Raw genomic sequence first — 60,948 nt, forward strand, 5'->3', positions numbered from 1 at the left:
TCCAACAAGCCACTGGGCAAGATAAGACTGTAGTACAAGGTGTCTGGATATTTTATCCCAATGTAGGCTTTTTCTCTTTTGCTCTAGAGAACCCTCTCCAATCCTGTTACTCTCCTTTTTTGTCTTTTACATTCCTAATTCTTTTTCTTTTTCTTTTCTTTTCTTCTTCTTCTTTTTTTTTTTGGTGTGTGTGTGTGTGTGTGTGTGTGTGTGTGTGTACCAGGGATTGAGCCACATCTCCAGTCCTTTTTTAATATCTTATTTACACATAGGGTCTTGCTGAGTTGCTTTGGGCCTCCCTAAATTGCTGAGGCTGGCTTTGAACTTTTGATCCTCCTGCCTCAGCCTTCCAAGCTACTGGGATTACAGATGTGCATCACCACAAAGGGATCCTAATTCTATCTTGTTATCTACTTCCTGAAGGACCAAACTGACAAACCTAGTATTTTCCAGCTCCATTCAGCTCCTGGAGGCTCAACCCTAACTTTCCTTTTTCCACTGATAATTGTATAGGTAGTATTGTGTATGTATTTTGTTGTTGTTGTTGTTTTCTTTTTTTCAGGTATGGATACAAATGTTTGCCAGATTCATCTTCTGTGAACTGTATTGGTACAACTTTGTGAGGATGGCCTTACGCCTGAGCCTAAGCAACTCCATTTTAAAAACTCCAGTTTGAAACCTGCAGTCTCACCAGGCACTCCCACAGAGCACTCCAGTATGGCCTCAAACAAGTTATTTCCCCTCACCCTGAAAAACAGTAAAGCCCCTGGCAGGCTGTTTCCCTCCTGACGAGAGGGAAAGGTGAGAAGATCAGGGTGGAAACCACCAGGCCAGATGTTTCTGACCCCAGGTTAAATGATGTCATGGAGAAATATGGTGGTACTGATAAGGATTGAAAGGGGGGTCAAAAGCCCCAAAATTTAGTATAAATAATAGAGCTGATGGACAGGGATTCAGCCAGCCAAAACAAGGATGCACTTGAGCTGGAGAACCTGATGAGGATCTAACATCCCATCACTTGTCATCGTTTCTGATCCTCTGTGTGATCCTCACCACTCTCAAACTCTACCGCCTCCTCTGGACCTTGGTGAGAGCGCAACCTCTCCCTATGAACCTCTCCTCAACCAGTTGTTCACTCCACGCCAGGAAAAGCCTGCCTTGGTTCTGGATCTGGTCACTGCAGTCTGAGTGACTATGCATCTGCTGGACATAAAGCCTAAGTCTTAAGACTTTTGAACTTAGCATGCAGAGGGAATGTCTGTCATTAGCCTGTCATGATTAAGTGTGTTTTGCAGTGCTTAGAATTAATCTAGAATTGTTTGCTGTGAATTGATTATTTCTATCGCAATGCCTAGCATTAAGAACTGTCGTTTTCTTGATCAAGAACCTATAGAGTGAAATTGTATTGAGTAATTAGAGTGAATAAAGCATTGAAAGGGTCAGAAGCTCATGGACAATCTTTATTTCTCCCCCTTGCAATTTTGCCCTCTGGCAACAAACTGGAATGTATTCACTCAAATATTTTAAATTGCCAAAATGGACCTTTAACAATAGCCAAATATCTTGAATATGAAAATAATAACTATTATATACTAGTGATCATCTTACATGCACCATGTGTATCAACTAATTCAATTCTTAAAACTGTGGTATAAGTGGCTATTACTATTATTCTTATTTAACAGGCAAAGAACATGAAGAAATTTGTCCAACATCAATAGTGGATAAATCAAAGGGCACATGATTCAAGCACAAGTAGTCTAGGTTCAGTTTTTATTTTTAATCATTATCTTCTTTCAGAAAGGGCTGAAAGCACGAGAACCTTAAGTTGTAACAGAAGAGTTTTAATACAGAAGCCAGACCCGGTTTATAAACGGTTGGGGAACACAAAGATAGCTTTGTTTTAAGGAAAAAAGAAGAAAAAAATCCCACGACGGTAAAGTTTAAGGAAACAGTTTGATTGATGCCCTATGGTTGAACTCTTTACAGACTGCTATTTCCAACTCTGCTAGATAATCACCTCCTTATCCTCACAATGTCTTAACATTTGGCATGGAATTAGCTTCTTGTTATTTCATTTTATTTGTAGTCCGGCTTTCATTTACTTAGTCTTAAAATCTTGGAACGTAATAAGTACTAAACATTTGGTAATATTTTGGATGAACTATTGCAAAAATTTTAAAAACAGGTTTATATTTTCTGTGTATATTTTCAGAAAGGGCTAAGGATCATCTTAGTGGTAGAGTGCTTGCCAAGCTTGTGTGAGGTCCTGGGTTTGATCCCCAAGACCGGAAGAAATTATTTTCACGGAAATGTGACCACAAAAGACTTTTTTTTTTTTTTTTTTTTTTTTTGGTAATGTTATAAAAGCAGTTTTAGATTAAAGTCAGCACCATTTATCAAGTCCAGAATGGGCAACCTGCATGTGCTTTTTCTCGCGTATGTTTAAAAACTACAATTCCCACCGTGCCCTGAGGCCTTCTCACGCCCAAACCACAATTGCACTCGTCATTTCCGCCCGCGCAGCCGGTGGATGCTGGGCTTTGTAGTTCCTATCAATTTTTTTTTTTGTCGCCGAGTTGGTACGGAAGGCATGTGGCCGGATCAACTGCTTTGAATCTGGTATTACTTCATGTTATCAAACTTAATTTAATGGGTTGATGTCCCATAGCCTACTGCGTCAGGTTTGTGTTACGGTCCGCCTTCCTCCTGCTGCCAGTCTGTGGGAAGGGGAAGTGATGTACATCCGGTGTAATGGCGGCGCGGTGGAGCTTTAGGTAATTATGGAACTCCGTAGACTGGCCGCGAGCAGCGACCCAGAGTGGGGGTGGCGGATGGCTGGGTGGGGTGGCTAGTGAAGGGCTTAGGAGGGGTGCCGGCGGCGGTACGACCTTGGATGGCACTGGGCCACTCTAGCCCTGTGGGCCCGCGAGGTCGGGATGTGAGAGCCGGTTGGGCCGGGGAGTCCAGAGAGGGAGGGGAATGGGCGGCCGTGAACTGGCTTTCCGCCTGCGCGTTCGGACCCTGCTTGCTAGTGAGGTCTCTGGGTTTCCTTTCGCAGCGTCTTTGTTGCTGAAATCCAGCACCAGCGCTGGTTGCTTCCTCCATGGTGTGCAGCGTGTTTCAGACGCGGATCACCGAAGCCTCTCGAGCGGAAAGGCTCACCGGGGCCCTTTCCTAGTGCCTGGGTCCCGGGACCAAGGGGGTGGGATCAGTGAACTGTGGTTAATTAACCTTGTGGAAGCTTGGCTCTTGCCTTTTTCCAACGGAATATCCCTGTAGGTGTTTTTGTTTGGTTGGTTGGTTTTTTTTTATTTCACTAGATGTTTCTTTCTCGCTGTCTTGCCGGGTAAATACTGATCCTTCAGAGGGGACGCTGGTTTTCATTGTATGGTGTTCCTCTGTGGACCCTTGTCTCTCCGTAGCGGTACTTCAATAATGCGGTAATTCCTAAACTTGGGTCGCAGTCTCCACCTCTCCACGGAGCTGGTCCTACAATACGCTTTTATAATGGCAACACCATAGTTATTTTCACTGAGTCTAACTGCAGTAATCCCTTCATCACTTAATCCTCACAGTTTTCTGAGGTAAGTGAAAAAGGGAAGATTTGAGAAAAGACTAAATTTTAGATACAAGAATTAGGTGATTTTCATTTCAGTAAGAGGGTCTTGGATGTCGCTCATTGTGGCATGCATGAGGCCCTGTGGTTCCATGTCTAAAAGCAAAAACCCAAACCAACAATTTTAAAAAGGTGGGGTAAGAGTTTCCCTTGCATGTCTGTAGACTAGAAATAGCAGGTAAACATGGAAGCTTGGTCTTCAGATCAGTTAATTTGCCTCTTCCTTAGTCTGTTTTATCTGTATTTAAATTTACCTTGTTTTAGGATTTCCTATGAATGCAGGAGTTAACAACATAAGTTATCATCCTATTATGAAAAGGCACATTTAGAATTGGCATTGAAAGTATGGTTTTGACCAGGAGATACATTGCTACAGGTAGCACATGTAGGAAGAGGAAACCCACTTTTGATGGGCCACCAAGCCAAGATTTCAGTCTTGGTGCAGCACATATTCACTCTAACACTTGGAGCAAGTTACCCAACATTCTAGTCTTGCCTTCCTGATGTGGAAAAAAAAAAATAAGGGCCTATCTCAGTGGGTGGTTTTAAGTTTGATGAAAAATGATATGCATAAGGCAAAAGGCCTGTATAAAGCATTAGTGATTATTGTTTTTACTATTGCAGTGCATTTGATGCATTCTTTGTGCACAAGTTCTTATTGTTTGGTTCTGAATGTTGCCCTTCTACTTTTAAGTGTCCTTGGCACCCTCATGGAATCTTTTCCAACTCATTTGGCTGGAGCTTCAAGACTGTTATTGGTCATATTTGAGAAGCTAAGAAGCTTGATCTAATACCCTTTCTTCAGAGTTCCAAAATGTGCTCTCCTAAACCAACACTATCAGTATCCCCTGGGAATTTATGAGCAATGTAAACTATTGGACTTTATGCCAGTCCTATTGAATCAGAAACTGGGGAATGTGGGCTCATAAAACTTCTCTTATACCAAACCATCCAAGTGGTTGTCATGCCAGTTAATTTGAGAAGCACTACTCTAGCCCATTCCCTAGTGCTATGTTATGTCCTTTCCACTCCCCAATCTGAGTTTCTGCCCTCCTTGATTTGAAGTATTTGATCAATGGCCAGCTGGTTTTTCCCTATTTTGCTACCACATCATTCCCCACTTTGGAGAATTTAGCTGCAATCATTTTTGGAGTTCTGACATTTCCTAGACTACTTAACTATTTTTTCCAAACCAGCTTTCTTAGCTCTGTCAGTTCTGCCAGAGTCTTTAGAGGCTGGCTCTTCTCCCTAATAATTGTATGTAGCCAAGTGACCTACAGTTAGTTCCATCTGAAACTACCAAAAGAGGACATAGTGACACTTTGTGTATTTGTAATACTATGTCCTAACTTGAATTCGTATTTTCTGTTTATCATGTACTAATGTATAGACTAATTTTGTACTACCTAGAATACCCATGATTTGTTTATGGCTGGCCTAGAGCTTATAGAAAGAAATGGTTATTAGTAATACAGCTAATCCCAATTGATAACTTTGAGGGTTTCCCTTTCATTTTTCCCTACTTTTCTTTTTAAATCTGGAACTCCTAGCATGAGAGGGTAATGGAACAATAAGGCTTCTGGCATACGAATTTCACCAATCCCCCAGACTTATGCTTTTTTCTCAGTATATACATTTCCCAGTAGGACAGTGGAAGAGACATTTAAATGTTCACAACAGAGTGCAAACTTTCAAAGCATTTTCTTCAAAAATAGTATATGAAGAGAGGAATGGATTGTCACCAGGTATGGTGGCACATACATATATAATCCTAGCAACTCAGGAATCTGAGGCAGGAGGATTGTAAGTTACAGCCTTAGTGAGTCCCTGTCTCAAAATGAAAAAGGGACTAGAAATATAGCTCAGTGGTACAGTACCCCTGGATTCAGTCCCCAGTACAAAAAAAAAAAAAAAAAAAAGAGAGAGAGAGAGAGAGAGAAGGGAATGGATTAAATTAAACATTCTCTCTTTGTAGCCAGGCTAATAAGTCTTTCCAAGTGAACAGATAGCAGAAAGGCAATATGGGCTGCCCTGGGTACACACTAAAGGCTTCTGTGATTAAAGAATGGATTAGTTAATGGAAGATAGAATGTGTGCACTTGAGCCAGTCAATGTCAACTCAGGTTTAACCTGTCTTTGAGCCTAACTCATGAATGGATTGAGCCAGACAGTACAGTACTTCCACCTGAAATGGTACCCTGTGAGTCCTTACCTGAATTAGTTTATTAGACAGCTTCATTCTAGATCTGGTGACAAGAGCTTCTGCAGTAAGATGTAGTACTGTGAGCTAAGAGGCTACTTCATAAATTTCTCTATAGAGCTCAGTCCTTCAAGTTTTTTTTAATCCTGATTATGGTTTACTAAATGGCTCTCCGATAATCAGAGAGGTTGTTTTCAAAGCTGTTCTGTGAGAGTTGGCAGAATGTATTCAACCCATATAGTTAATTAGGCAAACTGAGGAACAGACTTGGTGGGTGGGGAGGAAACAAGGTAGGATAAGGTCAGATGAAGGCATTGCTATTACTTAGATATGTTTTTGTGAGGTTGAAAGAACTCCTTTAGGGTCACAATTCCTTTTGCAATACTTGCAATGGAACTGGTATTTTTTTCATCTCGCTCAATAGGGAAATTTATTCAAGCTGCTCTTCAGGTTAACATGAATGAAGACAAATAGAAGATGTCATCTGATAGTGCTGCCTTGAAGCAGTTACGAGAAAGCTTGGTGGTTCCAAAAGGAGTTAATAGTTGAAATTAGACTACCAACGTATTCCTTGATAAGAAAATTATCAAAATAGCATTATAGAGTTTTCTGTGTAGGAAGAAATGGGGAATAATCATCAAAAAGGCACACTCCCCTTTTTTAAAATTTAGTTTTAAAATTGGAACCTATTAAGTGCCAGGTATTCTCCTAGCTTCTGGGTGTGCAGCAATAGCTAAGAACATCAAGGATTCAGTGAGTTCACACAAAGCCTTTCACACCTCAGTTTCATGTTCCATCTCATTTGTTCAGTTCTCTACCTGTGCCCTGTGCTCTACTCTTAACAACATGGAATTGCCTAAACTCTTTATTGTCTGTCTTTACACATACTGGTTTTATTTCCTGAATGACCTCTTCCTCCTTTCCATGTGAATAATTCCTACTTACCCTTCAGAAATCAGCCTTAGACTGCTTCTTTCTTCATGTTCCAGACCCACTGATTGTACTTCCTCTTCCGGCAGTGCAGTGTTTACAGCATAGCTATATCACTTAACATTTCCTACTCCACCTGAGGATAGGAACGTTTACCAGTGTGCTGTTTACATATGTATCACCACAGTATACGTAGGCACTTCCTTTACTAAAAAACCTTGACCATACTTCTTTCTGTTAGCTTTGTATTTCCTTGTTTCCTCTGGAAGTACTTTTCTGAGCCACAACATAATATAAATATCATTTATGGCTCCAGCTTCATTGTTTTCTGGTCCTGTTTTTTAATACAAGTTTTCACATGTTATTTCACCAAGAGACTCTTTGTACAAACTAGCATGAAGAAGGAAGCATTCAGTGGGTGATTAGAATCATTAGAGCTCTTTCTTTACCACAAGGCATTCACTAAGTAGAGTGATGAGAGTTGTGATACAGGTTTGAAATTTAATGTTTTGTCTTTCTTGTCATGAAAATAGGTATATATTTAGCTTAATCATTAGACCAAGAAAAACCATACTGACACCATTTTCTCAGTGAATGAGATGCTGAGGTTTATCAGTAAAGGTAAAACCCGTTGCCAGGCTGCCGAGCTGTTAACCAAAGGATGTAGGGGGAAAGTAAGGCAAGAGGAGGAAGTCTTAGGAGCATGTCAGTGCAAATAATTGAGAGTATAGTAGCAGGAAGGGTGTTCTTTAGGATTTATTTTATTTAGGAGCTGGACTGGTACTGAGGAACTGTTTTTATTATGAAATAATATATGCAGAAAACATTGTTGAAGCCATGAAGACAATTTCTGTTTTACATAGGACATTTGGAAAATATGGCGTAGTATCAAATATTTAGAAATGGAATGAACTTTTATAAAAGCCTGGGTTTCCTGTAAGCAGCTTTATAAATATTTTTAAAAATCTTTTTACTCTATACAACGGAATATCAGTTAGTAGCATACACAGGGATATAAGTTATTACAACCTACAGATAAAGACCTTGTGAGAAAAATTTTTAGGGAGGTCAAAACCAATATGTTTTTAAGACAAAACTGTTATAGTCTCATTATGCTATCTTCCCTGAATGGAGCCTTCTTTAAGCTCTTGTATACAGAAAGAATGTAGTAAAATCAGGAGCAAATTTATTTCTAAGCTTTCTATGACATAGGATTTGGAACCTTATAGAGACTATTGAGCTGGAGTGAAAAGTTATTCTCACATGTGAGTTGAAACTATGAGATTATAGATGGTCTTCTAGGGAGAATATGGAGAAAGAAAAAGTCAAGGCTCTTCATTTGTTAACCTAACATATGTGTTGAGAGCCCCGAGTGTTGAGAATATAGCAATGAACAAAACACAAAAATACCAAAGGGATGGACCAAGAAGAGAGGAGGAAAACCAAATGAAGGTAATGTGTAGGTCAAGAAGTGAGAGCTTCAAGAAAAGGGGGAATAGCAATATCAAATACTAGAGCAGTGTCTGATAAGAGGAAAGTTGCCCCTGGATTTACCAACCAGGAGGTCATTATATAGGTCTACAGTTCTTTACTTGTAATTCTTGGAATCAAAACTGTTTCAAATCTCAGAATTGTTCAGAATTTAGAAAAGAAATACAAGTGCATGTAATATTTATTGAGTATTCCCTTTTGGGCTCCCAGTCAGTATCCTTTAATCAAACACGTTTGTATTCCTGCTTTGTTTCAAGGGTTTATGGGTTAAGTCTCAAGTTGATGCATGTCAGGGTTGTGTTGTTGTTCTGTTGTTGTTGTTTTTTGTTTTGTGTGGTGCTGGGGATCAAACCCAGGGCCTCACACATGCTTGGCAAGCAGTCTACCACTGAACTACATCCCTAGCCTAGCGTGTCAGGTTTTTTAATTTTTTATTTTTTAAACCTTTATTTCATTTTTATGTGGTGCTGAGAATCGAACCCAGTGCCTCACACATGCTAGGCAAGTGCTCTACCTCTGAGCCACAACCCCAACCCATGTCAGGTTTTGCTGCTAAATATTTTCAGAGTTTTTCATATTTCAGAATTACAGATAAAGGATTGTCAACCTGTACTTGGTGACTCTTCTGAAAAGGCAACAGGAGTGTTGACCTTTTTTTCTCTCTTGAAATCGTAAGTCTACACTGAAATCAAATTTCACATCACTTTTTTTTATGTGGCATATCATGGGCAAATTTCTCATTAGTGTATAACCTACAAAAAAGAGCAAGATACATTTTCCAAAACAAAGGAATTTTCTTTCAGTACAGATATAGAAATTACATAGCAATCTTGTCATATTGTGCTTAAGAACTATGGCCAATTAGTTATTCGTTTTTGTTCCCTGAGAAGGAAAAACAATATTTGGAAATGATGGAGGCTTGGCTTCTGTTGGGGGATTTTCCAGAGAGTCCTGTCATTTTCCCTTCATTACATTTTGGCATTTAGAACCAATTTAAGCAATTTTTAAATTTTGAATATTGTTACATATCATTTTCCCCATTGGGTAACCAAGAGTTTTTTTGTTGTTTTGTTTTGGTTTTTAACACAGTGATGTTTGAAATTCACCAAGCCTCTATCAGTCTTTAGAATGAATAGACTAAACTAAAGGAAATTCATTTTGTTGATTCCCCTTTTCTTTCTTTCTTTTTTTTTTTTTAAAGAGAGAGAGAAAGAGAGAGTTTTTTAATATTTATTTATTTTTTTTAGCTTTTGGCGGGCACAACATCTTTGTTTGTATGTGGTGCTGAGGATCGAACCCGGGCCGCACGCATGCCAGGCGAGCGCGCTACCACTTGAGCCACATCCCCAGCCCCAATTCCCCTTTTCTTTAGCAGTTTTATCGTATTACATTTCAGTGAGTTTTCTAACATGAATGGAAGACCCCAAGTAACAGGGGTAGAAGTGTTCTGTTTTTGGAATAAGCTAGAAAGCAGTGTATTCTAGCCATCCGTTTGTTTTCTCATGTTCTAAATTTTTTACAAAATTGCAGAATTTACAATTTCATAGCTTCTAGTTAGCAGTCTGAAGTATTTCTTAGAAATGTTATTAAATATCTTGCCTTCTGATGCTTGCTGAAGCTGATAGAAAATCTTCATCGTGTTAAAACTAGTGCTCCCAGGAGTGCTACATCTCCTGTTGCAAAATACCCTACTTGCTCAGGGAAGCAGGAATAGTTTTGCTGATTTGCTTACTTGTGACAAGGGGAGAAATTTAATAATTCATCATAAAATCTACAGTGATGCTAAGAAGAGCAGGGAGAACTATAAACTCTAGATAAATTACTCTCATTGCAGGAAATTCCAATTAGTCTAAATAACAAGCATGCACATGTTGAGCTTCCAGAATTTCCCTACAGGCATATTCTGTATAAATCTGGACAGTTATAGTACTATATGCATTTTTTGTTACAACTGAAGTAAGAGTCTACTTTTATAATATTGTCAATTTTACTCTTAACATTTTGAGGCATGGACATGTAACAGACTATACTTGATTGCCAGAAATTATTTGCTGCTGAAGGTTGAATAGTAGAAAGGGGGAAAAAAAAAAAAAACACTGATCAGAAAGAAAACTCATTAAATTTAAATAAGTAAGGCAATTTGAAATAAAATACATAGAAAATTGGGAAGAGAAAATGGGTTTCATAACCCAGAGGGAAAGTAAAAGAAAATACTTAATCTTCCACTATAGAGTAAAGTGATTTATTCACTTATACTGTACTTGGTCACAGTGAAGCTTAGGTGTGCTAATTAAGTAAAGGAATCCTTAAAATTATTATGCATGTTCCAAAAGTAGTGCTTCATTATATTAGCACTACAGTCTTTGTTATCTGAAAGGAATGGATGCATTTAGGATAAGGAAGTTTTCTGGGTAGTACAGACTGTACCTGTTTGCATTTTATAATTTATCAATTTGACATCAATTTATTATTTGGGATCCTTTGAGATACAATATTAAATGATTTAAGCATCTGATAAACCTAGGTTTGAATTTTAGCTCTACCATTTACTAGCCATGGTTTACTTGGATAGATTGTTTCAACTCTCAGTAACTTAGTTCTGCCATTGAAAAATAAGGCTAAAACCACCAATCAAGGTTATTATGAGGACTGAATAAGATTATAAAAGTGATCATAAATTACAGCGTGATTTCTCAATTATAAAAATCACTGATACACATATTCTTATTTTTTAATATTTATTTATTTTTTAGGTGTAGATGGACACAACACAATGCCTTTATTTTTATGTGGTGCTGAGGATCGAGCCTGGGTCCTGCTCTGCTAGGCGAGCACTCTACCTCTGAGCCACAATCCCAGCCCCACTGATACACGTATTCTTTTACATATATCTGCAGACTTCTTACCAGTGAATTGGTAAAGATAATACATTTGAAACTTGGATGTTTCTTTCCAGTTAGCTTATGACTAAGTTTCTTACTATAAAGGAGTTAGACTGTGGGGGCCCTGTGTTATACCTAAGTGGTTCATGGCCTAAGAAAGTTGAGAAACTGTGTGCTTTTGATTCAGAATTGTAGAGCTGAAGAGACTTGGGGATGAGTTGGATATTGGAATTATCTTGGGAATGTTTTCATAAAACAAGTAGGCCTGAGCCTTCTCTTCTCCCATCCCCTGTCTTCTGAATTAGTTTATTAGATGGGCTCCAATACACGTACAAGTAATTCCCCTATCGTGTAAGTTTCATCATTCAAATTGTTTTTTAGCATAGTGACTTAGCAGACCAGTTTTGGAATATTAAGTAATGATCTGAAACTGACATGTAGAAAAAAGTACAACCCGCCACTTTCCTTGAGGTTTTAGGTGTTTCACTTATTTTAATTTGCTTTTGACACCTATAATATAGCGTGATATAAGCAGGAGAATTTGTTAGGATTATTCTTTGTTATCACCCATCACCTACAAAGGTTCTTGGCAAATACTAGAGGTGCAGTAAATATTTTTTGTGGTTGCATGAATTATGTATTAATGCATAATAAAGGTATTAAGAATATAGAAATGACCCAGTGATTGTGCTGATACAGATAGAAAAAAATCCTTTGCTTTTGGGCAGAATTTAGTTAAGTTTCTAGTTTATGGCTCTATCTATACCTTTAAAGCCATAAAAACAGGACTTTTGAAGGGAGTCGTACTACTTGTGTATGGCACAGAGTCATCTTGTAGAGGCAAGTGGAGCCTAAAATCCAGCCAAGATAAGCATTGTCCCTGCAGAGTTGTGTCTACCCAAGGTGAGAGAGAAGTAGCTTTTGTTAACTGGAAAGATTTGTTCATTCGTCTTTTATATAACAAGTTAGCTGTAATTCATATTGGTTTTTAACATGGTGACTGAGCACACCATTTTTACAATATTAAGTAATGACTATAATTTGAATTATATGTGATGTGTTGATTTTTTTTTTTTTTTTCCTCTTACTACTCAGGATTTTCTCATTATCTTTGATCCTCAACAGTTTGACTCCAGTTTGAGGATCCTTTTTCTGAAATGCTTGAGATCAGAAGTGTTTTAAAATTTGGATTTTTTTTTGGTTTTTAATATTTGCATAGAATATTTGCATTTTACTGTTCTACCATCCCTAATCTGAAAATCTGAAACCTGCAAAGCTCCAAAATATGAAAGTTTCTGATTGCTCAAAAATTCTTTTGAACATTTTTGATTTTCAGATTATGGATGCTTCGTCTATATTGATTTATGTTGATGAATATGTGTGTGATTGTAGTTTTCTTTATATTTATCCTACGTTCTCTGAGCTTTTATGATCTGTAAATTTAGGTTTGTCCAACAAATTTGGGGAAAATTTGCCTGCTGTTTCTCAAAATAAATTTCCTTATTCTTTCTCTCTTTTGCTTCTTGGACTTTTTATTTACACATATGAGGATTCTTTCAATATCGTCCCACATTTCTATAAATATTTTCTCCCTGTTCTTTAGATTGAGTATTTTCTATCAATTTATCTTCAAGTCCCCTGACTTTTTGTTATTTTCATTCATCTATTCTAAGCATATCCAGTAAATTTTATATTTCATATCTTTCAATTCTTGAGTTTATTTGGTTCATTTATTTTTCTTTGCTGAAATTCCCCCAGGCAGTTTTTCCCCCTATTGTATCTTTCCATATGTTTTCAAAACCCTGCTTTTAGAACCTTCTATACTAACCCCAGTATCTGTATCATTTCAGCATTGGTTTCCTCTGATTGTCTTTTGAAACTGAGCTACTTTCTTTAATAAGTTGTTTTTAATAATATCCTGGATACTGTTACTTATAGAGACTTTGAATTCTGTTACATTCTGAGAAGTGGTGACTTTTTAAACAGTTGACTTAGTTGGACTAAATTGCAAATTCTAGTCTCCTGAGCTGGTTCAGTAGTAATCTGCCTTCTTCATGTTTTGGTTCAGAGGCAGATAGAGATTTGGGGAGAGTTTATACCATGCCACTGGAGGCTTCCCTTTCCTGGCTGTCTCCCCTCTGATTCCTCCTTGCTTTCCAATAATTGTGGTTACCTCAGACTGTTCTTCAAATGAGAATGACTACAGTTTTTCTATTAGTTTTTGGCTGCCATACTTGGTACAGACTGCAGCTTGCACTCAAGTTTACAGTCATAACATGGAAGATAACTTCCTCATGTTCCTTTCTCCTAGGCATCTACTCCTGTCCACAATTAGCCTGTTTTTGTTTGTTCTCTGTAGTGCCTTCAGATTGTAGTGTATTTTGTGAAGAGTTTATAGTTGTTATCTTTGTAAGGTTTGGCACCAGTAGGAACTACATAGCCATTTTTAAATTGAAAGTACAGGTACCCTTTTTAAAAATTTGCACAAAACATGCCAAATAAGCTACAGTGGTCTTGGAAATCAAAACACCTTTATTACTTAGATTCTTATAAGAAAATAGTGTTTTGTTATTATTACTATTATTTGTATTGTTGGACATGAACTCAGGACCTCACACATGCGGCAAGTGCTCTACCATTGACTACATCCCCAGCCCCCCAAATAGTGTAATTATTATTTGTCTGAATTTTCTTAGTCTCTACATTCCTTTTTCCCCATTGAAACTTTCTTTCTTTCTTGAACTCAAGGCCTCATGCATGCTAGGCAAGCAGTCTACTACTGAGCTACATCCTCAGCCCTTATTTTTGTAATCTGATTTGTTAACACAGGTTTATTAAGATTGTAATTCTTGCATTATATTAAATAGGCTATTTAAGGAAGGGGAGCATATTTCTCCTCTCCGTACTACTACCACCAAATTTGATTTTATAACATGTTTAATGTAACTTATTCTGAGATTTTTTTTTCAGTTGTCTACCTGAGGTATAGACTCTAGTAGGAAAAGTTACTCTGAAACTGAGTTCAAACAATAGTGTTATGGTTATGGGCATAATAAGGTACTAGATAGACTGGTGGCTGATGTGGTTGTTAAGATTTAAGATTATAGTCATTTCTTGAAGAAAAATACAAAGATTTGGGACATCTTGCCAGCCAAAAAATAAGACTAAGCTTTGCCCACAATTGCGTGGTAACTAGTCAAAAGAAAGAGGCTTCATATGAACTCATTATGTACAGTTAGGCACGTTAATCTGTTTAACTGTAGCTGTAGATACATAAGTGGTAATATGCTTTTAGATTTCAATGATATTTCATAGATTAATAAGTTTGTAAAGAATTATATGTATATTGCTATTATTAACCTGGATTCCATGCTGACCATTTAACTTAATGATTTGTGTACATCCTCATAAATGATAGTAGCTGTTTTTCACTTACAGTGTCAAAATTATTCATATGTGTGAAAAGAAGGTATAACTAGGTGTCATTAGCCTGGGTTTCTACTTATAGGTCCACCACTAACTGATGTTATCATTTAGAATGTTGAAATGACTTGTCTGACTTTTAGTGTTCTAATCTTTAAAAAGAAGAAAATAGACCAGATAATAGCTTTTCTAGTCCTCAAATTAAAAATCTTTTTCCTAGTTATTCAGTTACTTTGGTATTGAACACAGTCCTTTCTCTGTATTCTGTATATGTATTAATTCTACTTAATTTTATTTTTATACTTTCTTTACCTCACACCATAAATCATTTGAGTTTGTAATTCCAATAAAATGCTTAAATGGCAGTTTTATGCGAATATAACATAGCATTTTGCAGAAATTGCTAAAATTTATTTTATAGAAAGACATTTTAGCATTTAATGATGAGTAGGTTTATTTGGAGTCAAATATTTAGTTCTCAAATGTGCATATTTATCTGAAGTATTAATAGATCACGTTGAGGCAATTATTTTAGTTTAGTACCTTATATATCTTATGGAGTCAGTTTATTTCTGAATGATTATCATTGCCTGAGCATCAGTTACTTCATTCTTAGTTTATGTAGAAACATTGGCTATTTTATACTCCCTTTATGTTGTTTTTCTATGACTGTTTCCTCAGTTCATTTTTTATAATACTACGGTACCATTACATCATATAGGTATTCCTCACTGAGAGCATTTTTAATAAAGTTATAAGACTTCTATTTTTAAATTAATTTGTTCTGTCTTTATAATAAAGCCTATGTGCTCTTTTGTTTGTGGCATCTTTTTCAGTAATATGTGCTAGATATACATTGTTTTGTGGAACTATTTAGGGATTTAAATTTGTTATTATTGATTATATCTGTGCTTATTGATTAAGAAAAATTAGGTGTTCAAATGTCTAATATGTGGAAAGAATATATCATTATTTTATACACAATTTATCATTGTTAACAAAGCTTTCTTTGCTCTATTTTATAGGTGATGTTTGCAGACAGAAAAAGTAAACTGTCCAGCAATCCAAACTATTGTGTACTTATTACTTGGACCAACTTGAGGAACGATTCTTTGATCAAACTAGTTGGCAATAGAAAATGAAAAGTAGTGTGGCACAGATAAAAGTAAGTGTTTGAAATTCTTGATAGAAGATGCAAACTTATAGTTAGTTACCTATCCTTTAAACAACAGTGCATTTATATAACTGGGGCATTAGAATGAGATAGTAGAGTGATATTATACATGCTTCAAACTCCACACAATTTTAAAGGTAGCTACTTGGCCAGACGAGAGTAACTATGTGCAAAAGAATATATGAAATGTTTTCTTTGTGTGTGTTTGTGTGTGTGCATGTGTGTGCATACATCAGTGTGTCTACAAATCATGTGTGAGCATATGCAAAAGAAAATATGTACCAAATGACACAGGAGATTCCACCATCATTCTTAAGGAATTTGCTTCCCTGAATGAGTGTGACATGGAAGGCAGGTATTTCCTTCCTTCAGCTCTATATTTGGCTTAGGATTTTTTCCCCTATATTGGGTGTTGGGGCTTGTACACAAGGCCTCATGCATGCTAAGCATGTGCCCTACTACTGACAGCCCTTGGCTTAGGATGTTGATATAAAGTTTTATAAAAACCTATGTCATTAAACAGTTCTATTTTATTGTGGTAATAATTAAATTAAAAACTTTGTTAGGGGTGTGTGTGTGTATTCAATAGTGTTACCATTATTGATCACCATGCATCATATTCAGATCTTAAGATGCTTGCATTTAGTGTAAAATAATAGCAAAACTATGGCTACTTTAAATTATTATTTCATGTTTCTTCATAGATTAGTCTAGTTAGCGTACATTATTCAAAAATTCAATAGTTGATGAAATCGGCCATTTACTTGTAATAATATTAGATTCATACTGCTGTTAACTTGATAATCACAAAATCAGAGGAAGTTGGAGCTTGTTTGCATTTCCATTCAGAACAAGTTTCTATTTTTAAATGTATCTTTTTCTCATTAAAGAGGCAAGTATGTAAGTTTACACAACTCATTGTTTGATATGTTCTGTTTTTAGATTTCAAGATCAATTGTTTAACAAATACTTTTTTTCTTCAAGTTAAGATTTATTAAAATTATTTGAGGGGCTGGGATATAGCTCAGTTGGTAGAGTGCTTACCTCTCATGCACAAGGGCCTAGGTTCAATCCCCAGCACTACCAAAAAAATTATTTGAATTTTTTTAAAAAAGCTTGTCAATACCAATGTTGGCTAGTTGTGTAAAAAAATTTCACATGTATGTCTGAGTAAAAATAAGTACTTTGGCCTCTTAATGTATTTGGATTTTTTAATTAGGATATGTGTTAAAAGTGAATGGTTTATATCTGTCTCATATCACATGTCCTGTCAGTCCTAAGTTACATGAAGTTATTTATTTGTATGTTAGTTCTTTTTCATAGGATTTGGCATAGGATGTTTTTCTTAAGAGTCGAGTTGTTGTTGTTTTAAATTCCTTAGAGTCTGACATGGCACTACACATTCGGATGCTCAAATAATGTTTGTTGAAAAAAAAAAGAATTTTTATAAATATAGAGTTAGAGTTTGTTTCTCCTAGCTCTTTATTTTACCCATCTACAGTAATCTTTACTATTTGTGTTTTTCATATAGGGAAGATTAGGGTAAAAGCAGTAATATAAGACTTGAATATAACCACAAATGTGAGCCAAAGTACTTGCAATTTTCTGAGACATGTATTTCATTATCTGTATGCTTTTTAACATATTTTTTTTTTAAAATGTTTGCTCCTCCTTTCTTTTCCCTTTGAAAGCATTCTTCTGGTCATGACAGAAGGGAAAACTATAATTCATATCAGAGGACCTCTTCTCCAGAAGACAGGTAAATAAGCTTTATATGTTCTAACTGTAATATAAATTTTTTATAATAAGTTTGTGCAATAATTTAGCGCTTAGCTTCCTAATTTTAGGATGGATGTTGAAATACTGGTTTTGGTGTTCACTGCTGTCATTTGTATTTTACATAGCTCTGTATAGTTTACAAAATGTCTTTATATACATTATATCATCTTATTATGATTAAGATTTAACAATCCAGAAATATTACCATATGTTCACCATGTATTCATATTGTGACTATATTATTTATCTTAGTAAGCTGTAACTATTAAAAAGAATTTCTGGTCAGATGCAGTGGTGCATGCTTATAATCCCAACAACTTGGGAGGCTGAGGCAGGAAGATCATAAGTTTGTGGCAAGTCTCAGCAATCTAAAGAGACCCTGTTTCAAAGTACAGAAGCATAAAAAAGGCTGGGAATGTAGCTCAGTGGTAATGTGCCCCTGGGTTCAATTCCCAGTACAAAAAAATTAAAGGAAAACAGTTCTGGAAGGAAAAGGTTCCTTACTCTCTATATACTTTATTCTTATTCTACTTTGCTAAATCTCTCAAAAAAGTTTTGCATTATAAACACCAAGTTTATTTCCCTGGTTTGTGACTACTCACTGTCTTCCACCTATCACGTATTCTATACTCACATATGTACTCATTCACACATCCTTATACATAGATATTTCTGTCTCTACACACACACACGCACACAAACAATATACATGTATGCATACGTTAATTGTAGATGTGTATATAAAATATGAATTATGTTAATATCCATATTTATAATGTATATAACTTCTCATAAAATTCTCTGATTTTATTGACTTTAAAGATTCACATAATGGATCTAAAGCAGTGAATCCTTGTTTGCTAATAATTTCCATCCTTTCTCACTATTATCTAGTTATTCAATTTCAAGAATAAAATATAGTCTTTTGCAGTAGAGTTGAGCCTTATGGAGACCCAACCAATGACATTGGTCTCATTTGTTCAGTGCTTTGATAAATGAACCAGGTAAATAAAAGAAATTATTTGTAGGATAGTCTTTTTCCTGACAATTATAATTGATTTCCCCATAAATTTCTCTCAGGACAATGTGAAACAAGATGAACAAGTTTGGTTAAGTGAATTCTAGGCATTTTGCTATATATAAGCTGAAAGTTTATAATTCTGACTGAATGGGTGTTAGTAAAATAAATTGTTACTTAAAACCAGTTTGAGAATATGTGCAATTATAAAGGTGGTTTAGCTACTCTCCTAAATATTCATAAGGTAATTGTTTTCAACTTACAACTTTGGCTTTCTTATTTTATATGTTAGATATGCAGAACAAGAAAGGTCTCCTCGGGATAGAGATTACTTTGATTATAGCAGATCAGACTATGAGCATTCAAGAAGAGGACATTCTTATGATGGTGGCATGGAATCACGGTTAGTATTGGGAATTTTAACTATAGAAAAATTGGTTAATTTTATTTTATGATAAAGACAATAATAATAGCAATTAGCATTAATTGGATGTCTTTATGTGCCAGGCTTTCTAATAAGGACTTCATGTAAATTAACTCCTTACTGTAGTCAGTTGGAAAGTAAGAACTGTTATGTTTGCTTTATAGCTAATGAAACTGAGGCCTAGAGAAGTAGCAGTTTGTATTTCAGAAACAATAGTGGCAAACACTAGGTCTGACATAAGGCCTAAGTTTTATCATTATATTGTACAGCAAGAAGGATTGTTTTATGTGATTGTTTTATGGAGTCTTTTTACTAAATCAAATACATTTATGTTATGACAGTGATCTAAATTTTCTTTCGTGCCCATGGCTTAGGAATATTGAGAATGAAGTTACTAATTTGTAGATTTTTTTTTTTTTCTAAATGTATATGATTTTTACTTGAGTTTTGGAGAACTTGGCTATCTACCTGTATGTTCATCTAGCAACAGGACCTACAAGATTTATGTGGTTAAGAGATAGATGAGGAAACCAAATGGAGGACAGGTAAACTCTTCTCCAGTGCATAAAACATTGGAATGAGAGTGTTTGGAATCTTCTAGGGATGGTATTTAAGAGACAAACCTATGTACCGTTCATGTTACATTCAAAACTAAGCAGACTATTATAATCTGTGTTGTTAATTTTTAATTCTTTTTCTCTCGGAGAAATTAGTAAGAATTTTCATAATGAATATTTGACAGGAGTCAGCATTTGAGAATTCACTTTAAAAACATAAGTAAAAATTCTTTGTATTTGCTCAAGAGAAAACATAATGTAGAAAAAAGGTACTTAATGCATCTGGGAAAAGAAATCCTCAATTAGAAGTAATAGGTGCCACAAAGAAAGTCGGCAGATACTGGGGATGCTCAGTATAAGGAAAAAAGCTTAACTGAAACTCTGCAGAAGGTGGGAATATTCTCAACTTCTTGAAACAGAAGTCACTTTGTAGATACTCACATATATTACTCAGTTTAATTTACACATATCCATGCTTATGAGAGAAGTAGTAATGTAGACAATTTAGTCATTTGAAATTGACTTTGGGATGTCTGTGTCTTATTCTATTTAATGAGGCAGTGTTATGTATAGATTTCATAGTCATACATATTCAGATCTTAACTACTAGTTATACAAATTTGTTAGTTTCTTACCAACTTCCTTCTGATCCTCAGATTCCTCATGTATAAAATTAATGTGATGACATGACTTTTCTGATGTTTTAGGTTTAAAAATAATTTGTCACCTACTACCATGTCTGAACATAGTAAATACTCAGAAAATGATAACTTTAAAAATTTTTTTTTAGCATATCTATTTGAGTAATGATAAGCAGTGAACCATTTGCACTTTGAGTAGCATACAGAAAATAGTGGAATGGGGATGTGGCTCAGTGGTAAAGCACTGGGTGTGTGAGGTACTGGATTTGATCCTTAGCACCACTAAAAACAGTGGGGGGGGGGGGAAGTGGAACAATTCAGAAAAAAAGTGATGGTTGATAAATTTTATTTTTATTTTAGTATTAAGAAACTGTCCTCATATTCCATGTTTTTCTCCAACAACTATTTTCATATCACTATATGGAAATGATATTTCTATTATCACTATATGTGCCGTTCATAGACCTTTGTTATAATTTTCATAAAACCAGCTATCCTGATTTTTCTATTTGCCTTGTTAGTCCTACAGTTTCAAAAACTTTTCTGCCGTCTTTTTTGTTCACTAAGGTCTGTGCCCTTTGTGATCTATCTCTTATTATCCATTCCATAACCACCAGGACTAACCAATCCACCACTAGAATTTTGATCAAATTCTTCTGCAATTTGGAGCTAAGTACATTATTGAATATCTGCAGTCAAAATATCCTTCTCATTACATTCTAATTTATACCCAATCTTAAAATGTCAGATTAAATTAGCCTCCAAAAGCCAGGCCTATCAGCTATTATGTTAATGACAATAAAAACAACCACTCCAACATAATTGTTAAGCTAAGGATTTTGCATACTTTCTCATACTGTCAAAACTCATACAAACTTAATACTATTTTTTTCTAAAAATTACAAATAAGGAATTGGATTTGAAGTAATTAAGTAACAACCACAGTTGCAGTTACCCATCTCGTAGATACATAAACTAGGACTGGAACTCAATTCTGACTCCAGAGCCCATGTCTTTTTGCAACATTTGAGTGTACTTCCGTAGTGTAACTCCTTATGTGTGGTCCAATGTATGAACATAAAGTCTCATGTGACCCACAGTCACATTGTGAAACAAGCAGGCTAAAATATGAGGGCTAACAGACCAGAAACATTTGAAGATTACAGGTGTTTCTATTTAGACTAAGAATATTCTATTCCTTCTGCACTATAAAAGAACAAACACAATAATTTTAAGGGTGTGATAGCCATCTGAAGTGGTGTTTCTCAGAAGAATTATTCACAGTAAGAAGCAACTCAATTGCAAATCAGTGGATAGAATTTGGAGCATCTATATTTGTGTCTAATTGGGATTTATATTTGAAACCACTTTTCTCCCCTTTTGACTCAGCTTTAGTGTATACTGTCTCTGTCCTTATTGGCAGTCACTCAGAACTCTTCCTTCATAGCAGCCTGGATAGGTGATTGCTTTTCTCTCTCCATGTAAATTGAAATTATTTCAGAACAAATCATCTCAAACATATCCTCTTGATTTTATCTAAAGTCTGGAATTTTTCAGTGATGCTGTGATGATATGAAACTCACTTTTATTTAATGTGTGTGTGTAGCTTATTGTGTAAAACAGGAACAAAATTATCTGAGTTTCTAAGACAATTTATTAAAAAACAGCTAAGTGTACTAACCCATCTCTGGGGGGAAATGATAAAAAGTCAAGACTGTTTTGTGAGTTCTTGATGGTTTCAGAGAAAATAGCAATCTGATTGTTTTTTAAGTGTTAAGAAAGGATAATTACTTACATTAAAGGGAAGCATAATTTTGTCTAGAAAAATTATTTTTTCCCCACATTGCCTCAAACAATCAGATGCTTTTGAGGTTTCTAATAAAAATATGAATTCTATCAAGGAGCAATTTCAAGTATTACTTTTTTTTTTAAGCAATCTTACACTTAAATTTGCCATTATTGAAAATAAAACTGAGTTTTCTTTATCTAGTTTATCATATATACCATAGGCCAGTTTGTTGTCTTTTTTTCATGTCACACTCTCACTCGGAAGCTTTTCATGATTCCTCTTCATCTCCAATATAAAAAACTTAAAATCTTAGTTGTCTTTAAGGTTTCATAATCTGACTCAAACTCATCTTTCAAACTATTATCATGCATGATTCTTTATTGTTTATTGGTCTTCCCATTCTAGCTTTCATATTCATGCTCAGTTATTCAGTTGTTATTCTCTCTTCTACCAGTTGCAAATGTCATTCTCCTTCTTTCTGTCCTCCTTCCCCACATACTCCCATTCTAAATACTGTGATGCCTTTGAAGCCCTATTATAAGTTACATTTTCTCTGTGAAGCATACTTCACCATCCTAAACCACTTTTATATATAGAAAATATATAAAATATAATATATATATATAGAAAATATATAAAATATAGTATATATAATATATATAAATATATTTTTATATATTATATATATATGTTGTTGTTGTTGTTTTAACAGAAGCAGGGATCGAGAAAAACGCAGAGAGCGAGAAAGAGATATGGATAGGAAAAGGTCCCGAAAATCCCCATCTCCTGGGAGAAGAAGCCCAGAACCATCAGTAATCCAGAGTTCTTCCCAGGATGAACCTACTGCAAAGAAGAAGAAGGATGAATTGGACCCTCTTCTTACTCGCACTGGTGGAGCATATATTCCTCCTGCGAAGCTCAGAATGATGCAAGAACAGATTACAGATAAGAACAGGTATGTTGAGGTAGTAGGTCTGTCCAGGCAGTGATTCAAAAAATCAACCATGATCTAGTCAACCTTGGTTATTGAGACTTTGCATTTGTCCACAACAATAGAGACCTCAAATTAGAGACCTTTTTTCTTCTTTACTCCACACTCTGAACAAGAACATTATGTATAATTTACCTGGGGATATTAATTCATAACTTTATTATTTTTTAATGAATTAATTTAAAATTTTGAGAAAAAGTTATTCATCTTTTATTTTAATATTTTTTAAAACTGGTTGTGTACATTTTTTTATATATAATCAAGAATACCACTGATATTTTGATCTAAAATGAATCTTTTGAGTTGTATTAAACCAGGAGTCAGCAAACCTATAAAACGCCACAGAAAAATTTTTTAGGTTGTGAGTCATTCTGTCTATATTGTAGCTATTTAACATCATTATAATTTGAAAACTGTCATAGGTAATATGTAAACAAATGAGTGTAGACATGTTCCAATAAAACTTTATTTACAAAAAGAAGTGGACAGCTTTTGGCTTAGGGGTATAGTTTGCCAATCCCTCTATAAATCTACGAAGATGACAGTTTTCTCCTTTTCTTGCTTTTATTTAGACTATAATAGACTATTTTTCTGCTACTCAAAGGTAAACAAACAAAATTCATATGTGAACATTTATACAGAAATACCACCTCCCTTTTCACAGTAAATGGTGACAAGTGTTTTAGGAAAGTACAGCTAAGTTTTCAAGACTTTGTCCAGTGGAATGAGATGGTAATTGGAAAAGTATGGTCCCGGAATGAAGTCATAACTCAGTTGCCAGGAAGTTAGGAAAAAGATTAGGTTAAAAGGTAGCCACACTTTTAAGAAAAACAGATTCAAGGTGAACCAACAAGGAATGTTCCTATACCTTTTCATGTGTGTCTTAATGGCAACTTGCAAAATACTTGAGAGGCTTAGATAAATAAAATATAAAGTATTGCAATTAGCTTGAAATAGAAATGTCACATAAAATATACCCATGAAGATTGTGAAATAAATTAAAACCTTAAAAACTAGAAAGGAGTATTAAATGACATTAAATTCAAACCAACAAATTCCTATTTATGTGCCATATTCCAGGTTTGGTTGTCGTATTTGGACTATTGAGGAGGAATTTGGGGATGGCTTATTAATGGGAGCTTAATGATTATCTAGGCATTCTCTTGCAGAGGCAGAAGGGGCAGTATTAATGAAATTTGGTCTTCACTTTCTCCAGTTCACTCCAATGCTTTTTATCCTCATTGTAAAAGACTAGAAACATCATTGTTAATCTAAGTCTTGCTTCCCTATAAGTACAGTACAAAGGGGAGAATCAGCACTATATGCAACTGTAAGAAGATTCCTGGAAAGTACTTTTACAGTTGAAGTCTATTCAGGGCTGAAAAGGGGACAATGAGAATTAGATATCTGAAGAGAAGTCTGAAGTCTTAGTCTTTTGTTTCAGTAGATAATTGGGTGAATTGAAGGCTTCCTAGTTAGGAAATATAATTATACTTGATATAATTTTTTGATCAGTTTAATGGGAGAGGTTGTAAGTAGATACCAGGAGTATCTTATTGATTCGGCTAGTTGTTGAGCCACAGGTCTCATTTCTCTAGAAATAGGGCATACAAAAGGGTTGGAGTTGTGGGACAGGGGAAGTATTCCACCTGGGGAGCAGGCAGTAGAGGGTAGATGTAGAGAACTTAGAAACAAAAATTAGATGAACTGCAAGTCAGTCTGTCTTCTAGCCTCACCATCTACTGCTAATTTAAACAGTCACTGATTAAATATTCTTGCTCATCAGGCACCATTTTTGACCCTCTTTGGTATACTACTTCAAGCAGATTTTTCACCTTAGAATTTCAAAAGGTCAGTGGATAGGCAATCAATCCATGAATGTGAATGGAAAAAATTTGTATTTGTTATTACTAATCTCACTAAAATTTAATGTTTTTTTCTGTTTTTTTCAAAAGGTCAGTGGATAGGCAATCAATCCATGAATGTGAATGGAAAAAAGTTGTATTTGTTATTACTAATCTCACTAAAATTTAATGTTTTTTTCTGTTAGGAATATAGGCCACAGACTATAACCTTAACAATCTGTTGCAGATATCTTTAATATGATTTTTTGGCTATGACAAAAGTTATTATTTGGCCTTCTGTCACTTCTTATTTTTGAATATGTTAAGGAGCTCATAGATTACTATATCAAACTTAAATTTTCTATGTTTTAAAGACTATATTTCAATATTCTTTGTAATTCTGTATTTCTAGACGCCTCTGTCTTCATCAGACTTCCAGAGAACAGTATGGAAGGAAAAAGGTTAAGACTTTCTGCAGCTAGAATCAAATTCTAGATAATAGTTATAAAATCTGTAGAATTTTAAAGTTTTAAAAGTTAAGACATTATAAATTTTAGTTTAACCCAATGAAACCTTTGGGGCTAAATAATTGAAAGTCTGTAGCCATCCATCATTTAGCTGGTATAGCTGTAGGACTACTGCCTCAGCAGATGTAGACTTTAAAATCCTTAAAACAATGTTCCATGTGACTTTCCCTTTTTCTGTAGTTATTACCATTTCTTTAACAAATTAAAACATTTAATTTTGTTGTCTCTCTGATACTTTTATGGGTAGAGTCATAATAAAATTTCCTTTCTGTGGCCTCTATTTGGGTTATTTTTATTGTGGTTTCAAATTTTTTAAATTGCATTTATTTTAAAAGGTTTCCACAAAAGACAAGTTTAAGTGAAGCAATATAATACAAAATAAGCAGGCATTGAATTTCACTAAAAAATTGATTTTAAGTCACAACATACATGGACATAAGAACAAAATATCCTTACATATTTTTACATAATCTTACCATGTACTGAAGGGAAATGGTTTGTACTTTGGTATTATATGTACAGTAAATCAAATATGATTTAATATAATCTGTTTATTCCTATGAATATATTTTACTATACTTAAAACTCATTTTGTGAAAACAGTGTTAATAAAAAACTACTTAATAGCCTGTTGTTATTGTAATTGTTGACAAAGTTTTAATTTTTATTGAAATTCTTTTTAGCTTAGCATACCAGAGGATGAGCTGGGAGGCCCTAAAGAAGTCAATCAATGGTCTTATCAATAAAGTCAACATTTCTAATATAAGTATTATTATTCAAGAGCTTCTTCAGGAAAATATAGTTAGAGGAAGGTAAGTTAATTATTTTATTTGTAGTATTTCATAGTAATTTTTTCAAAGGAACATAATATCTGTATGTCCCATAATTATTGGTGTATTATGCTGATTCATTTTAATAGTAGTTGAAAATATTTAATTAAAATATAGTTCTTACTGAGCACAGTGGTTCATATCTTTAATCCCAGGGGCTCAACAAACTGAGGGTGGAGGATTGCAAGTTCAAGGCCAGCCCTCAGCAATTTAGTGAGATCCTGCCTCAAAATTAAAAAAATAAAATAAAAAGGGCTGGGGATGTGGCTCCACTAGTGGTTAAGCACCCCTGGGTTCAATCTCAATACCAAAAAAAAAAAAAAAAGTACAGCTCTTATGAAAATATAAGCTACTAAAAAATTACTTATACCTCTCTGTTAAAGGTCTTATGGAATTTTTTTTTTTTGAGAAACTTTTGTATTACATGATTTCTGCACAAATATTTGTTTACTGAATGTCTCCAATAATTTAAACTCGTGAGAATAATGAATATTACAACATACTAACTCAAGCCAGTTTAATTTGTTTTTTTTTTTTCTTTTTTTTAGTCAACAGGTAGAAATTGTATTTGTCATAAACGACAGTGTTTTAATGTATATATTGTGGAATGGCTACATCAGCGTATTTAACATATGCATTAGTTACGTTTTTTTTCTTTCGTGGGGCTAGGGATTGAACCGAGGGCCTTGTGCAGGAGAGGCAAGCATTCTACCAGCTGAGCTATATACCCAGCCTACCTTAGTTACCTTTTTTTGTAGTGAGAACATGTAAAATCTACCCTTATAATTTGCAATTATATATTATTATTAACTATAGTCACTTTAATATATAGTAATTTTCTTGAACTTATTCCTTCTCTCTGACCAAAATTTTGTGTATGTTCATCTCCTTGATCTTCCTACCTCCAATCTCTGGAAACCACCATTTTATTCTATTTCTATGAGTGCCACTTTTTTAGATTCCACATATAAGTGAATTCACATCATATTTGTCCTTCTGTGCCTGACCTCTATCTCTTTTCATTAATGTCCTCTTGATTCATTCATGTTGTCAAAATGATAGGATTTCCTTCTTTCTTAAGACTGAGTAGTATTTCATTATGTGTGAGTGTGTATGTGTATGGGTGTACACACATGTATGTGTATATATGTATACACACCATCTTTTCCTGTCTATTCATCATAGACATCTTGGCTATTGTATATAATGCTACCACGAATGTGGGAATGCAGATATATCTTTGATATAATGTTTATGTATTCTTTGTAGTGGGGAATGCCGAATCATATGGTAGTTCCATTTTTTTTTGGGAGAACCTCCATACTTTTTTCTGGCTAGACTCTTTTACATTCCCAATAACAATTTACAAGAGTTCCCTCTTCTGTAGGCTTTGGCAACACTTATTTTTTGTCTTTCTTAGAACAGCCATTCCAACAGATGTCAGGTGATATCTCATTATATTCTTAATTTGCATTTCCCTGATGATTGGTGATGTTAAACATTTCATTTATCTTTTGGCCATTTGTATGTTTTCTCTTGAGAATGTCTATTCAGGTCCTTTGTCCATTTTTAAAATCGAGTTCTGTGCTTTTTTATGATTGATTTGAGTTTCTTATTTATTTTGGATATTAGCCCCTGATGAGTTGATGGTTTATAGATATTTCCCCCCATCCTCTAGGTTGTCTCTTGACTTTATTGATTATTTTCTTTGCTATGCAGAAGCTTTTTTAGATTGATGCAGTTTTATTGATCTATTTTTGCTTTTGTTACCTGTGCTTTGGGGGTCTTATTAAGAAAAATCATCACCCAGAGCAGTGCCATGGAGCTTTCCCTCAGGAGTATTTTTGGTCTTATATAAGTCTTTAAGCCATTTTGAGTTGATTTTTCTTTAATATGTTATAAGGTTTGGGTCTGTTTTTATACTTCTGCATTTAAATATCTATTTAACAGCTCCATCTACTAAAGAGACTATCTTTTCCCTATCATGCATTTTACCACCTTTTGTCAAAAATTCTTTGATTGTAAATGTGTATTGTTCTGAGCTCACTGTTCTGTTCTCTGTTGGTCTCTGTTCTGTTTATTTCAGTACCATGCTATTTTTATTACTATAGCTTTGTAGTAAATTTTATTATTGAGTAGTGATGTCTCTGTTGTTTTGCTAAAGATTTCTTTGGGTACTTGAGGTCTTTTGTGGTTCCATATGAATGATTAGGTTTGTATTTTCTATTTCTCTGGAAAAAAAAGTAAGTCATTGGGAGATTGGGGATATAGCTCAGTTGGTAGAGTGCTTGCTTCGCACGCACAAGGCTCTGAGTTCAATCCCCAGCACCACACACACCCACAAAAAAAAGTCATTGGAATTTTGATAGGGATTGCAATAAATTTATAGGTTGCTTTGGAAAGTGGAAGCAGTTTATACCATTGATTCTTTCAATCCATGAACATGGACTATCTTTCCATTTATTTATATCTTCAGTTTTTTGGGGTTTTTTTTTTGGTAGTGATATATAGGTTCAGTAAAGATCTTTCACTTCCTTGGTTAAATTTATTCCTAACTTGTGTGTGGGGTTTGGTTTTTTTTTTTTCCTTTTTTTTGGTAGCTATTAAAATTAGGATTATTTTCTTAAAATCCTTTAGGATAATTCATTGTTAACATATAGAAATGCTAAGTTTTGTTTGTTGGTTTTGTATCCTTCAACTTTATACTAAGTTTATTCTAACAGATTTTGGTGGAGCTCTTCCCATCTTAGAAAATAAGTAGACTTAAAGAAGTTACATGGATTGCTTAAGGTCTTTCTAGATTATAAGCTGGGTTCTTTTATTTTCTGTCCTAATGATTCAGTTCTGATATATAAACCTGCATATATATAAACAAGTATATAAACAAGTAAGACATTTTTTCCCCTAGCCTTTGGCAATCCCATAATTATTTGTCTTTATAGTACCAAAAATAACTTCAGTTAGCCCACTTTGCATCTTTTCTGTTCCTCCTCAGATGCACATAATACCATGACAATTTCAGGGAGTTTCATTTCAGTGAGTTTTTATTGTACTGTCATTGTTTTCAAATTAATCTTGCAGTGCTTTTATTGTGTCTTTTACTTTGATAGCAGTATTCCAAATCTTCATTTTTACTCCAATAAATTAGACTTAAAATTGTAAACAACTCAAATTTGTTTTTAATCACAATATTACTTTGCATAAATATGGACCCATGTTGGAAACTTTATATACATCAACTTTGTACTTTTACACAGGTCATTTTTTAATCACGTTTTTAAAAATGTTAAATTATTTTTTTTGAACTTTAAAATTCTCAAGTTGATGATTTTTTATATGTAACAAATTCAGGAAAAGAGGAATTACGTTTAGAAAGGAGTTTTGAGAGAAGTTGCAATAAAATCTCTCTGTTTTACAAAAGTACAAATTCATCTGTTTTTTCAAAGGCATTTATATTTATTAATAAGACATACTCATTTTCTAGGTAAAGTGGTGAGAAAATAGTCCTGATTGAGCTTTTAGGATGATTTACAAAGGAATAATATTACTGAATGTTAAGTATTTGTTTCCTAATTAATTGATTTTTTTCATTACTCATTTTTATTATTTTTTAAACAGAGGACTCCTGTCCAGATCTGTTTTGCAAGCCCAGAGTGCTTCTCCAATCTTCACCCATGTTTATGCAGCATTGGTGGCAATAATCAACTCAAAATTTCCACAAATTGGAGAATTAATCCTCAAGAGGTTAATTCTTAATTTTCGAAAAGGCTATAGAAGAAATGATAAGGTATGTATGGATGGCTTGTAAATAGACTGTCACATAGAGAGTCTAATAAACCAGGGTCAAAAATAAACAATGCTGATTTCTACGTAGGAGTGCTTTTTAAAGACCGTATTTCATGAGAACTCTTTTGGTTCTATTAAATGTTTCTGACCACTAATTATGAGACACAAAAACGATGGCTATAACTCCTGACTTGTAACTTGCTAGTAATGGCAGTGTTTCACATATATTACTTTCACATAAAAATTATCCTTGTGTGTTAAATATCTTAAGAGTGTCTTCACAGACTACAGATTTTATAGATAAATGAAAATTGTTTTTTATAGATTAACTTTGTGTCTACTTTCACTTTTCAGCAACTTTGTCTGACTGCTTCAAAATTCGTGGCACATCTTATTAACCAAAATGTGGTAAGTAATTATCTTCAAAACTTGGTCATGTTTAGTGGCATTAAACCATGGTCTTAATACCAGGTAATACATCTGATTTTGTTTTGATTGTAGTCCTTGAGATTAAATACCTTGGATGATATTTTAATTTCCAAACTGCAAATAAATGTATTTAATATTTTTTAATAAAGATGAATCAATACTTTTAATTACTTTGTCAAATTGATCTCACTTAATACTATACACACACACACACACACACACACACACACACACAACTGCTGTTATTTCAAAGAATTATCATTTTCTAAAACAATGAAGTTGGTATCTCCTCCTCTCCTTTCTTTGTTCTGGTGTTCATGAAAACCTAATAAATATCTGACATTCTACACAAAACTTGATAACCTGCAGCAACTACATATATGTAACCATGTATTTTTAATCAGTTTATAAAATATAGGAGATTTAATAATTTTAATGTTTTGAAATGCAAATCATTTTATTCTCTTCTCTCTGTACTATCCATTGGAACCTAATAAATATATTCTTAAAAATCTGTAGTCCCTGTAAATAAACAGATATTTATAAAATATAGTAGATCAAATAATTTTAATCTGTTTAAATGCAATTCATAGTATTTTTTGTTCAGTTTTATTGTTCATTTTATTTTCATCTGCTACTTGATAGCTTCAATTTAGCTTCTATTTAACCTGTAAAATGGTAAAATTGTTCTTGTTCATACTCAAAGGTTTTCTTTAGATCTATATTATATTTTTACTGTGTATAAGAGGAAGAATTTTGAAGTCCCACTTTTTCCTTTTTAATTTATTTTTATTTAAAAACTTCTATTATAATTGTTGACACATTGATTGTAGAAATTAATGGGTTTCACATCATTTCTATCCCCCTTCTTCTACCCTCTTCCATTTCCCATTCCTGTTCCCTAATAGTCCCTCTTCTACTTTCGGATTTTTTTTTTCTTCCAGTTTCCACATGTAAGAGAAAATATGCAATATTTGTCTTCCTATTTCTGTCTTATTTTATTTAACATGCTGTTCTCCATTTCCATCCACATTTTCTTACAAATGACAGGATTTCATTCTTCTTAATGGCTGAATAGTATTCCATTTTGTATGTCTGTCATATTTTCTTGATCCATTCATTTGTTGATGGTTACCTATACGATTTCCTACATTGGATATTGTGAATAGTGCCCACAGTTAATTTTATTTCTCTAAATTATTTCTTACGTACCTGAAAGTCTTTCCGTTCTTTGAAATCTTTTAGATGTTAACCTAATTGCTTGTTATATTATTGCATTAATAACTTGCTACTGAAGACCATGGAAACTTAATTTTGTATATCTGTAACTGCAGAGATATGCTTCTGGTTTTGAATGTGTATTATACTTTGGAAATTTTTTGCATTGCCATAAAATGTAAAATACTTAGAACATTAAATATTTTGCATCTTCCCAGCTATTCTTGTCATTGATGTAACACTGTTTGACCCTCCTTCTTCCCTTCCCCCACAAAGTAGGATGTATTTTTGATGTTGTACACAATGTGAAAAGGATATCTGACTTGAGACTTTGTCTCATTCCTTCCCCATCTCAAAAAACATGTCTTATATGTCTTATATGTCGCATATGGATGGCATTTCAAACAGTGTTTCTAGTTAATTTTTTTCATAGCAAACTATTCAGTAGATTTTTATACTCTCCCTGCCATTATTTACAAATATTAATTTTTGAACATGGCCCATGTAAATACTATAGTTTATTGTGTACCAGAAATCATTAATTTAATTTTGTGGTAAAATTAGTATCCATGTAACTAGGGAACTATTTACTATTTAACAATTATTTATAGAATGAATTAAAATTTAATATAAAGAGTATGATCCTAGAGAAAGGTATTATAACAAAAATCCTATTTCTTATAGTGATTATGAAAAGATTATTTCATTAAAAATTAGTACATGTTTTTTCACTTAGAGTTTTGAGATTATCTATGGCATTTCTTGTACTGAATGTGTAAAAAGAATATTTGCTAACGTTAACTTAGTTGTATTTGATTTAAGATTTTGGAACAATCATCTATAAATTCCTAAGAGGTAAATAATGAAAATGATAAAAAAAAAAATTGTATCATCATATGTTTAATATAATTATTGTTGAAACATATCCTGGTTTTTAAAAATTATTTTTAATAGTAGGCTAATATATGTAAAAGTGTTTTTTTTTTTCTCCTATATCTCTGCATTCTCTTTAAGGCACATGAGGTTTTATGCTTAGAGATGCTTACTTTGCTCCTGGAAAGACCAACAGATGATAGTGTTGAAGTAGCCATTGGTTTTCTCAAAGAATGTGGCCTCAAATTAACACAAGTGTCACCAAGAGGTATCAATGGTAAGTGTGTATTCTTGGTTTGTATATACTTGTATTTTTTTTAGAATTATACTATTTATTGCTTATTTTGTTCTTTTTTTTTTTTTTCCTGTGTAACTTAAGCTATCTTTGAACGCCTTCGAAACATTCTGCATGAATCTGAAATTGATAAAAGAGTTCAGTATATGATTGAAGTGATGTTTGCTGTACGGAAGGATGGATTCAAGGATCACCCTATTATCCTGGAAGGACTTGACTTGGTTGAAGAAGATGATCAGTTCACCCATATGCTTCCTTTGGAGGATGACTATAATCCAGAAGATGTTCTTAGTAAGTCTGGGGTTTGGGGAATGGGAAGTGAGGCATCCAAAAAATACAAATATAGAAAATAAACATTTAACTTTTAATTTCTTTTTTTAAGATGTTTTCAAAATGGATCCTAATTTTATGGAGAATGAAGACAAGTACAAAGCTATTAAGAAGGGTATGTAAAATTTTATAAAATAATTTATTTTGGATAAGTAGAAGCAACTTAGGTAGTTATATAATTTTGGTAGAAAGGAATATTTATAGATCACTGATCTTCATCCTGTGAGATCTGTGCTCTTATGAAGCAGTTCTCTTCACTGCTTTTTCGTTGTAGTATTTGGTTAACATATTGCTTAATTCTGAAGCATTTATCTTATTGTCTCTTCTTACACTCTTTATAAGGTATTCAATCCTTAAGTCTCACCCCTTTTAAGAAATATTCATAAATTACCAGTGGCCTTTATTTAATCTCTTTGCCAATTATAGTCTGTGCCCCCCAGTTTGATATTCAGTTAATTGGTATGCATTATTATAACTGCTATACTTTATTTCATCCTCAGAGCAGGTTGATGTCCTGATAAAATTAGTCTGAGATTGTTACCTAATAAGTTCATAATTATTGTTATTTGTACATCATTAGTATATTGTAAGCATTAAATCTGAACAGATTTTGCATTTTTTTTTTTCTTTGACATTACTGGCCACATGATTTGAAACAAGTTACTTGTTTGATGTAAGCATGAATCTTACTCACTTGTGGAACGATTAATGAAATGCTTTTGTGTGCATTGTGTGGCCCCAGAAGAAGTATTCAGACAATGAATATATATAATATATATAAGCTATATTACTATTATTATTTTCCTAAAACTAATATCCAGGCCTACTTATATAATAGTTTTATGAGTTCATTTCCCTTCAGTTGTGAGTTTTACTTGAGAAGAACATTCTCAGGGAAGCTCTTAAGAAAGCAGAGACTTGGAACTCTATCTTTGCCTGTATTCTTGTGCTATAGTCCTGCTTAGAGTGGAAGGTAAAAGTATAAACAGCCTTCTATTCTATGCATATCCTAAAAACCTGATACAGTAATCAGGTCTTTGCTTAGATGTTAATTTTTGGAGAGCTTTTCACTGCCACTGGCCAGATTCCTGTTTTCTCTTATTAGTTTCTAAACATGGAGAACTTGATAAACCCATTTAGCCTTCATTTTTTTTTAACTTCTTTTCCTGCAGTAGAGGTGCCAAATGTATGTTTATTTGTTTGTTTGTTTTCTGTAACTGTTTTAACCTGGTATGATTTCTTTGTTTTTTAAACTTGGAAATTCTCTATTTTGTTAGGGTCTAGGCAGTTGGCCAATACCTGGAAAGGTAGTTTTTTTCATTTATTGCAGCAGTTCTCAAATTCTTTGATCTCAAGATCCCTTAGCAGTCTTGAAAAATATCATTGACTCTAAAGAGCTTCTGTTTATGTGTGTTATATTTATCATTATTTATTATATTAGAAATTAAACCTGAAAACACAAAAGAATATTCTTTTCAAAATAATAGTAAAACTAGATATTTTTATTAAAATAAGTATTTTATAAAAGTAATTCAGTGTGTTTTGCCAAATTTAGTGTCTAGCCTAATAGGAATCTAAAATAGTATCAATGAATTTTCTGTTACATTACAATCCATTGGTATGGTATGTCAGTAAGCTAGGTCTCTAAGCCAGAAATGATTTTGCAACTTGTTGCATTGGTCATTTGGAAAATGATACTGATTTACTGAGTTATGAGCATCTTCTAAATGTTAACAGATTAAAATTATCAAAATCAAATTAACATTAATTAATATAATATCAAGAAATCACACTTGTTAATTTATTGTCTATCTCAGCAGAAAAGTCCAGTTATTGGGAAGTGAACAGGCTCAGAGGGATAGATATAGTTTTTCAAAAATAAAATTTTCTCTTGAAATTCTGAATTTTATCATGGTGGCAGATATTGTTAGTTGTTTTCCTTGAAGAAACAGTGTAATTTTGTTTATATTTATGAAATTGATGGCCAAATACCTAACAACTATAGATTGTTGGCCATTTCTTTCAAGAAAAACTGGAAAAAGGAAAGTAGCAATTCATGTTGCAACTCAAGCAGTCACACTGTTTCTTATTCTTGAGATCACCATCACCACTGTGCATCTGGATTTAACGGAAGTGTTCCATATATAAACTTCATATTTTGTTGCTCAGAGAATGATAAAGACATATCCTCAAGGACTGAGATTTAATAAAATTAATGTTTTACTTGTTTGTCAACAACAGTTTTTAAGTGAAACAGACTTTTTTTTTCTACTGCAAGTATGGCCCTAAAGAATGCATTGATTGTTGGTACAGTTTGGTGCCTTGATTTGCTCTTAGCTTACAGCAGTGTTAAACCCAGTACTTATGAATCATCTTTGCATGTATCAGCATGGTGAAAATAGAGGTAATGTCTTGGTATTATTATGAGAAAAATTTTGACCTCACAGACCACCTGAAAGGTCTCAGCAGATCTCTAAAGATTTATAGACTATTCTTTGAAACCACTGCTTTATTCATTTAATGAAATCCAATTGCCATTGCCTATGTGATTTCAGTAAGTAAATTCTGAAGTAGAGAAATGAGAAGAGGATGATGTCAACTATTAGAAAATTCATTTGACCTTCATTCTTCTGTAAAATGTTCTAGAGCTGGCATAAAAAAAAATGACCACAGCAGGAAGTGAGCACAGCTTTAGTAATTAGCACCTTAGAGTGACCCAGGTGCATTTGTGTTTTAGGTTTTACAGCATTTGGGAAAACAGCAGGAGTGCCTGTCTTCATACTATTGAATATTAAATAGTTTCTTCTTTTTAAAGTCTGCCTGAGCTGTGTTGCATAAATAACTAGACAGTTTAGTTTATTTCTTGAAGTCATATTTGTTAGAAATATTCTTAAGACTTAGATAAGGACTGAATGACCCCGTCACATTTTTGTAAAGTGATTTATTCTTCATAGTATGGAGTTCTCTGCTAACATTAAATATGTAGTTTCTGATTTATATTGCTTAGTTAAATAAAAAAGAGATAGAATTTTCCTAAAAATGAATTGGCTCCAAAATTGTATTAAAAAGCTCACTGATTTTAATAGAAATGTGAAATATTGTCTAGGTTTGTAAAATCTTGATTAGGCTACTAATAGCACTGTTAGGCAAAATATAAATTTTAGTTTTTGTCATTTGTTTATTATTAACATTGATTTTAGTCTCTTAAGTCATTTTCATTTAATATTAAATATGAGCTGTATCATAAGAAGTTACAAATGCAATAAAATGATTGTCTTACTAATTTTCTTAAAGGCCTTAAAACTTCAGTTTTAGTTTTATACATAAAAAAATCTTTGATTGTAACATTCAGTTTAATAAGTATACATTTTAATAAAGATCTTATTTATTAAAAGTGAGCAGGAAATTATACAATTATTTTTTCTCCCTTTTTTTCCCCCAAGTACATTGTTACCTTAAAACCTTGTTTTCTATGTCAAGCCTTCATTTTTTCATAAAAAGACTGTCCTTTTGCTGGTGATGAGATTCTTTAACTTCCATATGCTAGCTTCCATTCCTAAATTTTTCAGGGTTCCTGCTCATTTGGAAACCTTCATGTATTTTTTCTTTGTTCTTTTCATCTCTTCCTTGATTTGTGGCCACTTTTTAATATAACAGAAGAATAATTCATGTAGCACTCTGTAGTCAAATCACTCATAATGCTTTCTGACCATTTGGACAGTGACACAGGTTTGGATCATCTTTGTTGGCCGGTAAACTGGTACAACACTATGGGTTTCTATGAACTTAGAATTATTGTCTCAGAATGAGATATATTTATATTACTTGTTAATTAATTTTTTTCTTAAACTTATTTGGTCTTATAGAAATTCTTGATGAAGGAGATAGTGATTCAAACACAGACCAAGATGCTGAAAGTAGCGAAGAGGAGGAGGAAGAAGAGGAGGAAGGAGAAGAAGATGAAGAAGGTAAAGCTGTAACATATTTAAATAATAGTGTTGAATACTCTAAAATTAAATTAATTCTAATATAATACTACATAACAATGATGCTACTGCCTCTAGTAGGTGAAGACTAGGAATACTGTTAAATAAGTTATGTCACAAGGCTGCCCTCCACTAGAAAGTATTAATACAGCCTCAAATGCCAGCATTGCTAAGATTGAGAAATCATGCTCTAAAAGGAAATTCATGTTTTTAACATCAGCATAATTTTAATTTTGCATTTTATGTCTTTGATAATATTAGAAACTAGAGAAAAGGTATATTCATGTGGAGTGTATGTAATTTATGTAACCCTGGCAAGAATGTGACAGATGTGAATGACTAGATATTTGCTATTCATTTTGGCAAAATAGAGTGGGGAGACCAAAAGCTGTATTTGTACAGAAGCAGGCATGATGTTCTTCCTATTCGCCTTTGATTACATCATTTCATAGAAAAATAAGTGGGAACTTTACTATGGTTAAATCTGTTAATATTTATTAGAACATATATGTAAACCAGACATTATTTACAGGCATTACTTATTTGAAACTATTAAAAGTATCTTTTTCTTTTAGGGATTATAATATAGTTTAGTTCTGTCTTGCAGTATAATTATTTCAATAACATATTTTACAAAAATAGATTTAATTTTTCCAGCATTCTCTTTAAATAATCTAACTATCCGTGTACTATATTATACTTTAAAAGTTTCTTTGTTTTATATGAAAGACTGTCCAGATAACAACAAATATGCATAAGGCCAATTTTCATGTATTAAACAGCAGACAATTTTGACAAATGCACATATTTATAGTGGATCCATCCAGCCTGTCAGGATTGCAAAGCATTTTATTAAAATTAATATTTGCCTGTAAGTTATAGTTTTTCCAAATTATCAAAATATTATTTATAGTTATAAATAATAGCAGCATGAATGCAATCTTCCCTAATATCTAAATGAACAGGTGACTCAGAAATAAAAATAGTTTTCCTCGATTGATTCTGGACTACAAGCTAACAAAATGATATGTAAAAGACTTGAAGTATTATTACCTTTAATTAGGTAAATACAGATTTACACAGTAGAAAGGATTATTATTTTTATTATTAAAGTATAAGAGACTAAGTGGATGTATTGAAAAATATTATATCAAGATACCTTTTCATTTCTTATTTATTATTCTAATTTTGTAATTGTTATGTTTAATTTCTTTCAGGTCAGAAAGTGACTATCCATGACAAAACAGAAATTAACCTAGTCTCATTTCGTCGTACAATATATCTTGCTATTCAGTCAAGGTAAGAGGATAATTGCTCAGGTTATTCTTTTTAATTAATTTATTAAAATATTGTTGTTGGTGGTATTGGTGGTGGTGGTGGTGAAAGAGATTAGGGATTGTTTAGAATCTGATAACAGAAAACTAGAGAACATTTCAGCATTCTCAGCATCCATGTTTATGGACCCATCCTATGTCATCTCTTATAGTTAAATACATTTATAAAACAACTCTGTTAAAAACTAATACAGGGTTTAATTATGTAATGGGTACTTAATGTTATTGTTTTGTTTTCTCTAATTTGGTTTCTAATTCTGGTTCTAAGCAGAGAAGCTCTGTTTTGATGACTTTGGGATACTGATTTGCTATGCAGAAAGAAATAAATATAAATGGAAATAGGATTTGAGACTTGGGAAGGTTTTGAGGACCCTTTGAAGTCATATTAAGGAAGAACTACAATGATGTCATGAAAACAAAACTTATTTTCTTTGAAGACTATGAGTTTGGTTTTGAAGATAAATAAGAATATTAAATGCTAGTGCATCTGTTAGGTTGTATGTGAAATCAACCTATTGATTTAGTGGGCAGTGTTTACATTTTACAGTGTAGGAGGAATATTTTCTCAGTTTTGTTTTGTTGCTAGGTTTTGTATATTTCCATTTAGTATGATGTAATAATAATGATTCATAAGTAGGAGTCATCCTGTTTTCAGTCTGTCTGAAAACTTTTTGGCTTTAGATTCATTTTCAAATATTAAACAGCAGAACATGGGTTAGAAATTATTTTGGTTTGTCCTTACCTATTCTTTGCCTTTTACATGAAAAACTATAAAGTATCATTTTTCTATAAACTAAAGTAGAAGAGAAGAAATTTTTTGTTAAAGGTAAATAGTCTCAATAATAGTTTGACCTTTCATTTGTGTGTTCTTTAGAAATCTAATAGTAATCAGATGTGAGCAGCAGGTTCACTGTTTGTAGCTTTTTACATTAACTTTGAGGAGTTACAGGTAAACTCTTTGAATAAATATTTAAAAGAAATCTTTTGTTGTTGTTGACCTCAGACTTTGTGATCTCTGGATCACATAAAGAAATGAAAAATTAAAGCTTTGGGAAACAGGACAGCTTCTGTCTGCTTCATAGTGGTACGGATCCTAGTTGTAAGTCTCTTATGTTAGTATTTATTAGGAGTGCCAGTTCCTAAATGCTGAATTTAGTATATGACAAAGGTTAGAAAAAAATAAAAAAACACTTTAATGCATAGGTATTTAAAGAACTTGGATAGGAGAATTATCAAATTAAATAATAAAACATGATTAAAATGTTATAAAATATGGAGACAAAGAAGTGCTGTTATTGGAAAAAGTGCTGTTATTGGTCATTAAAATAGCTGAAGTGGCTTCCTTTAAAAAAAAAAAATGATACTCAGTCTTGATAACTTGTGAGATAGACATACACATTATTGATGGGTAGACTGTCCAGGTCATTTGACCCTTTCTCATTATTATATTTCCTAAAGAAATGAATGTTGATAGAGAAGTATATGTGGAATTTTTCTGTGCAAAAAAAACAAGAAACTCAATCTAAGATAAATAGTCTAGGGGTTGGGGTTGGGGCTCAGCGGTAGAGCGCTTATCTAGCACATGCAAGACCCTGGTTTCTATCCTCAGCACCACATAAAAATAAATAAATAAAATAAAGGTATTGTTGTCCAAATACAAATAAAAAAAAAGATAGTCTAAATGTACAATTTATGCCACATTGAAAATCAGGTTAATGATGAATTATTATAAATGTAGGCATAGTCTGATAGTCTTAGGTGAGGAAAAGTTTAAACTATATAGAACTGCAGTATCTTAACTAAAAAATAGGTAAGCAGAGTAGAAATGATACAGCAACTTATTATCAGAAGTTATCCTGAGAGGAGTTTGGATTCTAGTTTGGATTGTTTTAATGTCTTTTTCCCCATTGTTTTTTAATTTTCTAAAAGTCTTGTGGTTATAGCTTACCAGGCTGGAAGTCAAGAATACAATATAACCATCAAGCAAGGCACATGACTTTGAGGGCATTATATGCACACAATTTACTTTTAGAAATTGTATGATAAAACTAAGTTTTCACAACTCTGTGGTGGAGATTTCAGTTCTTAAATTTTTGTTGACTGGTCTCTCTAGTACTCTTATATTCTTATTGTTATGACTCCTTAAAATTATTCCTTTTTACTTAACACAAGACCTAAAACTACATAATTGCTTTCCTATTGAAATAAAGTATTCCTATTCTTGCTTTTAAATGATGTTCTAGTCTGATTTGACATTATTAAAGTTGTAAGGTAGCATCACAGGGAGTCCTACCATGTCCCTGCCAATTTAAAAGTTTCTTAAAATGGAAAAGTCAATAAGCATTTTTAAACACAACTTGAAAACTTGTATCATATCAAGGCAGTAATTCAGTTCTGTCTTCTTTTTTCCTTACCCTCTCCTCAACCACTACTAACCTGTATTAAACCTAGAAGTCATTTTATTTAGCAACCTGAGAACTAAAATACCATGCAAATTTAATTCATTTAATAAGTATAATTGTGCAACTTCAAAACAATCTTGTGTATAAGAATCATCAAGTACTTTTTTGATAAAATAAGAACACTTTATACATATTCAGTTTTGAAACAATAAAATAAACAATATGGATGATTTTAGGAAGAAATCTTTTGACTTTAGAAATAGAAAGATAATGATATTGCCAAAGTTCACTCATAGTTTTATAGAACATTTCATAATTAATATCATCTATAACAATGCAGTTAATTCTTATAACTGATAGATATGGTATATATATTTGGCTATGTATGATTAGCACATAAACTGTTTATTATATTACAGGCATGGCTTGCTCTACAAGTTATATTATTCTGTACCACAGTTTATTTCACTAAGTCTATGAGGTAGGCACATGAATATACTATTCTCAATTTAAAGGGGAGATTATTGGGAAGCAAGAAGAAACCTTGTTTCTATAGTTAAGGGATATTACAAATTCTCAACTAGGAAAGAATGCAATCATTTTTATTTATTTTTCAAATTTCATTTGCATTCTTTCCTAGTTAGCAAACTTTCATTACTTTTACTAAGTAAAATATGTAAGTATAATGACTTATACGGACACTTTTGTTACTAAATTTTTATTCCATGAAATTTAAGTTTGTTAACTTGAAATAATCATTATTATTTTTAGAACTCATAAGTTGTACTCCATCAAACTTAAAAGGACAAGTAAAAATAGAATCAATAAAGATTCTTTGTCAAGTTCGAAGGCTCTTATCCATGGGCTTTTTTGTTTTGGTATAAATATATATTTTAGGCATGATTAGTTGGAATATTCTGTGAAAAATTTATTGAAGTATTTTGATATTCTCAGATAATCACACATTTTCTGATTTAATCCATAATAGTTAAAAATCCTCCAAATTAGGCTGGGATTGTGGTTCAGTGGTAGAGCACTTTCCTTGCATGCATGGGGTACTGGGTTTGATCAGTACCACATAAAGGGAAAAAAAAAAAAAAAAAAAAACTAAATAAACAAAATGAAGGTATTGTGTCCACCTATAGCTAAAAACATTTTTTAAAAAAATCCTCCAAGTTCACATTCTTAAAGTTAGGAAACCATCTGAAGCATGTCTTATCTATATTCATTCACAAATGTGTGAATAAATATGTGAAATTGTTATGACCTGGAGTAATCTAAGGACACATGATGACTAAATGAGATATCCTAAATATGATCCTGGAGCAAAAAAAAAAAGGACATAATGTGAAAACTGAAGACATGTTAATTAAATATGGAATTTAGTTAATCACAAAAAAATAAAACAAGAACAAAGAAAATGGACTGTCATGCATACTTTTAGATAAGAGGAAAGTAGTAAAATTTTTTCATCACTTCTTTGACATTTTTCAGAAATTCCAATTTTTTTCTGAGTAGTCATTCTGGTTTTAAGAGCTAGAAGATAATAACATCTTTTAAAATGTTTTGGTATGGCTGTATTATTGTGTGTGTAAAATTTTATTTACTTGCACATGAACCAGTATGCTTCTTTTCTTGGTAGCTCTGTAATATTCTTTTTAAAAAATGTTTTATTCATTCTAATCAGTTATACATGACAACAGAAAGCTTTTTGATACATTGTTCACAAATGTAGCACAATTTTTCATTTCTCTGGTTGTACACCATAAAGTCACATGTGCAGTCATACATGTACCTAAGGTAATGAAGTTCGTCTCATCTCACTATCTTTCCTACCCCCATGCCCTCTCCCCTTCACTCCTTCGCCTTGGCCCAATCAAAGTTCCTCCATTCTCCCCACCCCCACCCAAATACCCCATTATGGATCAGCATCCATGTATTAGAATATTCAGCCTTAGGTTTTCTGGGAATGGCTTACTTCGCTTTGCATGCTATTCTCTAACTTCATTCATTTACCTGCAAATATGGTATGGCTGTATTATTGAAGTTTGTCAATACTAAGTATTATTGAGTGTTGCCTGATTATTTACTATTTTTATACTTTTTGGGGGGAGGTATAAATATGGAAGCCTTGTGTTTGGGTGTGAACTAAGATAACTTATAAAAACGTTGACTGAGAACTAGCTGTCATGCTGGCCTCCTGGACCATCTTTTATCTCTTCCTTACTTAAATCAGGGAGAAATGAAAAACTGTGAAACAAAGTTAGAGAAATGTAAAACGTTCACAATACCTGGTAAAATTAGGTGGGGTTGTACTATGGTAGAATATCATTTCCACTTCTGTGCTGGGATTTTAATGTAAGCATGAGGAACTGGATCTGTATTTTCCCCTGTCTTAATTACGATTTTTCCCAACTGCAGAATGTACATATCAAAGAATTGCTTTTCAAATTAAATGTTAATTGTGACGTCTTTATTGAGTGAGAAAAAATAATTGTCATAAGTATTTCTGTATTCCCGTCTTACTCCTAGGACTGTGTGTGTCCAGGAGCAAGTCTGGCAAAAACCTCCAAGTCTTGTTTTTCTCTCTTGAAACAAGAGGATTAAATCAGTTTGTCTCAAAATCCTTCTAATGTGCTTATTATGGACTAAATATAAATCAGTATAGTATCCTGTAGATGTTTCTACCTTCAGTTATTATTATTGATGTAGGTATGTATTTGTGAATGATGAATGAAAATATATTTCTTAGAAACTTTAGCTGATTATAAATACTTGTGAAAAATGTTAACATTTTATGCCTTTAGTTTGTATTAGTCCTCATTGTTAAGTGAAACCACTGTTTTATCTAAGTTTTTGACTGTAGTTACTGATATTTTTCTTCCTTAGATTTATTTAACAAATGTAGAACAGAACAGCTGATTTCTTTAGAAAACCTTAAGTATTACAAAGTATTCCTTGAGATCTAGTAACTAGTGCCCTGGATTTAGATTACTTATGTTTGTCTTCCAATATTGGATTGTCAAATCAGAATAGTTAATTAATTCTTTATATGCAGTTATTATTCCCCAGTTTTTGAAAGAAAAGATTGCTAAGACTGAAGAATTTACCACTATTGTATGTCAGTTACCTGTGAGCAGCTGAGAAGCATTTGATAAGCCTAATATGATCATTTAAATGAGATAAACTTGTCAGCCATGTATTTTATTATTTTTTCCGCCTTAAAATGAAGAAAATCATACATGACAGAAACCCTTTATCTGACTAATTACAGCTTGAGTTTGACTAGTTTGAGAGAATAATAAATAACGTTGCATATTCTTTATCTTTCTCTTTTTGCTTTTTAAAACTAATTTTATTCATATACCATAAAATTCTATGTTTTCAAGTGTGTTGTAGTTGTTCTAGTATATTCACAAAGTTGTACAACCATCATCACTAATTCCAGAACAGTTTTTTCACTCCAAAACCAAATCCTATATCCATTGGCAGTCACAGCCTAGCCCCTTAATTTTTTTCTATGTCTATGGATTTGCTTATTCAGAGTACTTTTATAAATAGAATAATACTATATGTGGCCTTTTATTTGTGGCCACCTCCTACTTAGGTTCCATCCATATTACATAGTATATTATTGGTGCTACATTCTTTGTAGAATTAGAACTATGTTGACTTTATATACATAATAAAATAATAGCAATAACAGTTAAAAGAGTTTATTCAAAACTGTAGTAAAGTAGTAGTCCCATATGACAGAGTGGTACAGTTCATCGCTGTAAGCTTTTACCTATTGTTACCATTTTATTTCCAGTTTAGATTTTGAAGAATGTGCTCACAAACTGCTGAAAATGGAGTTTCCTGAAAGTCAAACAGTATGTTAACATTCTTTTTCTCTCAGTAGAATGTTCATATCGATTATGAAAATCTTTAAGGCAATAAATAGACTTTATAAATTGAAACAGTAACACAGTGCTAAATTCTTATTTTTAAAATGTACCTTTTCTGTAATTTTCTAATAACTCAAAGCTCAGGAGTCCTGGGGGTGTTTCATGTCTGCTATTCACTCCATTAAATTAAACAGGATGTTTGAATGGAATATTGGAAAAATAGGATGATTCTCTGAAAATACCATACCTGATGTAGGATTTCTGAATGATTGCCTGTAAATCAAGTTGTAACTTAAATATAGTAGGAAATTTGGTCCATCTCTTTATGAACAAATACCTTCTTTGTGGTAGGGATTATAAAGATCACACTTTTGCATTGCTCTAAATGGATACAGAAGAATCTGTTATTTTTTTCACTCATTAATTCATTGAACAAAAATGTATTGAGCATATATTGTATGTCCAACACTCTGCAAAGTATCAGGTATTAAGTGATTCGTAAATCACTTGAGGCCTTCTTTTAGTCCCAAGATACTCATCCTTTTTTTCTCAGTATACTTCATTATTCAAAGTCTCTGAACCCTAATGCCCAGATAATAAAGATTAGATTGAATAGATTATCTTGTAATTTGTTTTAAATTGTTTTCACTTGCTCTCTGCCTGTGTAGATTTCAGGTCCTTGGAACATGAACCAAGATTTTAGTGGTTTTTATTTTCATACCTTGCTTTATATAAGTGGTAGACCCAGTACAGATGCTTCAGTGAGTGTTTGGGACTAAAAGGCTGTTAAATTTCTAGCTCTTCTAGCTTTTCTTGATTATTTGAGCTAAGTCACTTTTAGATAAAAAGTTCTTTGTCTTAATTCTTTAAACATGATTCATTCTTAACATGACTTGGTATAGAATTTTGAGAAAAATGAATTCCTTTGAAGTTAAAAAAAATCTTCAGTTTGTTTAACAATATATAGTAAGTGTCCCTATTTATACTCTGCCTGTACTTGATATGCCATCCTTAGAAGGAAATAAATATGTAAATTAGCTTTTAAAATTATAATTGACACTAAAATTACTGTATGATCTTATTACATGATTTGAGGAGTATAATTAAGTCATAAATGTTATTAATAGTAATCCACACAGTAGTTATTCTAGCACCAACCTCAACATATTTTGATAATATTTTGAAGCATCTGAGTGCATTTATTTTCAAATGACTCTTAAGATCACTATAATATTTAATTGAAATGTTAAAATATTTAATTATTATAAGCCATAGGGAATAAACTTTTATAATTGCATTTAGCCTAGGGAAGAAAATAATTTGTTTTGCAAGTGGTACTGTTAGCAATGCTGTCAGCATATTGTCATGTTTTATTGTTTAAAACCTGATTAACTGCTTTATTATTGTTAAACTCAATGTTGGTAGGAAAAGTTTAAAGTAAATTGTAGTATATCAAGTTAACATGGAAGAATTTAGGAAAGCCTCATAAATTTTCAGAACTGTGAAATTTTGGTAAAGTATACCTTTCAAAACTCATTTATAAACATTTAATTGAGTTAACTTGTTGAATGATATTGTATTTAAAAAATTTAGCAACATAATGGCATTTGAAAGTAACTCCTGTGTTTTAAAATGAGGACTTTGAGTAGATTGTTTCATGGCAGATTATCAACTTCTAGTGCAGTACTATATAAAATATTATGCACCGTCAAGTCATTTAAATAGCCCACAGTTAGCTATAAACTACTATGCAGGGTAGTAGAATTCTGTAACATATGTTCTTTGCTTCTCCAGGGTTCCCTTTGTGTCTCTTTACCCTGAGACCTTCCCCCTAGAGTCTCTGACATATAGGTGTATACAATAAATTCTTATTGACATAAGTTTTAGAATATTTACGATTTTTATTTAGGTCCTATCTGTGTAGTTAAATTTGACAAAATGTCAAGATTGTTAACTAAAAATATAAAACTAAAAATTAGTTGAAAGCATATACATTTTCATAGGTCTGCTTTCTATTTAAAGAGAGGAAATATATTTTAGTTACTGTATTTGGAAAAAATGTTTTAAACTTTCTAATAAATGTTTTATTATGAAAAACTAGTGTTTAGACAGTTCTATACTGGTGGTCAGAGAATGATTTCTTCCTATTTTGTCTCCATTCACTGTGTTATATGAGTTTCTTCATCTGTGAAATTGCTACAATCAACACATATTTTATTAGGATTATTTCAGGAATTAATAAGTCACATTTATTAATTAAAATCTGTAATTACTTCAGTAGAAACATTTGTGATGTGGTATTTTCTGATCAGGGACTTATTCATTCATTAGATCAACAGAATTTTCACAGAAGTTTTCAAGGTTATCTAATAAATAGGTGATTGGACAGTATATTCTAGCAGTTACGGAATGATTCCACCTATTTATCAAGATCCATCTATAGATAGATCTGTATGCATAGCATTTATTTTGAGGCTAAAAAATTCAGCCATGCACATTTTTTTCTTTGTTCTTCTAAATACATATGTCTGTATCATCCAGAGGGTCATTTAAGTTAAAATTGAAGTCACACCCATTTGTGCTTCTGTAAATGACTCATCATGTTCTGCCTTATCCATATTACCAACATTTATTTCTTAATAATTTTTTTGTATCTTTTGGAGGTATATAACTGAATTGTTAGATATTGTGTTGGTGAGTCTGTATTTTAAAAATTCGATTTCCTTTTAGCAGTTTATTTGGTCTCTACCTGAGATAATTAATCTAATTTGCATAAATGGCTATAGATATTATCAGCTAGACTAAAGGCTTATTTCAAAAAACCCTCAATCTTTGCTTAAGCTTATAATTTTTAAAGTTTACAAAGTTGTAAAAGTTTTCTAAACTTATTTAACTATCATATTGAGAAATTATTATGGAGCATAGATCCGTTTTGTTTCAAATGGTTAATGTAATTTTCTTTTTTTCTAAATAGAAAGAACTCTGCAATATGATACTTGATTGTTGTGCCCAACAAAGAACATACGAAAAATTTTTTGGCTTACTAGCTGGGGTGAGTTCTAGCCTTGTTTCTCATCTCAGAATCTAATAGAAGTACTAAGGGTCAGAATTTTGACCACCAACATAGTAAATTAATAGTTCTGCTTTGTGGTCTGGTCTAATGTAACAATGTGTCTTCGCTAAAGGCAAATTGATCTTTACTTCCTTAGGTTTCCCACTATCTTTAGCTTCCTTTATTCCCATTTCAGTTTTGCAGTGCTTTAACATTGTATATCATCCTTCAAGAACTTTTTTAAGTTCTCCATGCTTTATACCAATTTCTCTATAGAGGACAAGTATATAATGTCTTTTCAAAATTGTAAATCAGTTAATGAAGTCAAGAACATGTTCAGGCAGCACAGAAAATCATGATCTAAAGTAATTTTTATTCCAAACTACCTATAGAGGTAGAAGTATATATTCTCAGTATATAAATGTTTGTGTCTCAGATCAACTACATGTCTAATTTTGTTTTAGGATATGTAAATCCGGGTAGAAAACGTATGTGTAGTGTGTGTATGTGTGCGTGTGTATAATGTCTTTTTTTGAACATCATGTAGAAAGATTTAGTGATAAGACTTTTTGAAGATATACAAAATACTTAATTTTGATTCAGTAAATTTAAGAATATTAATGTGTTCATAATTGTATTGACATTCAGTTTTTCTGGTATTAACATTCAATTTTTTATTTATTAGCGATTTTGCATGCTTAAAAAGGAATACATGGAATCCTTTGAAAGCATATTCAAAGAGCAGTATGATACAATCCATCGCTTGGAAACAAACAAATTGAGAAATGTTGCTAAGATGTTTGCTCACCTTTTGTATACTGATTCACTTCCATGGAGTGTAAGTTGTTGGGTCAATGTTTATACTTCTTGCCTAATTCCCTTTTATTCTCAAATATGTGACCATATTTATTTTATTAAGAAGTATGCATTAAAATGAAATGGAATACCTTTACTCTGGCTGCTATCTTTAAAATTATGTTAATGTAACAGGATTAAAGCAAAGTTAAATAATACACAAGTATAAGAAATAATATCCTTGATATATAACAGTCAGGTGCTTTTAATGACAGTATTTTCGGAGAAAATATTAATATTTTCATCTTCTGTGCACACATACATTCACACATACTCAGATCACAAAGGAGAGAAATACATACCCCCCATGTTGGTAGCACATGTATCTCTGAATTACTGTCCCTTTTTCTGAGAGAGTATGTTTCCATGGTTCCTCTTGTTAGGACTTGAGGGAAATGATTGTGATAGCAAAATCTGTTCTTTTGAGTAGATATTTTGACATTGGGTAAGGGATAGAAGAGAGATCCTGTAGTCATACAACAAGGAAAGATGTCCTTTAAGAGGAAATGTGCATCGAATTGAAAATTTGAATGTCTTTATTAGCTGTTTTTTTTTTTTTTTTTTTTTTGTACAGTTATTATTCATTCACTGCCATCATTTAGCTACCACCTATGGGTCCAGTCACGAGAGATGCTAATCAGTCAAAGTGAATTAGATATGTTCCAGCTTTATGCAAGTGTACCATATAATAGAAGAGTGATATATCCATGGCAATGATACAGATTTCAAAGTGGTAGATTATTTTTGAAAGCCAAGCTACTAAAGGAATTTTAAAGAGAAAAAAGAAAGGAATTATATCCAGGTTGAAAGAGAGGAGCAACACATGATAGAATAACATAATGATAGAATAAGGCAACACAGATCTTAAAACATTGGATAATTTTTATGGTACCTTACATACCAAGTATACCCAGTTACATTAATAGGCATTTGTAAGCCAGCCCAGCTGCCTAATCATAGTAATTTTTTACTTCCTTGTTTCCCAGTTTGAGAAAATGAAATCAAGTTTTGAACAGTTGACTAACAGATGGACTCCTGGAACACATAACCCATAAAAACTGGAGATTACTTTATTTTTTCCCCCCTAAACTGTGTCTTTATGAGGTTCAGTTTTTAAGCTACAGTCTTAGTGTTCAGAATATACCATCATTGTTTCTGTCTTTACTTTTATTGTGTATTGTTGTATTCTGTACAGAACAATGGCCTTATGCTCTAAGTGGCATACAGACCATATTTTGATGAGTGAAGTTTAGGAGCTAGTAGTGATCTTCACTTCAACATTATGTGCTCAAGCAGCATATCTTCCCTGCTATAAAAAGCACATTACACAAGGAAGAAAATGAAATCTATTTCTGCAGCATCTTAACATTTAAAAATTAGTATAGAGAAGTAGTCTTAACTTTGCCAAGAAATAATACATGTCAGCATAAGAGAAGATATTTGGATATAATTATGGTTGAAGATGAAAATATCATAATTTCAAGAGAGGTTTAAATTTATTAGTCACTTTGTCCTGCTTTTTGAGAACCAATAAAGTTGGTTTAAAAACCAGTAAAGATAATAAAATCATCTATTTCTATTTTAATTTTCAGGTTCTAGAATGTATAAAACTGAGTGAAGAAACTACTACATCATCTAGTAGAATTTTTGTCAAAATATTTTTCCAGGAACTGTGTGAATACATGGGCCTTCCTAAACTTAATGCAAGATTAAAGGATGAGTAAGTATGTTTTAGTCTTATTGTCCTTGAGGGGTTTGCCCACGTTAGCAGACAGTTCGCCCTTGGTTGTAAAACAGTTATGAGTTAATCACTCCAGGGCTTTCTTTATCCATTAGTCTCCTCTGCATCTGCTGGTATGTGGCACAAGACAACTAAAAATGTTCAGGTGGTAAGAACACAGAATCATGCCTCTTTTAATTTAGTTGGAGTATACAAAATTATTTTTACATGTTTACTGGAATGTTTCAGTGATGAGAATTACAGTTTTTGTTTTCATTTTTACCCTGGTTTTGGGTGTTGAAATGATAAATAATATTTTGTTATGAATGAATATTTATATTTATATACAAATAAATATTAGTCGGGTAATTTTCAGATTATTATATAATACCAGGGTCTTATTTTAGGACTATTATGTAATCTCTGGCTCAACTTTCTTATTTCCTGTTTATTCACATTGTTCATTTTCAGTTAGATCAACTACTAATTCACATTACTGTGTCCTTTGAAATTTCTCAGTGACTACCTGCCAAATCCATTAGTCTTTCTCAGTCCTCGTGCTCCTTCATGTCTCTGCCCCATTAAATTATTTGCTCATGTAGATCCTGCCTTTCTTTTCATTCTTCTCAGTCTTTGTGTCCTCCTCAACCTGCATCTCCAGAATTACAGTTCACCAAGATCTATACTGGGTTTCTCATGCTGTTTTTGACCTGTTCCCCCTTCTTTTGGATTTAGATATTTATTTCATGCCTGTCTACTTTATCAGGCTCATTTATTTCCTCTTCAGCAAGTTGTACTGTGGTCACACCAATTTTGCCAAGCTTGCTAAGCATGTCTGGCTCTTTCATGCTTCCTTACCTCTGTTTCTGCTACTGCCAGTCCCTCTCTGCTTGACCTGTCTAGCAGATGCTTAATCATTCTTATATTTTATATTTTACGTTATTCTATGAAACACCTTTTTCTGTGAAACACTTTTCCCTGACTCCATTGGATTGTCATGCAATGTGGAGCTCACAACCACATGTCCCAAATCAAATTGTATGGTTAATTTTTTTCTGTTTGTTCACCTTCATAGATAAAGCAATTATATACAGTCTTCATCCTTGCTCTCTCCCTTTGTTGACTACTTCCTCTATTTCCTCTGTTTTGCTTGATGCTTTGTATCTCTGTATTAGTGTGTATATAAAAAAGTTTTTAATCTTAATTGTATAGTTGTAGAAATCAAGTTGAGTAAGTTAGTACTTGACCTTATTCATTTCATTGAATAATTTAATATGTAGGCTGAAAAATGACTGTATAAGAATTTTCTATTTTTATTTGTTCTCTTTTATTAATGCTTTTTTTATTTTTTTAGAACTCTACAACCATTCTTTGAAGGATTATTACCACGAGATAATCCAAGAAATACTCGGTTTGCCATCAACTTTTTTACTTCTATAGGTCTTGGAGGTTTAACGTAAGGATAATTTTCAGAATTTTATTTTCAGTTTAAAAAATTATCTTACAGTTGCCTTTGAGGCATAATTTAACAGATTATATTTCTAATTAGGGATGAACTTCGTGAGCACCTTAAAAATACACCAAAGGTTGTTGTGGCACAAAAACCAGATGTTGAGCAAAATAAATCCTCCTTGACTTCTTCATCTTCAGCATCATCCTCTTCTGAGTCTGACTCCTCTGACTCTGATTCTGACAGCAGTGAGAGCAGTTCAGAGTCTTCTAGTGAGGAGAGTGACTCTTCATCCACCAGTAGTCAGAGCTCTGCCTCAGGTACTGAAGCCCATTCATTGTTCATTCTGCTCTTTTCTAACAAGTGTATCTCTGGTGATGTTTATGAGGAAATAAAATCATATAATTGCTTATTTGGTTTAAGAATTTGATTGTTTAAAAGCCACAATTAATTACTATAAATGATGATCTATTACTGTTGTTGTCTGTAGTGCATTACAGCATTTATAGTGCTGAAATTATATTTTGGAGTTCTTTTTATAGAAGTGAAGATATTTCCTTGGCAAGTGTTTATTTGACTGTTGACTGAAATATCATTCATAATTTTTATATAGGGGCTGTAGATTTTCACTTTTAATAATAAAAGTTTGTCTTAGTAATTGACAGGTATCACACATTTAGTGCATTCCTCATGTGCCATGAGAATTTTCAGAGATCCCACCCAAATAACAAGCACTCAGATCAAGAATTACCAGTATCTAGAAGTTCATCTGGTTTATTTCTTTCTTTGTGTTTGTGAGATTTATCCAAATTATTGCATTTATAGGTCATTCATTCCCATTGCTGTGTAGTTTCCTACTCTGTGAATGTGTCACAACCTATAATTTATCCTTTTTACTTGATGGACATTAGATTTACAAATAATATTCTCACAAATATTCTATGCATCATTGATGATCATATGTGTATGCAGAGAGTCACTGACTTACCATGATTCAACTTAAGATTTTTCAACTTTACAATGATGCCAGTACTGTATGAATTCCATAGAAACTGTACTTCCTATCTTAAATTTTGATCTTTTTTCAGGTAGCAATATGTGGTATAATATTTCTTGCAATGCCCAATTGTGGGTTAATGTAAGTGCTCTGAAGATGTTTAAGGTAGACTAGGCTAAGCTATGATATTTGGTAGGTTAGGTATATTAAATTCATTTTACAGTATTTCCAATTTACAATGAGTTTATTAAGACATAACCTCATTGTAAGTTGAATAGCATCTGTAGGCATCTGTACACATTTCTTTTGGGTATGTACCTATAGATAGAATCACTGTTGGAGGATGTGCATTTATTTGATTAGTAAATACTGCCATTTTTTGATCTATTATTCTAAATTATACTCTCACCAGCTAGGTATTGGCCGTCTTTTCATTTTAGCCATTCTGGTGGGATTGCATTATAGTTTTAGTTTTGATTGGCATTTTTTTAATCACTGATGAAGTTGAGTATCACTTGTTTTTTATTGACTATCTGGATATTTTCTTTTTTGTTAAATGGCTGCTCAAACACTGTTATATTTCCTATTGATTTACAGAGTTCCTTCTTTATTCTGGATATATATGTCTTGCCAGTCACTGTCCCCAGTCCTTTTTCTCCAGTCCTGTGAGGCTGCCAGGACCCTGCTGTCTTTCTGTCTCTTCCCTTAGCAGCAGCCCTGCATCAGCAGATGCTTCCAGGGAGAAAGTGGCTATATAGAATGTCAGCTTACTTCTCTGTGCTTCTGAGTTCTCAAGTTTTGGCCTTTCTAGTCCTCATTTCTTCATAGATTCCCTGATGCCTTTTAATGTTTCAGCTTCTTATTTTGCATTATTTTAGACTTACAGGATAGATGCAAAAACAGTACAGAGAAATCTGCATCCAGCTCCTCCTAATTATAACTTTTGACGTTATCATAGTTTTAGTTATCAACTGAACTATGGAAATTCACCTTGGAATATTACTAAAAATATTGCCAGCCAAAACTTCAGATCTTATTTGAATGTCATAAGAGGTAAAAAAATGTACATAAATTGATGACAAACCAGCAAAGTAACGTTCTTTTTTTTCTTTCAGGATCCTACTCGCATTTCGTTGCATTCTCTTCTACTGTAACCTCCCAGACTTTTTGTGTTTAATGGCTTTGACACTTCTGAAATCCTCTGCTCATTTATTTTGTAGTCCCTCAAAATAGATATTTGTGTTTTCTCATGATTAGAATGAGAGTAGGCATTTTGGCAAGGCTACTATAGAAATAGTGTGTTATTTTTTGTATACCTTGTCAGGGGGTTTATAATATTGGTGTTTTATTTTAGTGACATTAACCTTGATTGCTGAATTGAGATGATGTCCACTAGATGTCTTCATAGAAACTATTTTTCTCTATTAAATTAATATTTTATAGGGAAGTGATTTAATACTATGCAAATCTCTCCTTCAGCTTTCACTTACTAATTTTGGCAACCATTGTTGGGTCTTGTCCCCAACACTTATTACTGTGGTTTTAGCTAATGATGATTTTTTTTCTGTTTATCTCTCTTCCCCCCCCCCCCTACATTAAGTAATTGGATTTGTTCTGTAAGAAAGAGTTGTACTCACCCCCTCCCCTTTTTTTTTAATTCAACCATATTTTTAGGTTAGTATGGACTCATGCATATTTATCTTAATCTGTGGATTCAAATCCAATATTGTTACTTCATTTTGTTCAAATTATGTCACCTTTGGAATTAAGAGTTACTTCTGTTATAGCACCACAAGTTACTGCAGATCTTCAGTGCCTTTAAATGGAAGATTTTAAATTTTATCTGGTATTTTTAATTGTTTTCAGCAGGAGCACAGATCTTCTACAGTCTTCTTTATCCTACTTGGAAATGAAAATGCTGTAATGAAATGTTTTCAAAGTTTAATTCTAGTTCATATTTTCTGAAAAGATCTATTTTGTTTCACCCAAGATCAGCTCTGCTTTCTTGCATTATAGTGTCTTGGTTGGGAATTGTTTGCTTATCTAAAATGCATGTTATTTCTTGTTTGGTATGTGTGTGCGCGTGCCTGTGTATTTTCATGCTATATTTCAGAGAGATAGCACTTATTCCTGAGCTTTATATCAGAAAGCTGATCTATGTTCTCCTTTCTAGCTTATTTCAAAGTGTTTCACATAGTATCTAGTGATACTATGTTTCATCGTCTATGTGTATATATTACTATATAGTTTTACATAGACTGTGTATGTCACATAGTATGTGACATCCAGAATTGTGGGGCTCTCAGTGTTTTGTATTATTAGAGCAGGATTCCATTTGCTAACAGAAACTTTTATTCTTGAATTGAAATATACAAACACTGTTCATTTAACATTTCCCTCTTTTAATTCTACAAAATTTATTTCATAGTCTTCGTTTTGAGAACAGATGACAACACAGCATGAATTGCTGCAGTAAGGAAGCTTGCTGGTTCAATGTTAATTTTCCTTACCATATAATTCTAGTAGAGAACTTTGTTTTATTAATAACATGTTTAGTAGCATAAAAGCAGAATGAACTGCCCTCATATTAGAAAATTGTAAAGCAAACATAGCAGAGGGAGAGGGGATGGCATACCATTATGTGGCTGGGTTTCAGCGTCAGCAAAGCCCTGGGAGTGGTATAGAGCAGGGTCAGGAGGGGACATTGATTTAGCACAGGGCCAGATGGCTTCTGCTGGGGTAGCTGCAGATCAGCTGAGTTGTTTGAAAGGAACCAGAGAAATAAGTCCTTAGTGGCAAACCAACTGATTATACTGTGTGCCAGGGGTAGGCATTTGGCTCAGCAAGATTTGGGTAGACTTTGAGCAAGATTAGGCAATTTTCTTCCATGTTTTCTTCTTTCTGTATACATATAAAATTTTGAAAGAAATTTTAGTCATCTTAGCACTTTTGATTTATGTACCCAAATTAAGACGGGTAAGGTGATTAAATTTTCTTTATAGCTTAAATGGTGAGTTGTTTGACTGTATTTATATTTGTGGTTGTTAGTAAAATTGAATTGTTCAAGAGTTTTTAGAAGAGTGGTTTCAGAAACCAAGGCTTTGTAGGTATACCTATTGCCTCTCTCTGATAGCACCAGAAAGCAGAACTATTGTTTTCATAGAAAAAGAGTTTTATTTGAAAAACATATTGATGTTGTTAAATAAGCCCAGTTGTATCATTCTTTCACCTTTAGGAAATAATGTTGCTAGGGAATGTAACCACTGTATTTTGATTATGTACTGGGGGACCTGTCATGATATTTCATATGATAACATAACGCACATTGGCTGGAATTTCCATTTTGTCATTAAGTATGTGTGAGTGGAAATGTACTATTTCTAGTCACTTCCTAAAAACTTCTACAGCATTTGCTATAGAATTTAAAGTTTACTGTCTTGAGTATCAAACAGTGCTTTGGTAACTAATTGTGAGATATTGTATATTCTTAAAAAATATGCATCATGTAAATCATTGTTTATCATCAGACTTTCTATTCATTTTGACTTTGAATCCACTTATATGACTGAGAAACTTATGATGTATCAGTAAATGTTATTGTTAAATTATGAACTGAGATTTAAAAAGTAACTATATTTCATTTTACCTATGCAGCTAAAGATGTAAGAAAGAAGGGACAAGGGAAGACTAGAAGTAAAGAAGTAGATAAATCAATTAGGAACCAACAAACAAATGATAGAAGACAAGAAGAAAGAAGACCAGAACAAAAGCACCAGGAAACAAGGACTGAGAGAGAAAGAAGGTCAGAAAAACAAAGAAGTCAAAATTCAAGAGATCTGAATTGGAGAGATCCCATAACAAAACACATGTCAGACAGAAGTATTCCTTCCGATGGAAATAATTATAGTAGAGTTGGGAATAACCGAGATGAGGACATGTACATTGATTTGGAAAATAGACGTGGTGATCCAAAAAAGAAGAGAAGAGAGAGAAGAAATTCTTTTTCTGAAAATGAGAAACACAGACTCCAAAATCAGGACAGTGAAAATTTTAGAAGAAAAGATAGATCAAAGTCAAGGGAAAAGAATAGAAAACATTCAGGCTCTAAAGGTGATGAGGATAGGTATCAGAATGGTGCCGAGAGACGATGGGAAAAATCTGGGAGATACTCTGAACATTCCAGAGAATCAAAGAAAAATCAGGACCGGCGAAGAGAAAAATCTCCAACGAGGCAAAAATGATTCTACAGAATAACATAAACTGAACATGCCTTATATTCAGTTCAAACAAAGTATTTTTTACATTGATTAACAAACTTTGCAGAGAACTCTTGTAAGTACTGGTTTGTATTTGTAAATTTTTAAAATGTTTTCAACATGTTTTGTAATTGATATATCTCAAGGCCCTCCATAAAATTATTGGGAGAGAAAAGTCTCAACAGAAGGAGGATGTTAAGTCTTACTTATATTTTGTGAATAAAATGATCAAATGCTTATTGAATCAGTGATTTCTTTTCATTGACAAAATAGTTTTTCCTGAAAAAAATGTTTTTAGTTACTTAAAAATGTACTATAATTATTAGTGGCTTTTTGTGTCTCACTGAAGACCAAAATAGATGAACCATTTTAATTTAGTATTTTTACTTTAGTAATGAAATGTTATGAACTTTTTACAAGTTACCACATTTTTTTTTCAGAGTAGAGGATTTATTACAAGTTTCATATTATGTCAAACAAATTAGGTAATGTATAATTTTTTTCTCAAGTATTTTGGTGAAGCAGGGTATTTGTTAGTCTTTAAAATGATGCATGGCTATATTATGTAAAATTATTTCTCTGTTTGGTAACAGTTCTTTCTCTCTGAACTACCACATATGTTAAATTAAAACTCTTCTATTTCTCAGCTCTGAAGTTCTATCATTGGTGAGTTAATGTGTATTTAATTTGGATTAATATTTCTTTCAAAAACATATGGTCATGAGATATGCAAAAAGCCTATGATATAATTTCAATTTTTTATAAGATTTTTTAAAGGCTTCCATCATTGTAACTTTACTAATTATTATGTGACCATATTATTTATTACCATTGAAATAAAATATCACCTCTGAGATCTTAGATTTGGTGACAAGTATTTAACTGTTTACTAACTGAATTTCTTGTGCTTCCCTGCTTTAAAAGTAGATACGGTCCATTCTAGTCAATGTCTGGGCTCAAGACTACTGGGACCACCATCTTAATGTTAGCCTTCAGGCATCCCTGGATTCAAAATGTCTTTCATTTTTGTTATTTAAAATTTAGCATAGTTAATAATAAAGTCCATGTAGATAAACTTACCTGCTCCCCTCAAAAAAATATTAATTGGATACAATAGCTTAGATAAAGATTTCTTCTTTAACGTTTCTCTATTATGATGGTTGCCAGATGGTGAGTGTCTCAGAAGAGACCATCACAGGCACAGTGCATTTCACAGAACTAGCTAAGCCGTTGGATTTAAGGAGCTTGTTGGTTCTTAAGTCCTAAAGGAGTGCTGATCTAGACTAGAAATCTTAGTTTACTCTCTTTATTTTAACTTTAGCTTATAACTTTTAAATGTGAAAATAAGAAACTTTTTTTTTTTTCTGAGTACTTAAGATCTTAATACTTATTTTGTTTTGTGTTTTGTGGTTTTTCCAGGCTGGCCTCAAACTTGCCTTTCTCCTGCCTCAGTTTCCTAAGTAATTGGGATTATAGGAATGTGCTACCATGCCTCAATTAAGACCTTAAAAAGCTATTGAAGTGAATTGATTTAAAAATATAACTTAAAATTAACTTTTACTATATGCCTACGTTTGTTCTATGTACTTCAGGTAAAACAGTGAACAAAAGTGAATTTTCCATCCCCCACATCACCTGTTTTGATACTACTATTTATTCTAAGAATTCTTTCACCTCATCCAAACTTCTGATCCATTGACTTTGTTACCACCTCTGTCCACCACCATTTCTTCCCTTCCTTGTTCCATGGCCTAATTGGACGGATGAATGAACAAATCAACTAATTTAAATAAACAACCCTATGAGAATTGGCATTGTCTCCCAAAAGAAGAGACCAAGGTCCAGAAAGGCTAATTAGCCTCATAATTCTTAACTTCCAAGGCCAGTTTTTAACCACAATCAGCGTCATTGCAAAACAGGTATAAAGGATAAAAGCTTAAAAGAAGTGTTTATCTGCTCTGGCATCTAGCAGCTGTGTGATCCTTCTCTCACTTTCAAATTCATCTGTAAAATTCTTACCATTTCTACCTTACATGGTTGTGATGATTAAATGAGATTGAAGTCAAAAGGCCTACACTAGTATGTAACACAAAATGGGCACAGAACAAATAGTTGTCTTCTCCCCACCCTGGGGCCCCCACTACACAGCAAAGACTTAGAAGGACATTCAGGCTCATTGACTGGTGCATTATTAAGTGATTTCTTTCATCCCACCTATAATAATATTTATTATAATTTCTTTAAAAATTGTATTACGGTATTTACACAGAAAATGAGTGGGTTTTCTAGAGTTAAGGTGTGACGGAGTAATTCTTTGTCACTTATAGTACTTTTCCAGATGTGTATATCCTTTTAACTCAAGCAACCTGCTGCTTTTATCATACCACTTACTTCACATTTCTCAAGTGTGTTGTCAGGAAAAAAACATACTATAATATCAGGGACCTCTAATAGTTATGAGTGAGTTTTTGATTCTTAAATGCCTTGTTTACACTGTTCTTGATTTGACTTAACTCCTTAATTTCATGGCTGCTTTTATGCCTTGTGATTTTTTTGAGCCCTACTGCTTATTTTCCAATCCAATTCTCACTTTTCCCAATTTTTTCATTCTGTTCCATGTATATTCTACAGAATGTCTCATCAGTCAAGTCAATTTTCTTCAGCTCAGAGTGCCCAGTGTTACCTCTAGGTAACGTGTACATTTCCGTGCTACACCCTAGAGCCCCTGGCTGAACACCACCAGGTGGTGGTCCTCCTTACTCTCGATTTCTTGTGTCTCCTCAGCCTGGGATGTTATAACTTCCAATCATAGCCATCCCCATGTTTCTTTCTAAATGTCCTTAAAAACCTTTTGAGTTTGTTTCATATCTTGTTAGAAAGTATTCTTCTTAAGGTTAGTCATATCTTAGTGTTTTATAAAACACACTGTAAAAGTGAGGTCAAGTCTCTGCCACTACCACCTGCCCTCCGTACTATGAAGTCCATGCTTTGTGGTGAGGAATTCAACTGGAGTTCACCAGAGATCTGCTATGCACAGGTAGAAGAAGAAAAATGTTTAACTGCACACAGTCACATAGGGGTGTATGTGTCTCTGGACACACTGCAGAAAAGAGTAGAAGTTTTTGGCTAAAGCAGAAATGCTTGCTTTTGGAAAAAGACTCAGGTCCATGCAGAGTAACTTATTACCATTGAAATCGAATACTGTCTGGCAACAGCTCTGAGTTTTTATCTCACTTTTCCACTGGCTGGCTGTTGACATTTAGACAGGCCCTTTAACAGCTTTCTTAAGTTTTTCTGTCTTTGCAGTCATACAATAGAAGTATGTCCCTCTAGTGGTAAAAGACCTCTGTGGCATACATAAGAACAGTGTGTGGAACTAAGTGCTTTGCTGTTATTACTGTTACCAGTTTTATTGTTATCATTGTTGTCAACATAGACCAAGTGCCACTAGACCAGGAACTTCAAACTCTAATATCTGTAGGAGCCAGGGGGATAGCACAAGTGAGATACTGAATTGAGCCGTAAGATGAAGTCATTTCAAGATAGGTAGAAACCCATGCTCAGCTCCATCCAGTCCTAAGTGAAGAAACAAAGACCTTAAGTTGACCACTTGGTGTTTAAGACAATTAAAGAAACAATTTTTATGTAGTTTCTGATTTTTAATTGTTAATATTAATTTTTAAATTCCAAATGGGCTTGAACTATGCAGACCAAACAAAATGATGTACTAGTAAAGTAATTTTTGAGTAGCTAGTTTGTGACTCTCCTCCCTACATCCTCAAAAACTATTTACTTAATTTTGAAATGTCACTTTGTTAAACAGAGGTCCTTCTTCAGTTTCTGCCCTTCATCCTTCTTATTAACTTTGCTAACCTCAGCAGTCCCCTCTAGCTACATTGCTCTTAAAGTTTTGTCAAGTTTAATTCACTGGCCTACTCCCTCCCTATGATTCTGGTACC

General features: G+C 33.1%; 1 protein-coding gene across 4 annotated transcripts; it reads left to right on the plus strand.

Moving 5' to 3' along the window:
• Window positions 1-2,601: 2,601 nt before the first annotated feature.
• Window positions 2,602-57,233, plus strand: Cwc22 (CWC22 spliceosome associated protein homolog). 4 transcript variants are annotated; one of them, XM_071619017.1, is made up of 20 exons: window positions 2,602-2,622; window positions 15,571-15,710; window positions 17,411-17,478; window positions 18,809-18,919; window positions 22,640-22,882; window positions 25,973-26,101; window positions 29,738-29,906; window positions 30,260-30,313; window positions 32,567-32,702; window positions 32,805-33,011; window positions 33,103-33,165; window positions 36,917-37,018; window positions 38,254-38,335; window positions 44,584-44,644; window positions 47,634-47,711; window positions 48,397-48,549; window positions 50,159-50,286; window positions 51,641-51,742; window positions 51,836-52,056; window positions 56,388-57,233. In XM_071619017.1, the coding sequence occupies exons 2-20, from the start codon at window positions 15,684-15,686 to the stop codon at window positions 56,972-56,974; spliced, it is 2,721 nt and encodes a 906-aa protein (XP_071475118.1). In that variant the 5' UTR covers window positions 2,602-2,622; window positions 15,571-15,683; the 3' UTR covers window positions 56,975-57,233. The 4 variants fall into 4 exon arrangements, with proteins under 4 accessions (XP_071475118.1, XP_071475116.1, XP_071475117.1 ...); XM_071619015.1 differs by lacking the exon at window positions 2,602-2,622 and adding an exon at window positions 2,673-2,777; XM_071619016.1 differs by lacking the exon at window positions 2,602-2,622 and adding an exon at window positions 3,198-3,278.
• The last annotated feature ends 3,715 nt before the right edge of the window (window positions 57,234-60,948 follow it).

Source organism: Marmota flaviventris, chromosome 11 (genome assembly GCF_047511675.1).
Source record: "Marmota flaviventris isolate mMarFla1 chromosome 11, mMarFla1.hap1, whole genome shotgun sequence".
NCBI classification, from domain to species: domain Eukaryota; kingdom Metazoa; phylum Chordata; class Mammalia; order Rodentia; family Sciuridae; genus Marmota; species Marmota flaviventris.

Excerpts from the sequence above, each read along its gene's own strand:
- Cwc22 (XM_071619017.1), top strand. The coding sequence starts at position 15,684 with ATGAAAAGTAGTGTGGCACAGATAAAA. Across the intron at positions 29,907-30,259 it reads GCTATAGAAGAAATGATAAG|CAACTTTGTCTGACTGCTTC; the intron begins GTATGTATGGAT and ends TTCACTTTTCAG. Across the intron at positions 52,057-56,387 it reads TAGTCAGAGCTCTGCCTCAG|CTAAAGATGTAAGAAAGAAG; the intron begins GTACTGAAGCCC and ends TTACCTATGCAG.